This window comes from Coffea arabica, chromosome 4e (genome assembly GCF_036785885.1).
Source record: "Coffea arabica cultivar ET-39 chromosome 4e, Coffea Arabica ET-39 HiFi, whole genome shotgun sequence".
In the NCBI taxonomy this organism is placed as follows: domain Eukaryota; kingdom Viridiplantae; phylum Streptophyta; class Magnoliopsida; order Gentianales; family Rubiaceae; genus Coffea; species Coffea arabica.
In genome coordinates, this window is record NC_092317.1 from 37514557 (window position 1) to 37586645 (window position 72089).

General features: G+C 35.8%; 1 protein-coding gene and 1 long non-coding RNA gene across 4 annotated transcripts; one reads left to right on the forward strand and one right to left on the reverse strand.

Moving 5' to 3' along the window:
* Positions 1 to 34765: 34765 nt before the first annotated feature.
* LOC113742660 (probable glutathione peroxidase 2) lies at positions 34766 to 41469 on the forward strand. Of its 3 annotated transcripts, none has more exons than XM_027270550.2 (7): positions 34766 to 34967; positions 37015 to 37091; positions 39104 to 39165; positions 39239 to 39357; positions 39858 to 40025; positions 40187 to 40223; positions 41245 to 41469. In XM_027270550.2, exons 1-6 carry the CDS (start codon positions 34788 to 34790, stop codon positions 40217 to 40219), a joined length of 639 nt encoding a protein of 212 aa, XP_027126351.1. In that variant the 5' UTR covers positions 34766 to 34787; the 3' UTR covers positions 40220 to 40223; positions 41245 to 41469. The 3 variants fall into 3 exon arrangements, with proteins under 3 accessions (XP_027126351.1, XP_027126352.1, XP_027126350.2); XM_027270551.2 differs by having other exon boundaries at positions 34773 to 34967; positions 41164 to 41333; XM_027270549.2 differs by having other exon boundaries at positions 34883 to 34967; positions 41241 to 41469.
* Positions 41470 to 67224: 25755 nt separating this feature from the next.
* LOC140006108 (uncharacterized) lies at positions 67225 to 70649 on the reverse strand. The gene is made up of 2 exons (XR_011813710.1): positions 70339 to 70649; positions 67225 to 67382 (listed from the first exon to the last, which is right to left on the reverse strand). It is a non-coding gene; the product is annotated as an uncharacterized lncRNA (long non-coding RNA).
* Positions 70650 to 72089: the final 1440 nt, after the last annotated feature.

The window sequence follows — 72089 nt, forward strand, 5'->3', positions numbered from 1 at the left end:
TTTTGGCCAGGCTCCACCAACCTACAAGGTAATACTCGAGTATACCGAAACGTTCACCCAAGTTCCTAGTCGCCCGACCGAGTCCGCTTCTGGCTCGAGACAACCGGTAACAAGGGGCAATGGCCAGTTCAGCCCCAAAAGGCTTACATTCATGCGCAAGTAGCATTTAATCATTAATCATTGAAAATTTCATATTTATTTAGGTCGAGTGCGATAAAGTATACACTCGCCTAGAAAACTCGTTTTAACAATCATTGAAAGCAAAATCAATAATAACAAGACACTGATATGCAAGCACGCATGATATGTAAGAAAACAGTTCCAAAAGTAACTTTGAAAACAGTTCAAAAGTAAATAATGCAAGAAATGGTTCATAAATAATTTTAGAAATAGTTTGAGGTCACTCACCTCCATGGCTCAGAAATCATCCATCATATAACATTGCCTTGCGCAAATCCAAGTCTTAGATCACAAACTCAATGCAAACAAATCCCTTCAAAGTTCGGACAGCACTTCCCCTGAATTTGCTTACTTTTCCAGCCATCATGGCTTCATTATATCCTCAGCCAGTCCCAAAGGTACACACACAACAACAAGTTCATCCAATAGCCATTCAGCAAGCTCCAAGTAGTACTAGTACAAGTCAAGCTAGGGAAAAGTCCGGAAATGAAAATTAAGCTCAAAACCAGAAAAATAGTTTTGACGTCATTTTGCGGTAATGGTACCAAAGGCGCTACGATTGTCGGATGAAGGTGCAAGATCCACCATTTCGAAGCTAAGAACCAGGGCTACAACAATGTAGAAGGTCACTCAGTCCAAATCCCAGCACAACTAAGTCATATATGCCAAATACCAAACCAGAACCGTAATTGCAGGTTTACAAATTACACTATGCTGTAATCAGTACAACTCAGTCTAAACAGGTCCAAATGCAGAAATTCCAAAGGAATATGATAGCTAGGACATCAAGATACATTTCATCAGAAGACCTCAACAACCAAATCCAAATAAATTCCAGTCAAAACAGCCGATTACAGGCGCAGTTCGGCCATCCTGATGAACCCAGAATAGCAACAGTAAAAACGATATTTCTCACTCTACACTACTCCAAATGACCTGAAATTTTACAAGCACATCAAAAACATCAATACCTACAACTTTAATGTTTTAAGCAAAGGCCAATTCGGCCTCTAACCATATGATACAAAACCGGACAGAATTGGGGGTTATGAAACCCTAACTTTCCACATTTCCTTCTAAATCCAAAATTGGTTGCAATTTCCAATCATTTACACCTACTAGAGTCATTACCCTTCATTACCAACCATCATAGATAACCACAACATCATGATCAAATTAAACCAGCAAAATCATCAATAAATTAAAAACTTCACCAATTCATCTCAAACCAAGAAATAAACCACAAATTTCAGCACTTTAGCTACCACTAAGCACAACTTAAGCTTCATTAAGTGTAGGAGGAAGTTCAATCACCACTCACCTAGTAAACAAGAGAGGGAGAGTTGTTGGACACCTTAGCTTCCTTAAACACTTCACCAAATCACTTTCTAGTACCAAATGGAGAGATTTTATGGAGTAGAAACAAGATCAAATGGTTGGATGATTACACTCAAGCAAGATGGAAGCAAGAATCTTGGAGAGTTTTTCTTTCTTCTTAGCTAGAGAGGGTCGGCCAAGCTTGCAGAAATTTGGGTGCTTTTTGGGTCAAAATTGAGTATTAGTAAAGGTTAGAAATAATGGTCAAAGTCAAGGTTGAATAGGAAGATGACACTTGTCACCCTTTTGGTTCAAAACTTATCTTTTTGTTTCTCCAATACAAATATCTTAACACTTTGTAAAATAATATCACTTAATACAAAATTCCAACAAGTTGTCAAAAATATAATGCATTTACCGCACTTGCGGGTCCCACGTCCAAAATAAGCTTTTAATTTCTCAAAAACTAACCGATACTAGACAAATCATTTGAAAAATGATTTTTGCTCATAAACTTTATCTGGGGAATTTTTCTAATCAAGAAAATGTAGAAAAGGCGGGCGTTTAAAAAATAAACCCTAGAAAATTAGAAAATTTCCGGGTTCTCAAACTCTTTTTTTTTTTCGGGGCGTCACATATACGCAACTCAGAACATTTCGGAATACATTAGTGCGCTTACACAAAGTAAAATCGTGAAACAGAAAACAAATCGAAACGGAAAGTGAATAGTGCCTGTCCGACCATCCAATGGTTACAGTAGCATCTCAACAAACGCAAAGGTACCAGTTCAGAGGACTACACTTAATGTACATGATAAAACACTTATATACATTCATTGAAAATTTTACAAGTAAAAGCGTGACACTGAATTAAAAGACAATTAGGGTTTTGATTACACAAGAGCTAACAAAAGAACGTTTACACTAGCTCCACCATTTTCTCAAAATCACGGTTCGAAATGTGGTTCCATGTAAGGAAAACAAAGGTAACGAGAAGGGGGTGAGCTTACGCTCAATGAGGTACCAAAACAAAAGCAAGTAAGAATCAGGGAACTCCATATTCAATTAGTTACATACGCAAATCAAATAAAGAAATGAACAACACCATAGATAGAAAGGATGCGGGTGGCTCTCAGGAGCCAAATTCCCATTTGCTTCACCGAACCTTGATCAAATAATAGTTGACACTCCGTCAACTTCCAAATAAAGTAACCAATCTAGTCCAGCAGAGCACCACTTCACACCAAAATCCCGATCACCACACATACCCCTTACCCGGCCCGAACACCTCAACAGAACAGAAGTGGTAATACTCGAGTATACCGGAATCAAGGGTCTCAATACCCAAAGATTCCTAAAACAGACTACTGTGGTTCGTTAGCTAATCGACCAGGCCCTTGCCGGCTCGACTCGAATAACTTGCCACAGGTGTTGAGCTCAGAGGTCACAGAAAAGTCGTTGGATACCAGCCTCCAAACGACGTTCGAACAGACTCAGATACAGATAACAGATTACACATAGTCAAGAGGCATACAGACAGACAAGAGAACGAGTGTGATAAAGTACACCCTCGTCTCAAGCAGAATAAACATATAGTACAGTCATTCAAATCACAGATTGCAAGTGCATAAATCAAGTTAAGCAACAAATGAGGGGAGTGGTACACTCACCTATTAAGGTGAAATAACGTCCAGAATATCTTTCCGGGTAACACTTTCAATTACCGATGAACCCTAAGGTTAATCAAGAGAAAATATTACAGTTCCTCCAGCAAAAGTTAGGTGAATCGAAGACAATTCAAATACTACTAGTATTTTGGACATGTGATTTTGGAAGTGAAAAGAATACATTTAAACCAAAGGACATGAGTAAAATATTTGGAAAACTCATGCTCGCTCGTAAAACTTTGAAATATCCATTTGAGTCGAAGAAATGAAGAAAACGTATTTCTATTAGTCGTAAACTTCATTTTTTTCCAAGTGTACAAGTTTCGGCCAGATTCGACCTTATATACCTCGATAAAAGAGGACGCAAATATCCTAGATGGTTCATATGGTATTTGCTCTCAAATCGTTACCTAATCCTCGAGTGTAAATTCGGGCAGCACGCCCTTTGTATTTACCTATTTTTCCAACCACTTATGGCTTCATTATTTTCCTCAATCAATCCCAAAGTCATACACAATATAAATTCATCACAACAGCCGTTCAATAGGCTCAAATTCATCCAAGTACAAGATTTCGCTAGGAAAATGACCGGAAATAAGTTTTAAGCTAAGGAACCAAAAAGGCAGATTCACCGCTACTTAGCGTATCGGACATGACCGAAACTACGTTTATTGGATTGAAGTACAAGTTATACTGTTTCGAATCTAAGACAGAGGGCTATAATTTTGATGAAGACTACTCAGTCCAGTTCTCATCCTAACTAGGTCAAAGTTACCAAAACAACCCCAGATTTTCCAGTTCGACGCTCACTGGGAAATTCAACTAGCAGTCCTGATTCATTCAATCATATCTCAGCACACACAACTCCGATTCAGGTAATTCCAAAGTCATTTGAAAGCTAAGATACAAGGGTATAATTCTTAAGAATACATTGACAACCAAATCAGTAGTATTCCCGGTCAAACTAACCAATTACAGAAGCTGATTATCAGTTTCGGACAGAAACAGGGCACCAGGGGTATTTCGGTCTTTTCATAGGCTACATTGTTCCGATTGGGCTGAAATTTTGCAGGAAACTATTAAAAATCATTCTTTACAACTTTCATGTTTTACACTAAGGCCAATTCTGCCTCTAACTAGGAGAAACAATACCGACCAGAATGGGGTTAATTGAAACCCTAATTCCGAAATTTCCTTTCAAAGCGAAAATTTTCCGCAAATAGCCACAATTTACACACTATAGTTTCATTCTAAACCATTCCCAACCATCATCTATGGCCACATAATATTAAACATATAAAAACAGAAAAATCATGAATAAATAGAAAAAATTCACCAATCTCAACCAAAAGTCATGAAATTGCCCACAAAATCACCTCTTAGACTACTACAAGCCACTAATTTAACATTCTTAGGCATAAAAGAGAGATTCCTTAACTACTCACCTTGAAACCAAAGAAAAGAGACAACTTAGCACCTTAGTCTTCCAAACCACTTCACAACCAACCTTAATACCACTAAACTAAGAGGTTTTATGGAGGAAATTCAAGTTTAATCGGTTGAACTTGAGGATTGAGCAAAATTAGAAGCAAGAAAGTTGGGAGTTTTCTCTTCTTTTCCCCTTGAAGATAGCCGGCCAAGAAGCTTGCAAATGAGGATGATTTTTGGATAATTTTTTATTTAATTGGTAAAGTAGTTAATAGTGATCAAAGTCAAGAATTAACCACCAAGTGATACTTGTCACTACCATTAATGCATGGCTATCCTTTTGTCTCTCCAACTCTCATCCATTGGGTCTCCTCTAATTATCTCTTAACACCTGCTAAAATAAATCCGGTATCCAACACTTAACCTAACTGGCCGAATTTTACCGAACTTTTCGCACTAGCGGGTCCCACGTCCGGTATACGTTCTTAATTTCTCAAAAACTAACCGATACTAGAAAAATCATTTAAAAACTATATTTCCTCATAAAAATTATCTGTAAAATTTTCCTAATAAAGAAAATGCAGAAAAGCATGCAATTAAATAGAATAAAACCTAGAAAATAAGAAAATTTACGGGGTCTCACACCCCGAATCTAAAATCTATTCATTTTTAGACCTTGTCCTGTCATCAGTCACAAAGAAAATATTTCCTTCATTTTCATCAAATGTAATACCAACTTCGGCAGTCTCAATATTTTTCTCACCAAGTTTTCCCTTTTGTTTCAATCTATTTTCAATTTGAAACAATTTGCCTTAATTTGCCCCATTTTATGATAATAATTGCACTCCACATTTCTATGTCTGGATTTAGATCTAAATTTAGATCTACTACTGTCAAATTCTCTTCTCTCAGTTCTACTCCTAACAACTAGACCTTCTGTCCGACCTCCACTAAATTCTCCAGTAATATCCCTGTCTATCTACTCCTTAGATTTTAATACAAGTTTAATTTTCCAATACGAAATTGTTTCTTTTCCATAAATCATAGTATCGCGAAAATGTTTAAAAGATTGGGGAAGGGAACATAAAAGTAACAGGGTCTGATCTTCATCATCAATTTTCGAATCTATATTCTCCAAATCCATAATAATGGAATCAAATTTATCAAGATGTTAGAGTATAGATGTACCTTCAGTCATGCGAAGCATATATAGATTTTGCTTTAAATAAAGTCGATTCTCAACTGTCTTCTTCATATACAAGGCCTTAAACTTGTCCCACATGGTCTTTGCTGAAGTCTCAGTGGCTACCTCCCACAAAACCTCGTCAGAGAGATTTAAGATAATACTAGACCTTATCTTCTTATCCATCTCAGCAAATTTTGCATCTGTCACACCCTCTGATTTTTTCTCAATTCTGTGTATCGCTAAATCAACTCCGTCTTGAACCAAAATGGCCTGCATTTTGAGCTGCCACATCCCAAAGTTGACATTCCTGTCAAATTTCTCGACAATAGTCTTTGTTATTATCATTGTTGCCACAAAATCCAAAACCTCTGAAGAAGCTCTGATACCAGTTTGTTAGGTTTGAACCCAGGAAATTGACAAAAGGATTTTTGACAACCCCAAAAGATAAATAACAAAGAAAAAATAAATAAAACGAGAACACAAGAATTTAAGTGGTTCGGTCAAATTGACCTACGTCCACGGGCGGAGGATGAGTAATATTTTACTTTGAAAAAGAGAGTACAAAAAATGACTTAGGAAAGTGTTCTAGGCCAAAAACACCTAATACTAAAAAAACACAAGAGAGCCCAAAAATCTTTAACTAAACAAAAGGTTTAATGACCCAAACGCCCAAATAGCCCACTAATGCTCTCTTGGTTTTTGAGCACTTAACTCCATAACAGGCCCACTATATTTATAGGCAACTAAGGGAAAGGTTTCCTTATACAAAAGCCGATGTGGGACAACGCCACATTAACACATACTGCCAATCTTTCTCCCGATCTCATTCGTTAACCAATAGATTGGTAGGTTCCCTACCTACAACCATACCATGGTAGTTAAAAACGCTTTGGACTTCTAATCGATGCTGTGAGAACCCGTATTTTTCCCATTTTCTAGGTTTTATTATTTTCCGTGGCTTGTTTTCTGCATTTTCGTGATTAGAAAATTTCTAGATACTTTTAAGGAGCAGATATAAGTTTTAGATGATTTTTCTAGTATCAAATGGATTTTGAGAAATTAAGAGCGTATACCGGACGTGGGACCCACTAGTGCGAAAAGTTCGGAAAAATTCGGCCAACTAGGTTAAGTTTTGAATACTAGATTTAATTTACCGGGTGTTAAGAGATAATTAGAGGAAGCTATTTGGATTGATGTGAGAGGGAACAAAGTGATAGACTTGCATTAAATAAGTGACAAGTGTCACTTGGCTATTGGTTGGACCATTTGACTACTATTGCATGTCTTACCAATTGACTTAAATATCTTAAAAATTCACCAAAAATCCCTCATTCTTCTCTTCCTCTTGGCCGAATCTCTTAAGCAAGGAAAGAAAGAAAACCTCTTCAATTTCTTGATTCCATCTTGCTCCAAATCACTAAACCAACCATTTAAACTTGTCTTTGTTCCATAAAACATCTTCAAGTAGTGTTTGTGGGTTGTTGTGTGAAGTTTTCTTGGAAGGTTAAGGTGACCAATTGCTCTCTCTCTCTTGTTTTTAAGGTGAGTTGTGAAGAACCACCCTCCTTCTTGAATTGATGCTTAAATCATGCTTAGTGGTAGTATGAGATGCAAGTTTATGGATTATTTCTTGATTTGTGGTTGAAATGATGAAGTTTTATAATTTTTGGGGATTTTTCTGTTTTCATATGGATATGATTATGTGGTCATGTATGGTGATTGGAAATGATGTATAATGACTCTAGGAGGTGGAAAAAGTGATTAATTGCAACCAATTTTTGGTTTGGAAGAAATTTCAGAAAATTAGGGTTCTTGTGGGAGCATTCTGCCCGAATTTTTAGGTCCTAGTTAGAGGCCGAATTGGCCTTGGCTTAAAAAATGAAACTTGTAGGGAATGACATTTTAGAGGTGCCTACAAAATTTCAGTTCAATCGGAGTTGTGTAGAATGAGAAAAGTCAAAATTACTATTGCTGTTCTGGTTTTACCCGAATGTAAGAACTGCGCCTGTATTTGGTTGTTTTGGCTGGAATTGCTTCCGAATTGGTTGTTGAGGCCTTCTGATGAAATTTAACCCTGTTTCTTAGCTTTCCTTTGGTTTTGGAATTTCTGGATTCGGACTTAGGAAGGCTGAGTTATGATGTTTCCGCTAGAATGCGTTTTGGTGAATCTATTTTACATTTTTGATGTAGTATCTTGCATTTTTGACGTATTTTCACTCAAAACTGGGTTGAGTGACCTTCTGTGATGTTGTAGACCTGTCTTTTAGCTTCGAAATGGTGGGTCTTTCACCCTCATCCGATAATAGTAGTGAAATTGGTGCCATTACCGCAAAATGAGGACAAAAACTATTTTTTTTCGGGGCCAAAGCTAATTGCATTTCCGAAATTTCTGGTTTCCTCTAATGTTTGTATATGCTTAGGGAACCCTGTTTTGGTAGTATGTAGAATTGGTTTATGACTTATAATCGAGTCTTCTTGTATTTATTTGACTAGTTAGGGCTTGACTTCCATATCCGGTCATTTCCTAGCTAAATTTGGTACTTGAATGCCATTAAGCCTAGTGAACGGCTTTTGGGAATAAGATTATTTTGTACGAGATGTTGGGACTGATTTGAGGACATCATGAAGCCATGATGGCTGGAAAATAGGTAAAAACAAGGGATATGTTGTCGAAATTTTTCTTGAAGGCTAGTTGGATTTACTTGTGATTTGAACGAAGGGCTTTTGGGTTGTTTGAGCCTAGGTCTTCATGTTACCTTTTCGTTACCAAAAATCATGTTTTGCACCCTTGCTTAAGTAATTATTTGGCGAGGCATACGACTGGTAGTCGAGCCTCACATGTGCATTCTGTATACTCGATTTTGAAAGTGAAACCTTCAATTGTTTTCCTTGGATTATTTTAGGGTTTCTTGGTGATTAAAGCTCTCTTTTGGGAGGTATCTGCACTGACCTTGGTGAGTACTACTCACTTGTATGTTACTATATGGCTTTGAATGTAAATTGCTTGAAGTGAATTGAATGTGACTTGATTGAAGTGAAAGTGTACTTTATCACTCTCACTTATATGCCTTGTATCATTGTTGTCATGTTATTGGAATATTACATGAAATGTTACATGAAATGAAATGAAAATGAAGTGATTGGACGAGTATCCAACGACTACAAATGATATCATTGAGCTCAACCCCATTGGTAGTTGATTGAATCGAGCCGGCGAGGGCTTGGTCGTGCCAATTAATGAACCTTGGGTAAAGTTATATGGAATCTTGTAGTATGCGAGACTCTCGATTCCAGTATACTCGAGTAATACCAAAGTGCAAGTGTTTGGAGTTCGGGCCCGGTAGGGGTATGTTAGGTGGAAGGAGTGGGAGTAAAGTGGAGTCTACGGTTGGTTACTTTTGAACATTGACGGAGAGTCAATGACGTCCGATCAAGACATGCAAACGAGGAAAGGGCTCTTGAGAGCCATCCATATCCTTTTATCACCATATTTGACGTGTACCTTTGCTTATTTTACTATATTGAATGAAAGTTTGATGCTTATATGCACTGGGTTGCGTAAGTGATAGTATCTCACTGGGCAATTAGCTCACACCGTTCCTTTTGTTTTCCTTACAGGAATATGACTCTTTTGGAATGAATCTTGATAGATGGTTGCCGAATGAACTAGATGTATATTTTTTTTGTACTGTATATGAAGTGAAACCCTAAATGTATTTTTAGGGCCGTTTTCACTTTCAATTTGGCAAACCGTGTATATATTCACTTTTGACAACTTTTGTATGTCACTTTGGATTGTATTTGCTAAAGTTCAAGATGTGAATGTTTGTTCGATATTTGGTTACGTTCTGACGGGTCGGTTACTATTCATGGCCGACTCCGAATTTCTTTTTTTTTTTTGGGTTATTTTGCCCTTTTGCCTTGTTTACGCGCGTTATAAGTTCTGGAACGCAATAGATCGCTCGAAACTGCACCGTTAGTCCTGGCGAGAGTTGGGCAGGCAGTCCGCTAACCCCTTTGGTTCGCCTTAGGGGAAGGTGGGGCTGTCACAGATGCCCTCTTCCTATCCTTGATATTTAGCAGTTGATTATCCATCGCATAGGGTCTTCTAGCAAGAACTCTAGCAATATCTACACTATATGCAAAGAAGAATTGAAACAAGTTCACCCCCAATTCCTCAGCAACCAAGTTCTTCAGAAAGCTCCGTATCTGATTTAAAAAGTTTCTGATTCTTGTGAATTTGCTGCCCATTCTCCCATTATTTTGCCAAATAAGAATTTTTTGCTATCTTCTTTTCCTTCTTGAGCATTTTCCTTGTAAAGATTAATACCCCAACACTCCTTATTAGACAACTCAAACTATTTCATGATTTCAGCCAGTTCATCAACCATGATTTTGAGAAAATTTTGGGCTTTCGAAGTCTATCCATTGTGATAAATGTAGCCAATTAGACATAAAAGAGAGAAAAATTCAAAGTAGCAGTTTCTGTAAGAAAAACAGAGGAATGTACAAAATCGATAGAGAGTAAAGGTCAAACAAAGGGAAAATAAAGGAGTACAACACTAAGTTTAGACTTCCAAACTAAGTCACAGCATCAAGATGTAAGCTCATAATCAGAATAAAGGAAAAGAATAGTTTAGAGAGATCAAGTGAATTGTAGAGCATATGTCCTAAGCGCAGATTATCCAGAGCCTCCTACTAAACGAGGAGATGAAAACTCTAAAGGATGGACAAACACGCTCTGACTTGTAGACAGTAAAGTTGTGTAGCTATTGATTTCTGCTTTTGATATAAGAAAATAATTACTATAAAAACCAAAAAAATATATAATAAAATGAAACCAATACTATTTATATTCACACCCAATAGTTACAATCCTCTATAAGTGTAATTTTCCAATTAGTTTAACAAAAATAGAAAAATGAAATTCAATTTTGTTAAATGCTCAATTTAAGCATGGGAAAAAAGAGAAGCACCTTTATGCAAGATGAAATCCTAAGCAATTGACAATATCTTAAGAACATAGCAAAATTCTTATCCATTTATATAGGGAAAAAAAAGTCACCAAAATCAAACCCAATTAAGAAGGAAAAACTCATTCTACTCAAACAAAACATTAGCCTAAAAAATGAAAAATCAAACCATATCCCAAAACCGCATCAGTATACTCCAAAAATTAAATTCATCTATGACAAGGAGGATGCATCAAGAAACCAACAAAATCTAGAGGTGTTCTATTCAAATTTCCCTACCCTCTTCCCCGTTTCTTAAATCCCACTGCTCTCCTGCTAAAAAAATTATAAAAGGATGATGCATCAAGAAACTATAAAAAGGGATAAAAGAACAAAAAAACCTAGTCTCATCAATTGATCCATGAAGAATGCTTTGGGAATCAAGTTGCAATCCTCAACTAAAGAAATATCATACTGAGAGCAGAATCGAAGCAATAAAATCTTTATTGGGTGGTCCAGGGACAGGAGGAGGGGTCGAATAAGAAAAAGGCTGCGTGTGGGAGAAATTTAATTTGTATGTTTGATTTCAACGTTGGGATGCTTCTAGGAGAAATAGAGGATTCAACATGTAGAAAAAGAATACGAATACAGCTAAGGAAGAATAAGAGGCATACTTGAGAGAAACTTGAAAGAGAGGTAGGGAAGGTTCGTTTTGGCCCATGGATGAGAGCGAAGAAACTCATTTGAAACATGGATTAGAAGGGTTTGGACTATTCGGCAATTTTTTCAAGAAACCCGTTTCAAACTCCAACATTAGTTCCTCCTCAATTCAAGGGTAAAATAGACATACGGAGATAAGAAGGTAAATTCAATCAGCCACATGTGCCACTTTCTACATATTCCTACACAATCAGTCACAATCAATCACAAAGGCTGGTGGCTACCACCAATGCATTAATGCTTGGTGGGGTGGGGTGGAGTGGGAGGCAAGATTTGAAACCTTGCCTCCTACCAATTTGCCACAATTAAATGTGCCTTTGCTTAAAAAATTCAAGTGAGTGCATAATACACCCGTCTGATTCGATGGTGGTTCAGTCCCCTCCGGATTACAACAGGATCTTTTCAGACCCTCCCCTTCCCCATAGTATAGGAAGCTATCGTATCAACAAAAAAAAAGAAGTCACAATCAGTCATCCCCCTATTGCCACTTTGAATAAAATTCTAAGTCAACTCACCTACCAAACGTATTAATAGGAGACCAAAACACATAATGAGTGTGTTTGGATTGAGATAATTTGAAACAAAATAATTTACTTCACAAATTCCAATCGCCTTTTTATCTTTCCAATCACGTTTTTATCTGACATACATCACATCACAAAAAATGCTACAGTAATTATCTCAAATAAATCATCTAAATAAACTCTTATCCAAACAAACTCATTGTTTCTAAGACCAACTCACTCTTTTTAATTGTTATGATTGCATTCTATACATTCACCTCTTGTTTGGTATGCAAGAATCGCCTAAAATGGAAAGAAATTTTTAATTATTCTATTCTACTCTCATATTTGGTACGGACCTACTCTCATATTTCCCTCTTGAAAAGTTCATTCTAACACTTTTCCTAAAAGCCCCATTCCTCACAAAAATCTAAAAAAGATTCTTTCCACTATTATCCTGGAATGTCCAAAATTATTAGGGTCAAGTTTACCCTCATACATCACTTATTCTATTACCAATTAGTAGGCCTTTTGTTAGTTTAATCAATAATTGACAATAACTTTTCAACAAACTATTCTACTTATTTTTAAAATATTTTTTTACAAATTTTAAGACATTGTTCTTTCAAACTTCTATGCAAATGTGTAAGTATTTTTTTGACACTTGACATAAATAGTGAAAAAAATAATAAAGCAAGAGTATGAATGTTTAACTTCATTTTTAATAAGCACATAAGTTATTCATAATGTACCCAAAAAAAGAGTCAAAGTTCCTCATATAAGGTAACAAATAACATAGCATGAATAAACAAAATATATAAAATATGTAATGATCAAATAATAAATTTAATGATTATTAAGTCAATTTTATATTTTTATTCCATTTTGATATCTAAAAATTGATTGTACCAAACATTGAAAATAGGATGGACATTCCATGAGTATTTCACATTAGAATTCAAGAAATACAAGCATTATTCAACATTGATCATTATAAGCAAGTGTACCCTTTATGTCTATGAGTAGAAACAATATTAGATAGTTCTTAAATCTTACATTCTTAAGGTTTTCATAGACATTGGGAGTTCTTTATTGTTATTGTATATTAAAATATCATACAAAATATCTTTATTCCCCTTAAAGTGGTTGCAATGTATTTTCTTCTTGTTAAAACCATAGTGTGTCCTACCTTTAGTATTATTTTAAGCCTTAAAGACACTTTTGTAACATCATTTTGCATATGAATTTTTTTTTTTTGTGAATTATTGATTTGTCCTTCTTAATCGTTATTATTTTAACTCCTCTATCAATGTTTCTTCTCACACAAAACCTATCAATTTTGTTACCAATTTTTCTATAATAATAGCAAGGGATATTAGAGGAACAAGTCATTTTGACCTTCACAAAATTACTCTTATTATAACTAGGATTTTTAGATATATTTTTACTATTACGATAAGTCTTTCTTTCATTTATAATTATGGTTTCACTCTTTTCTTTTTTATAAGTAAATTCATTTAAGCATAAACTCAAATTATTCATTCTTGTTTTAATACTTGCATGTTCAACTTCGAACTATTCATAAACTTCACTTTTTCTTTGAACTTCTCACTTTCTTTCTTTAATTCCTTGTTTAAATATTCTACTTGTTTGTGAGACTCTTTTGGCTTGTCAATACTGAGTTTTAGCTTTTCATTTTCTTCTCTGATCTATTTCTTCAACATTCATCCAATTGAGATTTTAAAGCTTTAGTCAAGTTGTTAGCCCTTTTTATCCTATCATACAAATTTCAAACAATCCTTTTGACAGTTACATCATCAATATTTTCCTCGTCATATGAACTTGATGTTGAACATTCTTTCTTTTCTACATTAGGATTAAGATATTTATTCTCATAAATTTTTTCTAATCTTCTGCTAATTTCTCGAACATTTTTACATCCTTTTACTCTTTCTAGTTCATTCTTTTCCAAAGTTTTGCAATGAATATCTATAATTTGTACATTTTGTGTCAACATTGTTTTATCTTTTTTAAAATAATTCTTTCTTGGTCTTTCTCTAGTTTTCCTTTCTTTGTGACCAAAGCATTATAAGCACTATGTGCTCGAGAGTTCTTGGATTCGACATTGGATCCTCCTTGTTCTGCTTCAATATGCTTGCAGAATTGGATTCCTCCTTGTTCTGCTTCAATATGCTTGCAGAATTGGATTCTGCCTTGGATCTATTCTTAATGGACACGGATTTGCAACCGGATCCTCCCTGTTACGTGAGGATCCAATATTTTCTTCATTTTCTTCAAACAGTTTCAATTCCTTTCACTCAAACATATATTTTTCATCCTCCAACTTGTGTTAATTTTATTTACCAATCAAAATATACATTTAAGAGTAACAATTTGATAGGCTTTCAACTTTTCTTTTAGCAAATCATTAAATTGTAAAAACAACTAAAAATAGCTATTCCAAAACATACAAAATATTACATAACCAACTACTCTAAAACATGTATATTAAACACAATAGATACCCTCACACTTGAATGATTACTTATTCTCAAGCAATTTGAAAATTGAAAATGTAAGTTTATCGTTGAAAACCATGCTCAAAATTGAACATTTCTCCATGACGAGTGAGTTACAATCATATAAGGAGTCTAGACAAGTAACAATCAAGCAATCTTACAATTCAAGTGCTAAAGTCATCCAACTCTTGAAATGCGAAGTGTGTAACTCTGTGCGTCGCCATGTATCAAGTTCATTGCAAACAATCTAGTTCAGTCATGCAAATATTTATGAAATGAGCATCCCATATTCTTGCTCTTCTTACTAATTCTCCACTAATGTTGACAATCCAAATCAACTTCAATCAAGTAGGACTTTCAGGCTTGTAATGTTAGGCTTCAGTATTGCCTAACAAATGAAAGGGAAATGGATAAAAGTAAAGGATAAGAGAGTTTAACAAATGTATTAGCTCACAAGAAATGAACTTCCTTGATAATCAAATATCACATCCCCTCAAATATACTCATTATATGCACATGGGGTGTGACAGCAAAAGAAGCATAAGGCATATATATACTCTAATTTCGAACATTCTTTGCATGCTCTTCTTTCATCATTTGCTTTTTTATTTGTCTTCATTCATTTTTCAATCATTTTTTCTCCAATATTATATTTCTTTTTTTCACTTTTTCCCTTTGTTTTTCATAATGAAAAGCAAATCACACAATCACATTCTTATCAATCAAGACATCATCTAAACTATTAATCCCTTATTTCATCTCACAAGTAGAAAATATACATTTAAAACTCTCTTACAAGAGATATTCAGAGCTGCACTAATATAAATTCAAACATGCTCATGATGTAGGAAATTGAGATTTAAAGAAAGAAATTGAATGGTGGCTCTCTTGATTCTTATACATTTTAAGCTCAAAGGGATGCTAGTGATTAATGAAATAAGATAGGCTTGAAAGGCTCAAATGGTCAAAAGGAAGTCCTCTATTATCGTCTTTAAGTCAATTTAGACTGTGCAGAATTTAGCCTCAAGATGTAATAAAACAAGTTCAAGGATGAATGAAAGAAAAAATTTCACATGATCATTTACTAAACATTCACAATTTACTAAAAAAATGGTTTCAAAGTGTTCAAAAACTTCATCATTCATGATGTGGATAAAAACAACACAAGATTACTCAATTACACAACTATTACTCAATTTATTCTCTCAATTATAATGTATAAACACCTGTACAAAAACATTTGAACTAAAATCTGGAATATGAATAATAGTCTTGGATCTCAGTTATAGAACAAAGCTTCAATCAAATGTAAACAAAGCCCAAGAGAATCAAAATTTAGTTGTGAAAGATTTCAGATTTCTAAGAAGATTTCCACCTCTGTCATGCACTATTTAAATTTCATGAAAACCCTAGTCTTGTATTAGTATTGAAGGGAATTATTCATATTTCACATTTACAAATTCATTTTTTATACTTTTCAATTCAATTTTTCTTTATGACAAACACTTGTGTAGACCTAGTTTTGTAGACCTAGTGGCCGAAATTTTGTCATATTTTCAATATTTGAATTGGTGAGATGGTGTGTCAAATTTAAACTACTAGATCTACATAGATCTGGTCTACCCAAGTGTTTCCCTTCTTTTATACCATAGTTTTCATTAGAGATCAAAGACGCTGCAAACGCATGTAATCATGCGCAAACAAAGGCATAATAGGACAAGAAAATTCTAGACTGCGCATCATAAGGTTATAATAGTTCATGAATTTATATTCATATGTAAGTTTATCATTATATTCTAGAAATAGATAGAATATATATGTTCCATTAACTTGACTATAAGTGACGAGTAGCAAAGTACTTACTTCTGAAGTTGAGGATGGCAAACTACACTCAAAGTGAAAGTTCAAAAATATTTTACTGTAAACTACATTTTAAAGTCCACCTTCTTTTCTTTCTTTCTCATGCCTAGTTCCCTTTGTTTTCTTTCAACAATTTTGAATATAGTTGCTTCTTTTGAACTCTACTAATGATACACACATTTTCTGATAAAGTAAATCTTATATATACTGACAGTATATACACTATTATCACCATTGGATCCATGACACGCGCAAAAGTTGAATTTCAAATTCAAATTTTGCTTAGTTGTCATTCATTCAAAACTGACAGTGTATATACTGTTGGGGTCAAAAAATAGTTTGGTTTCAACTATTTCTTGTGATTTCAGCTGCCTCCTTCAAGGCAAGATTGTCATTACATTGGGGTTAATAATCATTTGTTGCATTGGGTGCAAGTTATTGATGGTAGAAATTTCGGTGAAACTTCTTTGTTACCTATTCTCACTTTTGAGCTTTAAAAGTTGGTTGACTATTTGGTAATTTTATCTTCGTTGTTCTAATATCAAGCTAATTAGTATCCAAATGATTAGGAACCATAATTGCAATAAATTATCCATGTCCTAACGGTTATTTTTTGCGCTTAGATTTCACTGTTCATTTTATGTTATTCGACTCTTTTAGAATTATATAAGTAAATAAGAATAGTGGTATGAGGTTTTTGTTGTTTTTTGTAGAACATTGTTAGGCAGTAATTTGTGTGAAATTAGTTTTTTTTTTGCCCTTTAGGTGTTAGATGGTTAAAATACTTGTTAGGGCTATTATTAATTTACTCCCTTAATGTTTGGTGTCACTATCAAATTTTCCCTTAACATTATCTTTTAGTCACTTTACCCCCAAAACTAACGGTCAAAATTAACGGAGTTTGTTAATTAAAGTGAAAAGAAATGTTTATCCCTTATAATTATTATCACTTTATCCCCATAAAATATAGTCTCAGTATCAATTTATCCCAGAGTTATGCTTTAGGTAATTTACCCACCATGAAACCAACTTAACAAGTTAAAAAATTTTAGAAGAAAGTACCCTCCTCTTTGTATAATAAAAATAATAAAAATTTAAAGTGACTCTTCTCCTTGTTAGTATCAAGAAAAAAAGTCAATGTATTAATCTCTCTTTTCTTGCCAATCTTATTAATATTGAAAACAATAGAAAGATGGGGAGGGAGAGGGGGAGGGGGAGAGAGAGAGAGAGAGAGAGAGAGCACTCAATTATTTTTTTTAAATACAAATAAGAAAGAATGAAATATTTTTATTATTTTAAAATTATTTTATTTTTCTATTTACCACCTAATTCCAATTCGAATCCCGACAACCTTAAAATAATATGATAATGTTAGACTCTTGTTTATTTGCTTTCTTTGTAAAATCAAATTTTCTATCTCCTTCTCTCCAATCTCTTTTTCTTTTCCTAGTATTAATAAGTGTGAAAAAAGAATTTTGAAAAAATTCTTTTATTTTTATGTTTTTGGATCTCTTAAAATGAAAACAACAGGAAGAATAACCATTCCAACTTTTTTATTTTTAATTGTATATAAAAAGGGTAAATACATTTAAAAATTTTTTACCATATTGGTTAGATTAACGATGAGGTAAAATGTTTAGAAAATAATGTTAAGGATTAAAGCAATTGTATTACTATAATTTAAAGGAATAAAATGATAACAATGTTGTAATGCTATATAACAAAAGGGTACTTTTGTCCAAATATTCTTAATATGTTGAGTTGAATTATCTATGGGGTTGAAGTAACTAAAAAATAACGTTATGAGGTAAACTGATAGTAGTGATATAGTTTAAGAGGGTAAAGTGATAATAACCCTACTTGTTAAGCCACGTGAATTAAGTTGCATTCACATTTGCTAATTATTTTTGTGTAATGTTTATTATACCCTCAAAATTAGATACATAGGTGATATTTTGTTTTACAAATGGTGATTTATTTATCAATTCATTTATAAGGGCAAATTTAACTGTTGTAAGAAATTCAATGTTATTAACTAATTGATTGCATTAATAGCCATTACAATTGCAAAAAATTGTAATCTTTTTCGTCTAGAAACTGAAAAGAGGGAATTTAGGCAGACTCTTATATTCATCCATTATTTCATAGTTTTAATTCATCCATAGGATTTCTTTTCCTCCCATACTGTTTGGAAAGTCATTTTTTCTCAAAAATTTTTACGTTTTTTGTGAACACATTTTTTAATCATATTTTTACCTAACATACATCAAATCACTACAGTACATTTTTCTACAAAAACTCCTAAAAATTACAATCCAAACAAGGTCTGTCTGCTCCTACAGTCTATCTTGGGATTTGGTATTTTTCCTTTTCTTCCTTCCAAATATCTTCCTCGAGTGCATCATCTTTTCCTTCTTTATCTTTTAGAAATTTTGTTGTACAAATTCTGGAATATGGTAATTTATTACTTGGTTCCAGTATAGATGTATCTGTTAGTTTGTACTCTCTTTTTTAGTGATGAGATTTTTTTTATTTAGTTATGTACTTGAAATTTGAAAACTAGATTTGATTTGTAAAAGATTTTAAGTTAGTTGCTAATTATGTGCCTATTGCTTATTATTAGTAGGGGTGAGCGAATTTGGTAAAAATCGAATTCATACCCGATTTCAAATTTAATTTGGTAATTTGAAATCGGGTATTTGGTAATTTGGTACATAAATGGTATTTACCAAATTCACCGAATTCTAATGTGGTATGAAATAGGTAATGGGATTATCAATTTGGTAATAACTGATTTCCAATTCAAATTTGGTAAAACGAAATAGAGTACCGTATTACCGCATCGAATACCAAATTAGTTTATAAATTTATATATTATATAGATAAATGCTATATACTATTAATACATTATATAGGTAAGGCTGTTAATAATAGATAATATATAGTATTATCATGTACCTATAATAATAAAAATATATAATGATGTAAAATATACTATTTTTGTATTTGTTATATGATTATAATAATACAAATATACAATAATACATAACTATAATATTTACCCCTTTATACATAACTAGAATTAGATAATAAGCATAAGTATAGTACTAAATATTAAACATAATTAGTAATTAGAATTTAGACATTGGTTCATCATTTATGTTTGGATTATTAAATATTTGAATGTGTAATGTTTAACTTGCAAGTATTAGTATACTCTAAATTTATATTACATATACAATATGTGAATTTATATTCTTTAATCACTATTATTGTTTAAACGAAGACAACTAAGCAGTATGATTAAGTAGTTTAAGTGAATGTATATGAATTGCATATCAAAATATTAGTGTATTAGTATTTACCGTTGAAAGCAATCAAGTTATTTGCAAATTAAACATTTAAACTATATAAAAAAATAAAAATAAATGTAAGTGTAATGCAATACATCATTAGTAAATTATAAGTGACTAAATGTATACAACTACACAAGTGAGTCCCATTTAATTATGTGAAAATTACTTTTCAATTCGGTTATAACCGATTTCATAATCGTTTTCAAATTCAATTTGGCAACCGAATGAATTCGGTTATTTTCAATTCGAAATTGAAAGCGGTTTAGAGTTTTACAAGTGAAATAACTGAAAAAACCGAATTCAAATAACCGAATTTGTACTGAATGCACACCCCTAATTATTAGTAGTGTTTCATATTGGTTCAGATTAAGTAATGTTTTTGTACTTGCTTAGTGTTTTGATATCCAATCTTTGCAATGTTGGCCAAGGTCCCTGACATGGAGGAAGTTCGCCTTTGGGTGTTTGCCATGGACAGAGAGAGTGCAGCTGGGCCAGATGGGTTTACTGGCAGGTTCTTTACGTTTGCATGGGATGTAATTGCTCCGGACGTGCATAGAGCAGTGGTGAGTTTCTTTTGTGGCAGTGAGTTGCCTCGGTTCATAACCTCTACCTCAATCGCCTTGCTTCCAAAAGTCGTGAATCCTCAAGATTTCTTAAAGTTTAGACCGATTAGCCTCTGCAACTTCTTCAACAAACTGCTATCCAGAATTCTGGTGGGTCGGCTAGCTTCGGTGGTGTCGAAAATTATATCCCCTCAGCAATCAGGGTTTGTCAAAGGCCGTACTTTAACGAATAACTATTTGTTGGCTCAGGAGCTTGTGTCGGGCATCGGCAAGAAGACAAGAGGGGGAAATGTAGCATTGAAACTTGATATGACCAAGGCCTATGATCGGATGTCGTGGTGGCATATTATTTCCATGCTGCGTGCTTTTGGCTTTGGAGAGAGTTTGATTGATCTGGTCTGGAGACTTATTTCAAACGTCTGGTTTTCTATAATTATCAATGGTAAATCTCATGGGTATTTCAAATCTAGTAGGGGTTTACGTCAGGGGGATCCTTTATCACCAGTGCTTTTCATCATAGGTTCGGAGATGCTCTCGAGGGGCCTCAATGCTCTAGCATTGCAGCAGGGTTTCATAGGGTTTAAAGTCCCGCCAGGCTGTCCTGTCGTCACACACTTGACCTTTGCTGATGACGTGCTCATTATTGCGAATGGTTCCACGGCTGCTTTGAAGCGCGTAATGCAGGTCCTGGAGGCATACCAGTTATCCTCGGGCCAACTGGTAAATGCTCATAAGAGTGGTTATTTGATCCATGAGGCGCTTCCTCCAGCTAGGAGGAGGGTGATCGAGCGGGTTACGCACTTCTCTAGACAGTGGTTTCGAATTCATTATTTAGGCTTTCCTTTGTACACGGGGAGAAGCAAAACAGTGTTCTTTGGGGAGGTGTGTCAGGCGGTCTTGGCTCGAATTATGTCTTGGAAGGCAAGGTTGATATTTCATGGGGGGAGAATAATCCTGATAAAGCATGTTCTGTCATCCATTCCTGTCCACTTACTCTCTGCTGCGGTATGTCGCGTCTCGATTTTCAAGAGAATCGAGCAGGCGTGCGCAAAATTCTTATGGAGGTCAGCTACTGACGAGGCGAAATTCCATTGGATCAGATGGGCTCAATTATGTCTCCCGGTCGCGGAGGGGGGCGTGGGTTTCAGAAGGCTCCGAGAGGTATACTCAGCTTTCTCTTGCAAATTGTGGTGGAGTTTTCGAGCTGGCTCATCACTGTGGGCAGAATTTATGCGGGCAAAGTACTACAAAGGTCTCCATCCGGGCTAGGTGGAGATGAGGCCGCACGACTTGCCGACATGGAAAAGAATGTTAAACATAAGTCGGAAGGTGGAACTATCCATGGTATGGTTGGTGAACGGGGGAACGTGCAATTTTTGGTTTGACAATTGGATGGGGAGTGGAGCTCTATGTCTGAAAGCTACGGTGGCTCTAGGGTTCAACTTCAAGGATTTCGTTGCAAGTGGCGTTTGGGACATAAATAGGTTGGGTCAGCATGTGCCACAGGAGCTGCTTCATCAAATCTTACGGCACCCTGTCCCATCAGGTGAAAGCCGCGATGAGGTCATTTGGCGACTGACCGCGTCGGGGAGATTCACACTAGCTTCGGCTTTTCATGATGTCCGGCAAGCTGGCAACACCTCGGTACTCCACTCTCAGGTTTGGCATCCTCAGATTCCGTTGAAAATTTCTTTTTTCATGCTTCGCTTACTAGGGGATAGGTTGCCCTTAACTGTGGTGTTGTAGAGGGTGGGGGTCCAATTGGCTTCTAAGTGCCTATGTTGCCAATAGGAGGCGGCTGAGCAAGTGGAGCACGTTTTCTCGGAGGGGCAGGTTGCCCAGGGAGTATAGGACTATTTCGGTCGGCTTTGTGGGGTTGTACGGAGAGGCTCAACTCTACGGGCTTGGCTAACGACTTGGTGGATGGCGGCACCTAGGTCAGAGAAACGTCGGCTCCTGTTCTCAGTCCTTCCATGCTTTATTTGCTGGCACATCTGGAAGGCTCAGAATAAAGCATTCTTTGAAGGAACCCAAATGAGGGTGGTGAAGATTTTTCAGGACGTCATGATAGAGGTGAAGGGGGTGCTGGAAGGTAAGTTCAAGCAGAGAATTGGGGTACACACGTTTTCTCAGCTGTACGAATGGACTAATCAATCACCCCACTATAGTTTGCAACTGGTGCGGTGGAGGGCAATGGGGGATAGCATGTTAACGTTAAACACGGACGGATGCTCCAAGGGTAACCTGGGGGAAAGCGGAGGTGGGGGAATACTTCACGATGTGTCAGGATTGCCAATTTTTGCTTTCTCGGCATCGTTCGGGATGACTTCGAGTATACGCGCAGAAGTATTGGCATTGGGTACGGGTCTCCGGCTATGCCAACAAATGGGGTATGCCAAAGTCAATATTCAGGTTGATTCAAAGGTCTTGGTTGGGATTCTTCATCGGGAGCTGGACTGCCCATGGATGGTTCGAAGGGAGGTTAACCAAATTTGGGGTATGGGTGTCGAATCGGAGCAGGTTACTCATTGCTACAGAGAGGCAAATAGAGTGGCGGACTGTTTGGCCAATGTGGGGGTTGTTGCTGGGGGACTGGGGGTTACTGTCTATGATCAATTCAGTGCAATGCCAGGGTTAGTACGGGGGGAAGTTCGCTTAGATAGGGCAGGCATCCCCTCGGTCAGAAGGAGGAGAGTAGGATAGCTTAGGATTTTTCATTCGGGTTTTCTAGCCTTATCTGTATCTTCTTCAGTTCGGTTTGACTAAATAAAGAAGTGTTTTGGAAAAAAAAAACTTCATTAAAGGCGTCTAATGGTTCTATGATTTTATTAATATATAAGTGATGGCAATGCGTGCCTACTTCAGCAAGTGATTCCTCATAGCAAGACAATATTTCACATACTTTTTTTAATAGGTTATGATGTCACGTACTTTCTTACAACTCTCACAATAATTGTTCATCTACCTATTTTGTCGTCTCATATTTTCCTACATTTACCATACCGGTTACAATGACACCTTTTCATGGACCTAAGTATTTAGCCAAATTTGAAATATTGTAATTTCTTCCTCTTCTTTTTTTTTTTAAAGTGCCACCCACATTATCAATTTTAGAAGTTTAAGTAAATTAGAATCAGATATGTAGCTAATTATCATGACTACATCAGTTGTAATTTCTAATATTCTTTTGTAAATATTCTACTTTTTCTTGTAATCAAGAATTAAACAAAACTTCAGACACAGGCACCTACTCCCACGCATATTGCTAGCTAATTTCCCCTAGTCTAACAATAGTAATGCACACATTGTTTGTGCCAAAAACACTAGTAAGAAAAAAATAGGGAGAATTTCATATACCTCCCATGAGCTTTTTAACACTTGCATTTGACGTCCCCTGAGGTTTTAAAAATTTCATTGACCACCCTTGCTTTTGAGTTTTTGGTAACAATTCAGTCCAAGTAGCATTAAAATAGTATTTTCATGAATGAGATGAAAATTTTATTCCATGAATGCCCTCGTAGTCCTTGTATTAGTAAAAGATTAAAAGTCATTAGAAGGTTAAAATGATTACTAAAATTTAGGGGATGTAGGTGCAATATTGAAACTTTGGCTTCATCAGATGCAAACTGAAGCAATGTTTCAGCAGCAATTGCAATGGCTAGTTGCAGGTTCCAACAACCAAATTTCTTATTCAACAATAACTAAGATCAAAAGGAAATTTATACATGTATTGTTGTAGTTGCAACTCTAAATAGCAGAAAATATTTCAGTCATTACCTTGATTTAGACCTTACATAACCTTCACTTTTTTCTTTTTTTGGTATGAATTGAAAGTTTCAAATCTAAAATTTCTCATTTACACTCCCTTCCTCTGTATCACCCAATCTATCCCTCCCTCCTTACACCTTCACTTCCTATAGCTTCACTTTGCTGCTATCACCGAATATCAAAAGAACAACATCAAAAACTTTGCCTTAATTTTGTTCATCTTCTTCCTCTTTTTCTTTCTTCTCTATTTCTTCCTTTCGACTCTATATGGCTCAAATGCAAGAAAATTGATCCCTTCTCCTTGTCAAATCATTGCAGTCACAAAAAATGGCGCCATATTTGTGTCTAAGTTGGTGCCTTTCACTAAATTGCATAATTAGAGATCATAAATCTATTTTTCTCATTAAACTTAATTAACTATTTCAGATTTTTTTTCTTCCCAAAGTAAATGATGCTAATAAACCCTAACTTCATAGAACAAAGTAGTAATTTTGGCCATGATGATGTATGTGAGGACCCGGATTTTATTTTCTTACTTTTATATTATTTTAATGGTTTAATTAATTATTTATTCACCTGTTTACTCCGACTAATTTATTTCATTTCTTTTAAAACCCATTGTATGCAAATATGTCTCTTTTATATTTTTAAAACGTTCCGTTCGCGAATTTAATTTTTCTATGGCTTGTTTAGCGAGAAATAGCGAATACACGTTTTTCGAGACAATATTCGATGCGAGAGTGTAATAATCTTGGAGATTTGAGGAATCATGTTTTATTCTTAAAATAGTTATTTTAGGATTATTTTCCCTAGTATTAGTGAGTTATATTATCGTTACAATAATTTCTTTTAAGTTTCGCTTTATTGCGCGAATTGGAAGTTCGCGTTTTCGCGTCAAATCGACCCAATGGAGACTTAAGAAATTTATTCTAGTCTACTAAGAGTGAGTAATTATAATGTTAAAGGAAGTACATTAGAGATTTAGTGCACAAGTGAAACAAATCCGAGAGAAATTGGATACGAAACGCACGCGCGAGCACTATTCTCAGTTGACTTTTGCACCATTAACTTGGCTTCCTTGGTACACTTCATCTACCTACCAACAAAACACAAAACCCTCATCTTCTCTTCTCCATTCCGCCGACCAAACAGCAAAGAAAAGAAAGGAAGAAAAGCTTCTTCATTCTTGCACCAATCTTCCTCCATTTCATCTCAAACTTTTGCATCCAACTCACAAACCACTTGGGAATTCACTTAAGCTAGAAGAAAGACTTCATCTTGGCGGTTTTCTTGGAGCTTTTGGTGCCAAAAATTTCTGGTTTCTCTCAAAGCTAGGAGGTAACCATCCAACACCATCCAATATTTCATTCTTGGCTTTAATGGGTTTTATCCTTGGCTTTGAAGTTTGTAGCTTTATTATTGTTGTTATTACTTGGATTGGATTGGTTGAAGTGGGCTCTATGAATTTCCACCTTGGTTGTATGGGCTGATATGATGATATAATGCTTGGTTTGAGTTGTTTAAGTGTTGTTTAAGATGATTATGGATAGAGAATTGAAGGAAAGATCGAAGGAAATTGCGTAGGAATATTGGGCCGAATTTGTCCTGTTTTGCCATGCCTTTATTTTGAAATTTTGTGGGTTATTTTTCAGTGAAACTAATGTATATATGGTGTGTAGAAAGTTTCTACCAAAAATCATTTGAATTGGTTGAGCAAAACATGAAATTTTGAAATTTAATCAAATCTGGAAACTGTGTTCGGACAGCTTGAACAGTGTCCTTTTGATCGAACATATCTTTTTGTACGGACGTCGAAATCGAGTTCTGTTTGTGGCATTTGAAACTAGACAGTAGTAGCTTTCCAACAGTATAAAATTCACTTTCTAGTTCGAAATGAGTGAGCCGTAGTGAGTCGGCAAATTTGCTGCCCTGTTCTGTTGGCCTATCCGAGAGAAAGGTAGAAGCTGCATTTTGTGGCTTTATTTTCTCTCACTTAGGAATTGATTTTGAAAATGATTTTTTCTGATGAAATGTAGCCTTATGATTCTTGGTTCCAACACCACCAACCATTCTCAATTCCAAGTTGTATTGAGTGAGATATGGTTCAATTTTCAAACTGCAACAAAACTGGAAAATCCTTCTTTTTGGCTGGCCGACTGGTTTGGTTGCTTGTGAGAGGTTTTATTTTGAAATTTTGATGTCAACCAACTATCAATTGCTTATGAAATGTTTCTTGGACCTTGGTTTCACAAATGAACCAAAATGGGACTGATTTCATAGTGCAAAGTATTTAAAAAGGGAAAGAAAACAAGAAGACAGATTTGCTTTGGGAAATTTCTTGAAATTTGGTAGTTTTGTTAACTACCTTCCCGTACGAGTTTTTACGTGAAATTTGATAGAGGAGTAATCCTCATATAAAAGTTTAATTGTACCAAATTTTGTATTATTCTAAAACCATTTCAATACCCAAATGATGTGCCAAAGTTGTTCTTCAAACCTGGAAAAATTATTGAACTGTCTTCGATTTTGGCCAACTTTGAGCTACTATATTTTGGCACTCAAAATTCCGAATTTAGTTCCGCTTGTTGTGTTTGAAACTTTGTTTAGAACTCTTATTGTAGTACGAAATTTAGATGTTAGTTCACTTTCTGTGAATTTTGCCAAATTTTCAAAGTTTGCCAAAAAAACATGATCGAAACTGTCTTGTATGCTCAAGTCAGCCACTTTGAGCTGAAATTTGAATGTCTTCCGTCTAGAATCTTAGAAAGGTGTCTTTTGGGAACTTTTAGTACTTTGAATCAAGATTCCAATACTAAGTTTTCCAATTTTGGACCTACTGAGTGCAAGATCTGATTTTTCTAAGTTTGACGCGCAAAGCTGAAATTTGCTGATTTCTTAGAAAATGAAATTTTGGGAACTTGACTTCTTATCTTGATATTGATATATTGTTTTGAACCCGATTTCGTGGGGAATATGAGTTTCTTTAGTAATTTTTGAATCTTTATTTTCGATAAAGTGAAGCTCTTATAAGGACATTGACTTGAATTTTAAAGATTGTGTACATTCTTCCTTATTTAACAAGAAATTTGTGAAAATGCGTGAGAACGATTGTTGGTCGTTTTCTTCAGACAATCAAGAAGGTCTCGAAGAGAATCCCGAAGCGGATCATTAAAGATATTTTACATTTACTCCCTTATTGTGATTTGGTGAGTGTCAAGTGCATGAATTATTGATAAATGATTTAAATTGTTAATTGAGTATTATGGAATTGTTGAGACGAATGTGTACTTTATCACACTCATTCTCCCTTAAGTGATGCTACAATTGAATTGTGCTATGTGAATTGATATTCGAATTGTGTGAAGTGAATTGTTATGTGAATTAAGTGAAGTGTTGTCATTGCAAATTACATTTATGTTGACTCGACGTCGATCGAAGTAAATCTTATCGGTAAATCGTATTTTACTCATGGGGACGTCCTTGTCCTCTCTCTCTTTGAACTATGTGGTACTTAAGACCTGAATACATATGATTTGGTAATTGTACATAAACACGTTTAACTCGTGAGTTCTGAGCGGAAGCATGTACCACACCGATTCGGGTGGGAGGTACCTCTCATACCGTCTCAATGCTATAATCGGTTCCCTGAGCGATAGTATGTACCACACCAATTCGGGTGGGAGTTACCTCTCATGTTGATTCAGAACCATAAACAATGATTGGTAATTGTACATGAATATATTTAACTCGTGAGTTCTGAGCGAATAGCATGTACCACACCAATTTGGATGGAATGTACCTCTCATACCGTTTCAGTGCTATAATTGGTTCTCGGATCGATTGCATGTACTACACCGATTCGGGTAGGAGGTACCTCTCATGTCGATTCAAAACTATAAACAAAGTATAAGTTGATTGGAGCGATGTCTCATCGACCACTGAGCGATAGTATGTACCACACCGATTCGGGTGGGTGGTACCTCTCATGTCGACTCAGAACCATAAACGTATAGTCGATTCCCTGAGTGATAGCATGTACCACACCGATTTGGGTGGGAGGTACCTCTCATGTCGACTCAGAACCATAAATGGAGTAAGTGAAGTTCTACGGATTTAATTACCTACTCGGGTGACGGAGTATCATCACGAGAAGATATTAGATTGAACTTTGGCAAAGCCAATGGAAATCAGCTCTTGAGAGCTCCTGTATCCTCATTGAATGTGTGAATTGAAAATTGTGAATTGCTTGAATGTTACAGCTTTCTTTCTCGCTTAAATGATATTGTTATTTGAACTACGTGTTTTGCATGTTTTCTTGGCCTCACGAGCATTCGCTCACCCCGTTAGATTTGTTTTCCTTAACAGGAGTTGAATTGGAAGGGATTATGGAAAAGCCTACTTGATGGCTCTTTTGGCTAGAATTTTGGAATGTATTTGTTTAGACATCTTTTGGAAAGTTGTATATTTTGGAAAGCGGATGTATTTTGAACTTATGGTATAAGATTGGATATTTATATATGGAAGCGACTTCTCTTTCTTACTTCGTCTTGTCTTATTAGTTATTATTGGTATTAAGCTTGAACGGGAATTGTATCGAGTCCTGGCGAGAATTGGGCAGGCGTCCCCGCCCATACCCGTTGGTTCGTGTTAGAGAGAAGTGGAAGCGTCCCAATGTAGGCAAATGGGTCCAAATATATGATAGGGGAGTTTAGTGAAGTTTTTAAAACCTCAAGGGAGGTTAATTATCCCAAAAAAAATGCGCCTTGCAAATCTACTTTGCTTTTTCCTCATGACATCCTTGGTCTATTACTAGGCATGTTTGGGGTTGTGATAGTTTATTGAAAAGTACTTTTTTAGAAGAGTTATTAATAAAAGTACTTATTAACAACTTAAGTGATTTTAAATATATTGTTTGGAGATATAGTTCAATAAGTACCTATTGTCGCATCTCATTTTTCGAAAAATAAAATTACAAGTTATAAAATGAATTTTTGATTAATTTTGAGTGAAAACGAGTTTTTAATTTTTAGAGAATAAATAAAGAAAAAAGGCCTAAAATGGGACTTAAAATTGCGACGATTTTGACCCAAAATAATAGTTTAAAAAGGGTTTTTAAGAAAAAATAGGAGTCATCACTTGGTATTGAGTTAAGGTGTACCAAATCACCCAAAAATGTATTTTTAATAAAAAAAAATAGGTAAAACCCTTTTTAAACGACTCTAGGTCTTTGAAAACAAGAGAAAAAAGTTTGGGAGTCACGGTTGAAGAAAGGAAAGGTAAAGATTTGATCTAAGGCACCCTTTCAACCTAGCCAAAACTAGTTGCGTGATTTAGTCGAAAATTTTATTAATTTAACCTATAAAACTTATCACATTTGGATGTTACTATATGGATACAAACTTATACCTAATAGTTATCGAGAGGGTCGAAATATCTCTTCAAAGTTTAATTGGTATGAATCACATGAATTGTGACGCCTAAGAGTGACTCTTTGAAGAGGTCACGAATATGCAAAAAATAAAATTCGAAGAAAAGAAAAGAAAATAATAATATATAAATATACATGACCTAAAGGTATGCATCATAATGGGTATGGAAAACTAAGATTTGTGACTCAATTTTCCTTCTTATAGAGGGGACACGAGCGTGCTAAGGTTAAGTAATCATACTCGTTCATTTCCCATAGTTGAGGGGTGCTCTCTAATCTAATCAAGCAAATGTACTAGTCTATTTCTAATTTTTCTTAAATGGAATGCAAATCTAAATGTCATGTTTCGCACATAGGGATAAGGGATATACATATGGAGGAAATATCATGCAAAATGGTAAAGGTCCTAAAAAATATAAAATATGCATGAAATGTAGTGATTGTCACGCAAATATAATCTAGCGTGTGGACGGTTCCTAAGGGTCTAGCATTGGACTAACCCATGACTATAAGTTCTCACTAGCGTTGGACTAGCGAGAAATCGAGAAAATAGGTCACAACTAGCGTTGGATTAATATGGTGATGTCATGCATTTATTATAACTAAATAAAACATAATTAAAGTAAATAAACACATAATGCACATAGAACATATAACACATAAGCATAATATTTAGATGTAAAGATCCTAAGAAAGCGAGTAAACACATAAGCACACAAGTATGCAAGCATCCAAGCAAATAAAAGCTTAACTATTACATTTGGGGCCCTAATTACAATCTAAGGGGGGAATTTAAATAATAACCTAACTATTACATTTATCTAACTAAAAATATTTTTAGCAAAAATTAAAACCTATCTATTACATAGGCTAGCTAAATACATATCTTGAGCACCTATCTATTACAATTTGACATTTTAATGCCTCTCAAATAATTATAAAAAATTAAATAAAATAAATGAAACTTAAAATGAATAATGACGAATAAAATAAAAGAAAAAACACTCAAAACATGCAATTACACATAAAATACATTGGAGCACATAAAAGAATTTAAAATAATAAAAGAGGTTACTTCCCTTGAAGTTGTGATTAAATGGGGTGAAATGTGCCCTATTTATGCTCCAAAATCAACAAAAATAATCAAGGTACCAATTTAATTATGAAGAAATGGCTATAATCATGAAATCTACCAATTAAAACACTTAAATGAAGTACATTTAACAATTAAAGAAGAAAAGTGACTTATATCTAAGAAATCAAAACTGTTAGGGACCTAATTGCAAAAATTAAGAAAGTTTTAGGGTCATAATTATTACAAAATTTAGGGGTCAAAATGAAAGCAAAATCAAGTTTAGAGACCTATTTGCAATTAAATTAGGGACCCAATTGAAAGAAGTTAAAAATTTTTAGGGCTATAGTAAAAATATTTAGAATACAGGCACTGAAATGCAATTTTTGAATCTGTAAACGGGCCTCTAGGTCATTTTTCTTATTTTTCGGGCCAAAAACTCTCCCAGCCCAACTGAAACCCAAAGCAAAAGGAGCAGGCCAGTCCACCATTCTGACCCCAAAATAATCCAACAAACTGGTGGGGTTTAACCCTGCAGCCCAAGACAAACCCAAAAAAGAAAAATACCTAACCCAATTCCAAATAATCCAAACAAATAACCAAATCCAATTCCCCTTTTATTTTACCAAAACCCAACAAACTAATAGGTGAACTAAAAAATGTTAAAGTCTAATTTCGTCCCAAAATCCAGAATGAATTAACTAAAAAGCACATTTAAAACATAGAAAAGAAGATTTAAGCCTAAAAGGGGTAAAAATGATTTATTTGCAGAAGTTTTTGGGCTGTAGTGAAATTAGGCAAAGGTTGGGGGTCAAAATGCAATATTTGAAAATTTTTCATGCAAAGCTTCTTTTTCTTCATTGTTCTACAACTTTCCTGGGTTTCAAACATATGAGATCATGCACTTCATGCATTTTATTTCCATAGTCCAACACCAAAGATTCACCAACAAAATAAGGAATATTCAGCAAGAAAATTGTCTAAAACAACATGATAGAGGGACTGGACAAGCTCATCAAACTGACAACAAAATATTCCAGAGTTTCATGTCCATTAAGCTCGAATCTTCATGAGAGTTGTGTAAAACTGATAAGAGGAAAGGCTAGAGTTACTTGAGGATGCTAATGCAGTCAAATGAACGCGAGGTGCTCCAAGAAAGTCGTGTGGATTGCTGGAATGAAATCACGATCACTTGGCTGCAGAAATTTCAGCCTTGGCGAGCAGGCTGCTTTGAGTCGAAATTACAGAGATTTGGAAATGTTTTTTGGAGATGTTTCCTGAACAACAGTTATAGATTTACCAACATAGTGAATGTAGAAACTGAAAGAAAACCTAGAGAATCAAGAAAAAGATCGGATTTTGGCTTCGAAGTAGGCTTCTTCACCAACCCTGGCTCATTTTTCTGGAAAATTTTTTCTACAATTTTTCTCTCCTTTTCTCTCGTTTTCTCCTCTATCTCTTTTCCTCTTCTTTTTCCTTTATTTTCTCTTCCTTTCTTCCTTTCTTTCTTTCTTGTCCAAAGCTCCCTAGTTTCCTCCTCTCTTTTCTAGATTTTTCATCCAAACTCAACAGCTGTCCTTGCCACGTAATCTCTTGCAAGTGTTGTGGTGTGCAAAGAGACAAAAACACATGGCTAATATTCACTCAAACCACTTAGCTATCTTGCATGCGTTTCACCTATTTCTTGTTTCTTTTTTTCCTTTTATTTTTTAAGGCAAAAATTTAGAGTAAACAAAAATATTAAATTCCTATTTGAGATTTGCCTTGCAAATTTTCATTTTATTTTGAAAAAAATGAATTTGAAATGATTAAAAAACATTGCAATTTTCAGTTGTGAAAATTTTCTTTTTTCGGAAATTTAATGCAAAAAAATGTTTAAAAAATGATGAACCTAATTTAATAAAAATAGCTAACTATCATTTTGCGAACTTTGGTTAAATAAAAATAAATTAAATTAAAATTTTGGTGTCTACACCTATTGTATTGGATAATGTGTAATTTGAAAATTTTTAAAAGTGCTTATCTCTATATTTGGTTCATAATATAGGATAAAATGATTAAATTTGATATTTTATTTTTTAAATCACAAAAGCTACTTTAAAAGTACCAAATTTGAACTTTTGCTAAAAGTGTTTTTAACTCAAAAAACTCTACTTGTAATTTTATGGATTCACCAAATACTTTAAAAGTATTTTTAGCATTTAAAAGTATTTTTTTCTCAAAAGTATCGCAATCCCAAACGAGTCTTTAGTCTTTCGTTACCAGTTATAATATAGTTCCATAAGATTTCTGAGTCTGTATTTTACTCACACATGATTTTTCCCGTGCCTTATGGGTCAATTTCTTTTCAATTCAAGCAGCGATCGGTGGCATATGACCAATGTTTTGAAACTCTGACCATTAATTGAACCGGTGAGGTGTTCGAGTTAAGGTTTAACCGGTCGGATTAGTTCAACCCTGATTCAATGAATTTCTTACAAAATAATTTATATAAATATATATATATATATATATATATATATATATGTATACACAAAATAAGACATGCAATGGAGTAATTTAAAACTTTATACGATGAAAAGTTTAATATTTTTCAAAGAACTTGGATTTTCACAAATAAAAATTTTAAATTATAATAAACAAATTTCATCTCAGTCTCAATTGTATCTACAAAAAAATAATTTTAAATCCAATCCAAAAATACCACAATATTTTAAAATTTGCGTCCATGGGAATTAGACATTATGACTTTAAATTTTTAATTAATGTTTTTGGGATTTAGAGATTGCAACTTAAAAAAAAAGAAGTTTGAAGTTTGGAGGAAGTCAGGAAAATAGAAAATAGAACTGCGAATTTGATAAGAGGCAAAAATTAAAGAAAGTGAGTGGATGTGGCATTTAATAATTAGTCTTTAAGGTTAAAAAAACTTATTCTTTTTATTTTTTTTCAATTTAATAGATAAAAATAAAAAAATCACTGATTTAACGGTTCAAACGGTCCTTGCCAGTTTTTAAGTCCAATCAACCCGAGCTATGAACCGGACTGGAGCTATGATCGGCAGCACTCATCGATCGGTCCGATTTTCAAAACAATGCATGTGACTATAATTTAATGCTCATAACAATTGAAGTTTGTCCATTCTCCATGTACGCCATCCATCAGCGCCTTTCTAACTTAATGTGCCAACTAATACTGGATTATAATATCAATCTAACTATTACTATATCAGAACCAATTGGTTTCACAGTAGCTACTTCCGGCGGTACCACGTGGCACGCTAGAAGAAGAGCTTCGATGTTTTGTTCCGCCTTCAAATGGCAGTGCAAGTTGAATTTGTCGCCAGTATATTTAATTGAAGTTTGGCCCATGTGAATGATTTTTGGATCATGGCGTGTAATGACTTCGGCTATGGGCTGCAAAGTTCCTCACGTAGGCTGGTCATCATACGAGCTTAGTATTATGAGATTTTGTGCTTTAATTTTTTCTTTTAGCTTTTCTTGCTGTTTGGGATTTAGAGAAAAAGCAAAAACACAGGAACATTATATCTATGATCACAGAAGAGATTCTATATCCAAGATAATTTATTTCCTACTATCATATATATGCAAAAACACTAGCAAGAAATGTAAAGATTTTCTTCACCAACTTATAAAAACTTTAGCACTAAGCAAATTTATAAATTTATATATTAATCGCAATTAATAATTCTGCAATTACCCATCTATATATAGGTACAGAAGAAAGAAACAATAAAAAAATCATTTTGATAATTTTATCTTTTTTCTTCATGTAACAACATTAATCTATTATAGATATAAGCTTCTAATTATTTTATTTCTTCACAATATAATCTAACAGTGCAACCTCATTAAAAAAAAAGGAATATACTATTCCAACTTTACAGAAAAAAATTCATCATATAATTGAATTCTTTTATACTATAAAAAAATACATAGCTTAACAATCAATAAATACTTCTTCAAAAATTAATAAATCACTTAAATTTTTTAAACGACAACGTACATTTTTCCTTCTGACTACTAAAAACTAACAAAAAATAGAATATTTATTAAAAGATATACACGTTGTTCTTTTTACTTTAAACACTAACTATATTATCAACTCCAAAATTATAAAATTATTTATATGATAAATATAAATGTAAAAGGGCACAAACAATTTATTATATTTTCCAAAAAATACGAATGTAATTAAATGCTTTCGGGCGGGCACTCGCTGCACAGACAACCTCAACTGGTAATCCAAAATATGTACACGTGTGAATTCAAGATAAGCATGAACGCGTGGAGTTTAACCCACTGGGCTTCCCTTCTCTTTCTTTGTCTTGCCATTTTTCTTGTTTTGAACGAAAACCCATCATTTCTTTCTTCTGAAAATATGGCTACTGTGGAGGAATCCCCTAAATCCATCTATGACTTTACTGTCAAGGTATAAATTGGATTTTTTTTTTAAAGCTTTTATGAGTTTTTATTTGCCCCTAATCGGTACCTGATTTTGGGATACCTTCTGCTTTTCTTTTTGTCACGAATTTCATATGCCTATAACTCTGCTGGCCGTTACAGTTTCCTATATTTCTACTGGCCTGAAAGTTTCCTATATATCATGTGGGCTTATATTTCTGGTGGAATTGCCAGTTTCATTTTTGCTTTCCATTTTTGGGTTGTTTTTGTGTGTGATACTCAGGCAATTGGTTTGCCTGCTGATTTGAACTTTCATGCTTGTAGTCTTTTCTGTTAGTTACTGAGGCCACAAACTGTCAAATTCTTGCTGTTGTGTGAGGATAATTTACTAGAAATTTAGTTGTAAAAAACCCATAAAGCAAAAGGAGGGTGGTGGTGGTAGTCAGAAAAAAGCAATGATGGCTGTCAATGGGTACTTTTTCTGGATAAGCGTCTGAGATTTGAGTCCAATTGAGGTACCATGTAAACGGGACATCGAGTTACCTCTTCCAGCCCTTTTTTTGCCAGATTTGATTAGTTTTCGTAAATACGTAAATAGGTACAAATATGTTCACTAGAATTTGTTACTAAGCCCTTAGCAGCTGTAGTTTTAATGTTTTATTAGACATTTTGTTTCAAAAACCCACAAAGCAAAAGGATATGCAGAGGGTGGTGGGGAGACAGGAAAAAGTAATGATGGTTGTCAATGTGTACATTATTCTGGACTTGGGTCTAAGATTTGAATCCAATTGAGATATCCTTTAAAGGAGATATGGAGTTACCTCTCCTGACCCGCGTTGGACCAGATTTGATTAGTTTTAGGTAAATAAGTAAAAGATACATCTATGTCCATTATAAAAGTTACTAACCCCTTAGGAACTGTATATTTTATACTAATAAAGTTTGTGCACAATTCGAAAATTGGAGCATTGGACATTCTTCACATGACATTGGCTTTTAAGGATTGGATATATCCAAACCGGATCCACATCCGGATCCAATCTCAATTGAATTGGAACTACATGTCCAGAATGAGTCAAATAATTGGAACAGACTTAGAACCAACATTGCTAATCGGGTCTGTATCCGGAACTATCAATACCTATACAGGTCCTACCCATTAGGAGCCTAAACATGATGATTAGAAATTTGGTTTTCCTAGATCTCGTTCACTGTCTAAGCTTTTTCCAGTTTCTCCCTTTGCCATCCAAGTTTGCACTTACATTTAATTTGCATGAAAAGTAGAAAAGTTAGACTGGATTACTGATCTTTTATCATACTTTGTCAAACAGCCTATTCATTTGCGTTGATATAACTAGGCACCACATGTTGGATTGCATGAATTCTTGCCAATAACTACGTACTTGATTGAAAACATTATGGGTTTGTATACAAAAAAAAATAATAAATAAATAAAATAAGGAATCCACTATGGATGGCCAATTGGATTAGTCTTTACTTGCTCTGCAATTGTGCTTTGTGAATTGTCCATACTAGTATATCTTGTGGTGAAGCTAAGACAGTTCTTAGTGCCATAAGCAGTTTAAACTTTATTACTGACGGAAACTTGTTAAGCAATTTCCTCACCTCTGGTTGTAGCAAGCAAGTCAGATCTAGTTTTTGTACTTTGGTTGACAATTACCGAAGCATGAATCAGATGACAAAGTGGGAAACTAAAACAAGAAACGGAGAAGAAAGCTGTTGTTATCCTAGCGAAAATTCAGTGCTCAAGATGGTAATACTGACGGCCAAGAAGGCCTTGGTCTAGTGGCTAAGTTTGATGCCCTAGGACTTAGAGGTCCTAAGTTCAAATCCCCCTTCCCCTTCCCCACTTCTTAAATCCCATCCATCCCTTTGCTAAAAGAAAAACAAAATTAAAAAAAGGTGGTAATACTGAGGCTCTATACCTTTTGCCATCCACATGTATCTTTTCCATGTTTGAAATTCATTTTTCTGGCCGTCACAGATTTCCCGCCAAAATGGCCTTCAATATGTGTCCCAGCACTGATCATCTTTCTCATTGAATTTCATTGCAGGATGCTCGTGGAAATGATGTGCCCCTTAGCAATTACAACAGCAAAGTTCTTCTTGTTGTGAATGTTGCTTCAAAATGGTAATTGCAGTGCCAGTATCTTTTGAGAATATCCTTCTAAGTTGCTTTTATATGTTATGACAACATTTTAGAACTTCAGTTAAATAGTTTTTGGCTGTTCTGTCTCTTCTAGAAGGATGAGTGAAACGACAATCAAAATCCTGCAAAGATAAAAATTCTTTGCTTCACTTGACTCAGTGCAGAACATCGAATTTTGTTTTGAACTTTCTGTACTGCTAACATTTCCTTGGTGTCTGCCATGGAGCTGTAATGCAACTTTTATAGTTTGTAGCACAAACGAGATGTAATGCAATGGCTCATAGATGAAGAACCTCTATTGCCATAACTCAGCTAAGACTATACCAAATTGTTGGCATCAATTACTAGATAAGACAGCAAAATCAATCTTGAAGAGTCACTGAAATTGGTGCTGGTTAGTTGTTTCAACATAGAGATACTTGGTCAAATTAGACAAAAAGTTGGCTTTTTTGTTTACTAAGTATAGTTTCTCCAAGAGAAGGCAGTTACCATTTTGAAGTCATAAACCTGTATTATTCCTATAGCTCCTGTAAGAAGATGAATCTATTGATGAAAGAGGTGACAGGTTTGGCTCCTTCAGCATTGTCCTTCACCTAATAGGAAATTCTATCAAGTTTCTTTTACACTGAACGCAATGAGTTTCAATTGTAATGTTGTTGTTCTTCTATTGTCAGTTTTTAGCTGCCTTTCTACTATGTCTGCTTTTGGAATCCAAGGTATCAAGTTAAAAGTAAATTGCCATCTATGCTTCAAAATTAACTAGTTGCATTGGGTGTATATTTGCCTATACTATGCCATTAAGAGTGGAATGCTTGTAAAGATCTTAAATTTGAGGGAAGATATCTTCATATGAAAAATTATTAGTTCTTCAGGCTGAAACTCAATGTGAGCCAATATATCTTCAAAGATTCAAGTTTCTTTGCCTTTTCCTGTTAAGGTTTTTCTTCTTAACTATCAAAATTCATTTTTTGGTTGCAGTTCAAATGTTAGCTTTGATCAGAAACCAGTATTTGGGACAAATATTTGATCCCAGTAACATCACATTGTCCTGAACACGATTTATACAGCTACCTGTTACTCTGAGACATTGCTTTACCCTTTTCCAGTTCCATTTTCTATGCTACAACCCAAAAACTTATGTTGGAAATGTGGAGAGGAGGGAGTCAATAAGATTAAATTCTGCAAGGTGTGAACATAAGTTTATAAACGTTTCATTCAAATATCATAGGAGATATCATTTCCCTTGGGATGCAAGCCCATGGCTCCCACTCTCCCACTAGTCCTTGTCGCTGACCAGTAGTGGCAGCCTGTTGTCTCAATCCTTTACTTCTTATCTCTGTATCTGCCTCTTTCTCCATCTCAGTCTTCATCTCTGTCTCCTTTGCTTGATTAGGATCAATCCACTACCTCTGTTTGAACTTTTATTGTCAACGTGATCTTAAAACATCTACAATCCTCTAATTAGCTAGAACTTGCTTATTAAAACCAGTTGTTATTGAGTTGGTTACTGAAAACTTCTTAGTCAAAATGCTTAATTAAATTCCAGGTAACTGTGAAAATTTCTTATTCAAAATGCTTAACCAAATTCCGGGTAACTGTGGAATCATTTCATTTGTATTTATTACTTCATCTTACAAGTAAAGAAATCTTCCCAAGCTTTCAGTGCGCATTCAGCGTGTTTTGAATCCTAGTAGTTGCATTGGCATTGTCTACACGAACACCATTTTGTTAACAAAGTAACAAAATTGATTACCAAGCATTCTGCTTGAGGTTAATTTGCGTCTTTTTAGCCCATGTTAGGTATGCAAAGATGCTCCTTTTAGTTCTTTTTTTTTTTTTTTTTTTTGGGACGAACTTCATGTTTCCATGTTTAAAAGTGCAAGGTTAAAATTTTCAGTGCAATTCTAAGGGTTTCGTCAAGCTTAAATCACACTGACAGAAAACTTTTTTCTGTTTAATCAGTAATCTAATAAGCCAAATATCATTCTTTTCAGTGGTTTTACAGACTCAAACTACAAGGAGCTGAATGTTTTGTATGAGAAATACAAAGATCAAGGTGGCTCATATTGTCCTCTCAAATTTTACTTATTAGTTTGGTGATTATAGAAACATAATGGGTTTGCTTTCAGGTTTTGAAATTTTAGCATTTCCTTGCAATCAATTTGGTTGGCAAGAACCTGGAACTAATGAGGAGATCCTGGAAACAGCATGCACTCGGTTTAAAGCGGATTTTCCGATATTTGAAAAGGTAAGTTTGTTTAGTAAATTATTTGATTGGACTTCTTATGGGCTAGCAGAAAAAATACAAAAAGTACTGTGGCTTTCAACTTCAAAGACTAAAAGAGCCCTCCCCGGTGTTACGGGCTGATCATGCACCATTATTTGGCACACAGCAGCAGATCATTTTCACCCGTGCAGCACCCTTAGAGCCATCCAAGTTATAACAAATTGGCCAGAGAAACGGATATAGCTATTGTTGGATTATTTTTTATCGTGTCAATCACTTTCTCATAGCTCGTAGTGATAAACTTCAAGTTCAAACTGATATGGGGTTTGAGATTGTGAAATATGTTCGTCCGCCCATGCTCCATTCTCATCCATGTCCACCGTGAAGTAGCTGTTGAGCTTTAAACCTAGTTCCCATGTTTTACCATTCTTATTGCCATTCTCATTATGCATGGGTTAGTGGTAGTGCATTGCTAAGAGAGACCTGTACCTACCAAATTCCCCTTTCTTGAATGTTGTCAGATTGATGTGAATGGAAAGAATGCAGCTCCACTCTATAAGTTCTTAAAAGCAGAAAAACGTGGTCTGTTGATTGCTACCATCAAATGGAACTTCACAAAGTTTTTGATTAACAAAGAAGGAAAGGTTGTGGAGCGTTATGGTCCTCACACTTCGCCTCTTCAATTTGAGGTAGGCCCCTTTGTCTTTTTCTTATCTCTGCTCTTTGCTCCCCGAATGTACTAAATGAAATTTAAATAATATGCAATTTCCCCAGAGCAAGTCAGAAAATTCTTGCTTTCCTGGCTTGTTTTCAGAATGCTTCTGACTATTCTTTCCTCTTATCTTGGCAGGAGGACATAAAAAATCTGCTTGGCTCTTCTTGAACAGGTTCCCAGTTTTCCTGTTACCTACACCATCTCTACCAATTTCCATCCCCATCTAATTTGCTTTCACTTTACTTTCTCATTTTCATCTTTCTACAAAAATACACAGGACACCCTATTATTGCAAGAAATTATTGTTTTATTGCTGCACTTCATACACTTAACTTGACATCTCTTGGTTTGGTAACAAAATGAAAAGAAAAAGATCTGCTGGCTCTATTCATATGAATAAGAAGTTTGTCAATTTATCTTTCTCGGATAGACTTGGTTACACATCCAACAGAAAAGGAATTAACACAATTAGAAATATCCTCAATCTGAAATCCCTTCTCCAGCTATTTGCAAGTCTATCTGCAGTAAATTACATTGTACACATAATTCACTAATGAACAGGCAATTATAAAATTATCACCAAGATATGGTAGCTAAACAGGTGGGTGTCTGCCAAAACCCCCATCATCTCAAGTGGTTTTGGTAATATATAAAAAATAAGAAAAGTAAAACTTACATAGGATAGCTGCCGGATGAGTAATTCATTCTTGTAGGTGGTTGATTTTTTATTTTGAAGATTTTTTGTTTTGGGAAATTTTTCAGAAAAGTCAACAATTTAGAATTAGGTTTATTCTTTACTCTTTTCAGTTGGGCCGATGCTCATTGAGCTCTGCATGCAGAACACTCGGCCAGCACAAGCTCAGATTGGAATGAAAATGAAAAGTTGACTGGTTAAAAAAGAGCCAAAAGTGTGTGTGTGATTGAGGACAGTGATAGGATAGGACATATGTTACAAACACAGTGAGCTAAAACCTCTGGACAAGATAGTTATTGTGGTAGTTTCCCTCAAATATTTTAAAGTTTAAGTTCTTGCTTGAGTTTCTGTTTCCTTAATTCTTTACTTAGTTTTCCGCGTCAGAAAATGAAACTTTTTTTTTTATTTTTAAATCTAGGATGAACTACTTGAAATCATTTATGCACTCAAAACTTGGGTAAGCTGTCTTCTGAAACTTTCCTCTGGTTTGACAAGGCAGGACATTCTGGAACAGCTTGGGCTTCAGCTTTGCTGATAATGCCCTAGAAGTGGAAACTTCGCTGTAATAGTCTCTTATCTGTGTGCCCATATATGTGTCATGTTTATAATCGCTTTGATCATGTAAACAATCAACAGAAGGTTAAGTGTGTCATGTTTTTAATCGCTTTCATCATGTAAACAATCATCAGAAGGTTAAGTTATTGATGGTACTTTTAGTAGTGAATTTGGATATTTTTATCTGTGACAACTGCAATTTAATTGCATATGTTTGGTACATTTTACAACTCATTTGTCTATAGTAGGAGGTCTATATCTCTTTTAATCACATAATACTTGGTAAGATTTATGAGTTCGCAAACTTGGGCATTCATCTCAAAACTCATGTAAGATTTCATGAGCTCGTAGTACTTGATAAAAAACTTGGCATTCATTTCAGAACTGTCTTTTCATACAGAAAACCAAAGTCCTATGTACTACTACTATTCTAAAAGTATTGTAACTCTAATATCAAATTACGTTGACCCAACTAATAAGTTCGAATTTAGAGTTTAAGTTTTGTCAATATGAAGGTCAAAGAAAACTAGAGAACTTGGACGATAATCTCTTGATAATCAGCCTAATGCACTGGTATGCATGTGTGGTGAGTGGTGACACATTTTGATGCCTGGTATGTCATATGAGCGGCTCAAGAATTCTATTTTTTTTTTTTTTGTCAAAACAATAATTTTCATTAAATATATTTCGAAAAGTGCACACAATTGAGCAAAGGCTCAATAATTCACTTTACAATTTGGGCAACTAACCCAAGTGAATAGGATTAGACCCATTCCATATCACAATGGTTGCTCAAGGCTTGAGAGGTTCAAGACTTCAGTGTACCAGGCTCTTTTTGAAACAAGCCTTTGATTTTATTTTAATGGTGGTTTCATGTTCCTAGCTACCATAAGTTAATCGTTAATTTCATTGAAACATTAAACAAAGTTGCATAAATGACCCCAGTGCACAGGAATAAACTCACTCAAGAACAAAATAAGTTTTTTTCTTTTTTTCTTTTTTTTTTTTGTAGGTAAAGAACAAACTCCTTTGTTAACCTTCATATGCCTGATCAATTCGTTCCATCAAGATGCTTAGCACGAATAGTAAGATACAATTGCAGCAGGACTTCTTCCTTGGCAAAATTGATTTTCATAACGATCAAATGTCATAGCTGAGCAATTCAGTCAGTGTTTTAAAAGGCAGAGAAATTCAGGCAAGATGTATTGTGTTTGAAGAGACGAAACAAAAATTTTAAAGGCTACATCCTGTGATTTGTATTTTTAATGTTTAAGAAGAGAAAAGGTGCAATAAAATGGGATTAAAAGTACATATAATTCAATAAATAAGGGAAAAATTTTAGGAACAAGTGGACAAGGTTAATTCCTTTATGAAAGCCAACTAACTAGTGTTTAACTTTATTAATTGTCCCATTACATTTCTCTTTACAATAGAAGTATCTAAAATCTTCTCTTCACATCCATTGTGCCACATTTCCAAATCCAAGAAGAGTGAGAATATGGCTACTTTTCCTTCTAACTCAGCCTTTAAATTGTTCTGCAACAGATACAATTATTTAGCTCAGTGGCCACTAAAAAGGACTAAATCCCTCTTTGGGCTGCAGGTCAAAACCCCACCTACTTTAAAAAAAATTTAAAGGAGATGTCAAATCACTCATTTGGTCTAATCAGGTTGTTATACCTACTAACCCCTTATATATAACCTCTTTAGTCTCCCCTCCCTATAGATTAGGATAAATTAGATTATAGAAATATTATCGTTATAATAAAAAATTTTAAAAAAGTACAATTATTTAATTACCCATACACCTGGTTGGAACTTGGATATTGGAATAGGGGTAGCGATGGTTGTAGCAGCATTTGCTCCTAACTTTTGAAGGTTAAGATTTGGCCAACAATTAAAATAAAAATTTGGAATATATTATTTAGATAATAACAGTAAATCTGACAGAATGACATGTCCATTTTGTTATGAATAACGCTTGTTTTCAATATTTTTGTCACAAAGTTTTACAAGTTAATTGTGATGAATTACAACTTGTGCAAACTTTATAAGTTTATATATAGTTTAGGAATGGTGACAACTGCTTTTACCCCAAATTCGACCTGGTTATATCATCTGTGTTTATGTTACGAACGATGTCAGTCAGTGGCAAACTTGAATAATGTTTCATTGTAAAAATAAGTTCTCTTAGTTTTGATCGAACGTAGCAAAATCTCTTAGTTTGATGAATAGTAGTAGACGGTAATAAATAGTTGTACATTATAAGTGAATGTAATACATTATAAGTGAATGTAAGAATTTACTAATATCCTACTAAATATATTAGCATAGAAATACATGCATTGCACGTTCACTTGTTACTACAAATTTTTTTTTTTTTTTTTTTTTGTGTGATTGGAAGGTATTGATTAGTACTATCAATAGGGTCAAGTCAGTCGAGTTTGACTCGTTTGGCCCAAAAAAAAATCCAATTAAGTGGATTCGTCAATGGTAGGCACCCTTTGACTGTGCCTACCATAGGAACGCGATTCCAGTTCGACACGTGCCCAAAAGATCGTCAAAGTGGACCATGCGAGGCGAAATGAACATGGAGAGTCCCACGAGCATGGAATAATTGTATGCAAGATGGAATTAGGAAAATCATTTAAAAATCATGCCTGAGCACATGGCAGGGGAGGAAGTGAGGGTGCAAATACAATGAAATACGGGGGTACATCATAATAATAGGAATTTATGCAATGGAAGTTGGAGGTATGAGGTAACAGGAGACTACAAGCAATAAGGAGGACAAAATAAATCAACTAGGGGGTAAGTGGGAAAATTAAGTCACACATGAGGACAACAGAAGTAAGGGAAAAATGTGGAATATTGGATGGAGTAAATTTGATTGGATTAGGAATATTATCACAGGCTCTATTGGTTGTAACAGAAGATAGCAGTGCGGTAATATGGAAGGAGGAAAAAAGTAACGTTGTCGTAACATATGTAGAAATTTGCCATAATCAAAAGGGGGAATATAAGGCAGCCGAATTATGTGAAAAACAAAATTAATCGGTTAACCAAGGTTTTAAAACCCAGTACGCAGTGCATCATCTAATCGGTTGAAATGGAGGTCGAGTGGCTGTTCGAGCCGAGTTATGCTTGCAACATAGAATCGTAGGTGGAAAGGTAAGAACCTGCACTAACCTCCTGCTTATTCGGTATAAATGAATTATTATACGGTTGCATGTGAATTTAGCAAAGAAAATGCGTCCTTAGCCAGGGTGAAGCTCTGTTTGAAGGAAATGAAACTGTTTGATAGTAATGGAGGGAGTTGAGGACTGTTATTCGAATTTCAGCCTATAAAATGATGGAAAACTTATGTAATAATTTCTTAATCACCTAGTACCCTTACATACGCATGTTGTGTGCTGGATTCTGGCCAAGAAAAATTAAGGCCATGCTTGGATTGCTTGTTTCCGTCGGAAAATATTGTCGTTTTCCGTGATCACATTTCCCTATCACCTTTTTCCCTCGCATATATCAAATCGCTACAGTAATTTTTCCATGAAAAATGACGGAAAATGCAATCCAAACACAACCTAAGTTTTGTTGCAGAAAATCTTGTTTAGAACTGATAGCTTGCTGAAAAAGTCTCTGTCCTCTAGCGGAGAGACAGGTATTTGAGTATGAAAGAAACCTGATGCAGGCTGCTATGCATCAGACTTTACAGCCTTGCGCAGACCTGAGTTTCATCCAGTTTTTCTTCTGAATTCTGGTCATGAACTACCATGTTTAGCTTAGGATAACCTGTAGCTGAAGAAGTGACCTCTGTATGAGTGATTGAGACCTAAAACTGGAGGAAAAGGTGAGGAAGTGTCAAAAGATAAACTACTGCCTTGCTGAAAATTTATTGGCTGCAACCGAGAGGGAAAAGAAGGAAACTCTAGCTGTCCTCTGCAAACTTTAGCTTCTAAACTAACATATTAAGATGTATCATGTCATAAAGTCTCTTAACTCCAACAAGTAAGGCAGAAACGAGTAGGACCTAACTAAATGTTGAAGGGAGAAATAAGATCAGTTGATTGCAGGAAGAAGGGCCGAGGAAAATGCAGCAGAATGTGCAGTTAAATGGTCTGATACACTGGAAATACTCAATAGCAAACACATGAAATACTTATGATCACTTGTCACGATTGAAAACACCTTGCAACCAGTAAACTCAGGAAATACTAGCTGAGCTGGAGGAAAAAAAAAAAGGAAGAAGCTGAGGCATTCAGCTGTGATGCTGGGAAGGGAAATATTCACTCTTGAACAGCTTTTCTTTTAGTTTCTATCTCAGTAAACGTCCCCAGAGGATAGCTAAGGCTGCTCAGTGATTAGTAATCGTGTTGGCACCATAAGTTAGAACTAACTGTAGCAAGTAGGGAGTAAAAGCTGCAAATTTGAGCTGCTACATTGTTGGAAAACTAACAGCTAGTGCCAGAAAGGATGACAGATTCTGTGAACTACCACAAGTGATAACTGAGGTTGCCCTGTGGTTTAGTAGCGCTACGTTTAGCATCATGAGTAAGGTTAAACTAAAGCAAATGGAGAGGAAACTATGAATTTGTATGCTGTAGTACATCCTGACCGAGGGAGGAAGGATTTTGATTAATCTTTCCTTTGAGTTTAGTGCAGTTTTCCCACGTACTGTACAAAGCTACTTTGTAGCTTAATCAAGGTAATTAACTTGTCTAATTGGAACATAAGATAGAAAGGAAAGACTTAATGAAAACTTAGTCAATTGTTGCGATAATAAATGACAGATTTTGTGGATAATGATAGTCGATCAACATGTTGAAATTATGAGCTTTTCACCTTGGATGGAATGTATACTAAGCAAATTGAAGTTTAAACAATTAAAAGTGAAGATTGTCAAAGATTTAGAAACATTTGAGCTGAAGTCTTGTTCTTACTGACGGAATGAGGAAAGAAATGAAACTCTCATGAAATTTTGGGAAATTTAGGTTAATTGGTTGAAAATTGATGTGGAACATCTTATAGCAACTTAGAACTATTTTTATGAGTATTTTAAGGAACTTAAAACTAGAAAGCTAGTAAATTTCACGAGACTTAAACTACAGGTAATCTAGCACTTGATCTAACTTAAAAGAAAGGAATTGAAAGTCTATTTGTCGTAACTTTGAAATGTTGAGTAGAAAATAGTTTAATCCTAATTCAAATATTTATAAATTATAAACTTGGAAAATACGTATATTTCTTGGTTTAAAATGATAAAGTCAATAAGTTTTGAAATAAAAAAAAAGTAGAATAACTATTGAATATATTATATATATTATATTTTAAAGTCAAACTTGATTTTAATAATTTAAATAATAGGTGAACATCTACAAATTATATATTTACTTTGGAATTATGAACTTGTCTCAGGAAGTAGCTGTGAGTCAGGAAACAAACCCGAGACTCGGGAATAATTTATTTGAATATTTGGTGAGTGTTTTCGAATTTGTGTGTTTAACTGTTTATGTTTACTTAAGTGAAATTATGTGATAAATGTGTTTATTATGGAATATGACTAGTGATTCATTGTAAAGCGTATTTCAATTGTCCATTGTCTTCTAAGTCGGGGGTGTATTTTATCGCATTTGGTTTAGTTAAGTTCGAAGGTTGATAATTGACTAAATGTTACTGTAAGTGTACATGAATGTAAGCCGTATGTGTACTTTACCGCATCGGCTGAACTGGACCCCAAAACCCTTTGTTCAACGGACTATTTGAGCCAGCAAAAGGGCTTGGTCAGATAGGACGGAAGCTTTGGGTAAATGTTTCGGTATACTCGAGTATTACCCTGAAGTTGGGAGATTATTGAACTGATTACTGAATGTAGGGAATTGTTTATTGTTTTAGAGGACATAAGGAGGTGAATCGGCGGAGTGTGCAATGATATTGAAATAAATGTACAATGACAATGAAATAAGTGTACAATGATATTGAAATGACACCGAATTACTGAACGGAACTAGGTGCTACGTCTGGAACGGACAGGAGCCACCTCTAGAGTCCGTATCAATACCGTATTCTTTTGAAAGTGATTGTACAGTGAAATGTGCACTACTTGCTTAATTGTACTGATTTAAGTATTTATTAAATGTTACTTGCTCGGCAAACTTCACTGAGATTTAGCTCAACCTTTTAGTTTTGTTTTCCTTACAGGAGTTGGTGGTAGGGGAATGAACGAGGGATCTTAGGGAGTTAACGTGAAGACTTTTGTGATTGTAAATCCTTTAGTATCATATTATGGTTGAACCTTTTGTATTGGACTTGGTATTGTAAAAGATTTGAACGTTTGGTTTTGGTTTATCAAAATGTTATCTCTGAAATTAATGTTAGTGAATGAGTCCTGGCAAGAGCTAGGCAGGCGATTCACTAACTTCTAGGGTATGCCCTAAGAGGAGGTGGGGTTGTCACAAATACCTCTGAGATTATTCAAGTGGTATGAGACAACGTCATAAGATTTTCCCGACATGCGATTTAACCCATCATTAGGACAAGTGATTCACTACGAAAAAAAAACAATCGTAAAAGCTTAAGAAGCCGGACAACCCCGATGGACCTTGTCATAGGGTATTCTCATTCATGATAGGGTAAAGAGCCTATAGAGAATGGATCCAAATATACGGTCTGAGGTTGATTTGCCTAGTGAACAATTTTTAGGAGCAGTGCGCATACCTCTACAGTTGCCGTGGACCAAATACGAAGTCAACAACAAGTGCAAATGTATGCATAGGTAATAACTCCATATTAACTCCTGCGTATGCTTGACAACATATTTGAAAGATTAGAAGGGGGGTCTTAACGATGACACAAAGTTATGGACACAGATTACGAAAATCACAAATGGTTAAGGCGATGCAAGTTTTGAAAATCGGATGTACTACAGGTTTTACCAAGGTGAAAATTTGGGGAGAATGGCGATTGATAAGAGTTTATTTTACGTATTTTTAAGTGCATTTTATTAGTTAATTTTGAGTTGATTATTTAGTTTTATAAATAAAATAAAGAGGTTTTTGGTAAAATTATATATTTTTGGTAAAAGTGGATAATATTGCATTTCTATTGATTTTAATGGTAAAACTTCATTTTTATGCAGGAATGATGATTCAATCACCAAAGGATGTCAAATGAGGTAAAAAATAGAGATTTGGTGATGAATTCAAGTGGCAACAAGAAGAATGAAGTGAAAAACGTTCAAGTGAGGAAATGCAATACAAGTCAGTTTTGACACTCTTCAGTATTTTGACCATATCTGGAGCTACACTTATCGGATTGAGGTGATCTTTATACCATTTTAAAGCTAAGAAAGAGACCTACAATTCGTATGAAGACATCGAAATCCATTTCTGCCATCTTCATGGGCAAAACGTTGGAATACAGAAGCTGCATTCTGTGGTCGGAAGTTAAAACAGAGGTTTGAACAGGTGAAAGTATTTCGATCATATCTCAGGTTACAAAGCTCCGATTTGGATGATTCTTGAAGCATTGGAAAGCTAACTCAAAGAGCTACAACTTTTGTGTTTTGCACAAAAGCTAGTTCGTCCTGCATCATGGAGAAAATTGCAGTTGAAATAAGGCCAGAGTGAAAACGCGAGTAGACAAAACGCGAGTTATGCCGCGTTTTGTGTAGGCGCATTTTATAGCCGAAATTCTGCAATTTGACTCAGTCAATTCTCTTGTGTTCATACCACTTTCCAGCTATAAGATGCAAGGGAATTCGGTGCACATGCTTCTGCAATAAAAGAGAAGACCAAATGAGTGTGGACAAAAAGGAAACATCATATCTTTGACTTCTTTTTACAAAATCTGAGTGGAGGAAATTATGAAGTGAGAGGAATGGAATTTTTACCACCTTTTATGCAGAAACACAGGGGAAAAGCCTGGCATCACCATACGTAGCTAGTTTTCCTTCTTGCAACAAGTTTTCTCTCTAGTTAAGAGTTCTTAGAGAAGCATTTGGTTTTTCACTTGTAACCATCTTGTACAAGAACATAGCAGGAATTGGAGAGCTTTACCTTCAATTGGCTAAGCTTTCTTTTACCTTTCTTATACTTGTACTTCATGATGTTTTGCATTAATAAACTTGTGAGTTTGATTATTAAATCATTCATGAGTAGCTAATTTCCTTTATCTAGGGAGTAGATGAAGCTTATGGCCAAATGATATGAAGTGATTGTGATTTATGCTTGTTATGTCTTTGTATTAACTTATCTACTTGTGTATGTTGGATTACTTGTTGTTGCTTGATCACCAATAGCAGGTTTATAGTTGTTTTTACTCATTGAGAAATGGTAAAAATAATGGAATGACATAAGTAGAGCTTGAGTAGTATATTCATGAGAATAGAAATACATTCAAGTGGATAAAATCTATATTTCAGGTATGCACAAAACAGATTTAGTATTTTCCAAGAGATTAGGAAAAACTAATCTGTTTTAACCCATTATTATCATGAAAATGTGATTTTGGTATTGTTGGAAATGAATCCTTGGTTAAACAAGAGCAGTAACAAGTGTTAAATTCATTCGTTTTAGATCTTTTGTGTTATATGTGGAATCTACATCCCTAGATCTTAATATTTAGTGAATTCTACTTCTATTGTGAAATTGCATTTATGTAACAGCCCCACTTTCCCCTAAGGCGAACCAAAGGGGTTAGCGGACTGCCTGCCCAGCTCTCGCCAGGACTACGGATCAGATTAGAGCTATCTATTGCGATCCGGAACTTACAAACGAGCGTAAACAGGTCAAAATGGTAAAATAACCCAAAATAAAATGAGATGAAATCCGGAGCCGGCCATGAATAGTAACCGACCCGTCAGAACCCAACCGAAACAGCTAACAAACATTTTCATCTGATCTTTAGCGTTTACAAATCAAAATGACATACAAAAGCTTTCAAAAGATAATACATATACACGGTTTGCCAAATCAAAAGAGAAACGCCCCAAAAGTACACTTAGGGTTTTAATACATGAGCTATACAAAAGATATGTTCAACTAGCTCAAATCGGCAACCGATTATCAAATCCAGTCCAAAAGTATTTATTTTTCCTGTAAGGAAAACAAAAGGAACAGAACGGGGTGAGCTTGCGCTCAATGAGGTACCAAACAGATAGCATTAAAATCATGGCATTTCACATTTAACAAATCAGATACACATGTCAGATGTAAAGCAAAGGAACCAATGATTCAAATCAGAAGGATACGGGTGGCTCTCAGGAGCCAAATTTCCAGCGCAATACTTGATCCTAACCGGTTGACTCTCCGTCAACGTATATAGAACCAATGCGTCCGTAGACCCCTCTTATCACCGAATTCCGTCCACCAAACACCCCTTTACCGGGCCCGCTCACCTCAAACGAACAAAAATGGTAATACTCGAGTATACCCGGAATCAAGGGTCTCAATACCCAAAATCCCCGAACAGACTACCGTGGTTCGTTATCTAATCGTCCAGGCCCTTGCCGGCCCGACTCGAATAACTTAGCCACAGGATTGAGCTCATAGGTCATAGAAATCCGAACAGAAATCCGAACAGATGCAGACACAGATAACAGATTCAAATTTTTGCATAGTAAATTGGCATATGAGCAGACTAGAGAACGAGTGTAATAAAGTACACCCTCGTCTCGAACAAATAAACAGATTGCAGAGCAGAAATCAAGTTAAATAGCAATGGAGGGGAGTGGTACACTCACCGGCTTAACTTCAAAAGTTTTCACTTCAGATTGGCCTTAATCGCCAAGAAACCCTAAAATAATCAAAATAAATCAATTGAAGGTTTTACTTCCAGAATCGAGTAAACACAATGCACATGAGGCTCGACTACTAGTCGTATGCCTCGCCAAAATAATTACTAATGCAAGGGTGGAAAACATGATTTTCTTGGAAACAAAAAGGTAACATGAAGACTTAGGCGCAAACAACCCAAAAGCCTTTCATTTCCACCAAAAGGCAAATCTACTTAAAGGAACCAAACGGCCTAGAAAATCGGGCAGCACCGTCCCTAAAATTCTTACTTTTCCAGCCATTAAGGCTTCATTATTTCCTCAAATTAGCCCCAACATTTCACACCAAAGGTCATCTCATTTCCCAAAAGCCGTACAGGGCTCAAAGTGGTACAAGTACAAAAGTTAGCTAGGAAACAACCAAAATGAAAGCAAGCCCTAAGAGAGACTCGACGACGAGTCATAAAACAATGCTGAACACAACCCCAATAGGGTCTCATATGCATAAATAAGCATGGTAGCAAACCAGCAATTAATATATGACCTTAACTTAAGCCTTAATAGAAAAACCGTGTTTGATCTTATAATGCGGTAATGGCGTCAATTTCACTACGGTTATCGGTTGGGGGTGTAAGACCCACCGATTCGAAGCTATGAAACAGGGCTACAACAATGTAGAAGGGCACTCAATCCAGTTCCTAGCTTAACTAGGTCGAAAGTGCCAAATACTATACCAGAATTACCAAAACAGGTTTGCAAAACACAGAAAACTGTAATTACTATAACTCAGTCTATACAAGTCCAAATGCCGAAATTCCAAAGGCATATGATAGCTAAGACATCCAGTAACATTTCATCAGAAGACACCAACTTCAAAATCCAAACCAAATCCAGTCAAAATAGGCAATTACTATCGCAGTTCCGCACATTCTGTTCACCAAAAACAGCAACAGTAAAAACGGCATAACTCTCTCTATACTACTCCAAATTCCCTGAAATTTTGCAGGCACTTCTTACTCACCAATACCTACAACTTTCATGTTTTGAGAAAAGTCCAATTCGGCCTCTAGCTATGACCTAAAATTTCGGACAGAATAGGGGATTTAAGAACCCTAACTTTTCAATTTTCACACCAAATCCAAAATTGATTGCATTTAACCACAATTCACACTCACTAGAGTCATTTCCAACCATTACAATCCATCATACAAGCACCCAACATCAAGATCATATTAAACCAGAAAAATCATCAATAAAATGAAAAACTTCACCAAATCACTTCAAACCAAGATAAAACCAGAAATTTCAGCACTTCAAGCACTACTAAGCATAATTTAAGCTTCATAGGGTGTAAGAGGGTGTTCAAGCTTCACTTACCAAGAAACAAGAGAGATGAGGTTGTTGAACACCTTAAACCTTCAACCAAGCTTCAATAAACAACTTACTAGCACTAGAAGGTAAGATTGTATGGAATGGAATTGGATGTAACCAATGTTTTTGGTTGATTTGCAACAAGTAGAAGCTTGAATGGTGAAGAAAGTTTCTTCCTTCCTTGCTCAAGGTGGCCGGCCAACAAGAGAAGAAAAATGGTGATTTTTTGTGCATTTTTTTGATATATAATCCTTTGGTCAAAAAAGTCAAAATTGGGAATAGTAATTCTTAAAAAAACTTCCAATGAGGAGGTGACACTTGTCACCTCCATAAATGCATTCTTATCTTTCTTTCCTCTCTCACATCAATCACTTCACACATTCTACTTATCTATTAACACCCGATAAATTTTAAACAGTATCCGAAACTTAACCTTATTGGCCGAATTTTTCCGAACTTTTCGCACTAGTGGGTCCCACGTCCACTATTTACTCTTAATTTTCTAAAAATTCTCCAATGCTAGAAAAATCATCTTAAAACTATAATTGCTCATAAAATCCACTAAGAAAATATTTCTAAACCAGAAAATGCAGAAAACATGCAATTAAAGGGAACTAAACCCTAAGAAAATAATTAGGGTTTTACGGGTTCTCACAATTTATCTATTTAAGAATTTTTGTAGTTGAATTAAATTCTGAAGTTTCTGCTCAAATTAATTGTAAGTCTAAATAATAGAGTAAATTAGTATCTAATAATTGTTTTAATTGCTCCTCGTGGGATCGACCCGATACACATCTTGTACTACAATTGCGACCTGTATACTTGCAGTCCAACGGGTGTAAATTCGGAATTAAACTTGCACTTAAAGTAAAAACCCGTCAGCGATGTTGTTGAGGGGGAACTCCACGCATACTGGCCTGCGTAAAAGGAACGAAATATAAGCAAGAATTGGTAGCACAACATTCACATTTATGTGTCTCGTGCTACAGTTGTGGTTAAACCCCAATTAAGAGTTCACCTTGTGCCGACGATGGTCAGCATTCATAAGTTTCCCTTTCAGGTTTATATGTTCCATACCTTTTTAAACTTCCCGGCATTTTCACGCCAACCCTGCGAACCTTTTTGAATTCCGTTGATGACATCTGGGAGTTTTCGCGGGACAACACAGGGATGATTCCTGCTGGTATTATAGGTGTAGCAGGCTAGAGAGATTTCATGCACGCAGGTTTGCTCATGCCGCGCAAGTTGACAATGCCATCTTTCAAGGGGGAAGTAACATCTAGCGACTAGCCACCATCCAAGTCTCGGATACGAAATGCGTTTAGGTGATGACCCGAATCCTGGACGTCGACCATTTGAGGTTGGAAGCCTTCTCCAAAAGATGATAGTTGAAGGATTAACGTCGTCTTTCCCTTGGTCAAGTTGGCAGCACGCTGTGCATTAACCCTACTATTGTCAAAACACTTTGCAGGAAGCAGGTGACCATCTTTCTTGTGCCTTCGTCTGACCTCCATATCTTGGTCTCCGACCAAGGTTTCACATCATCGCGAAGTACACAACCTCTAAGCATCTCCAATGATTAAGCCATGGAAGTAATGGTATCGCGATAGCGACCAGATGTTGTTTCATCTACATATTACTGCGCTCCAATAGTTCTAACCTTGTTTTTCAGTTGCAACTTTAAGTGATACAGTTGGTCCAACATGTTCGCCAGCTACGCTTGTATTGCCAAGTTCAATGTCCTAAGTACACATCATCGTTGTATTTTGTAACAATAATACAACATATAAGCATAGAACAAGGGACATAGTGCCAGAAGGTAACGAATGAGAGTAATATAAGGCAAATGTATATTTACGACGTCGGGTGTTCCAGCAGGGGCTGAAAGTTGACCAAATATATGCATCGACTTCAGTTTTGCCACATGAATCCCGACTTCTTCCTCTCATCACCGGGCAACCCAAAGGGTCTGAGGGGAGAGACTGACGCCAACTCTCGGACCAGTAACTGACAAATGTTCCAAGTACACATCTGCAACAAATGACAGTAATGAGCAAAAATGAGGGAAAAACATTGTGCTGCAGTCTCAAACACTGTTTTGTTTGGAATTTTGTTGTGGCAAACCAATTCTACTCACCATCAGAAGCCCTACACAACTAGATACAGGTGAAATAGCTAGGGATCAGGCTTTCCTTATCCCGGAAGCCAGCTTATCCAGGATGAATGCGCTCCAATTGTACCGAGACAGGTCATTTTCGTGGGCAACAAATGATGCGACCTCCCGATTGAATCCATTGGTTTCGCCTGGGCAGAGGAGGTTGTGCATCAGGTATAGAATAAACTTTGTCCTGAACTCAGTGTCAAAGGTCTTCAAATTGCGCAGACTCAGTTGAACTTCATTATAGTCAATTTCACCCTCCCTGAAGGGGATGTTCAGCATCGCTTCGACGTCTGAGCTGATATTAGTGCTGAGGAGACTGTGTGCGACGACCTTTCCCTCTATAGGGAGGTTGAAACACACTGTCACGTTGGTTACGGATACCTGCACACGTTGTCCGTGGACTTGTAGGGTCCTTGACTCCCAATCAAAATTGGCAACAAGCCAATACAAGAATTCTGCATCCAGGACGAAGGGCTTCATGGACAGGATACCCTCGAACCCATTCGCAATGACTACTTCTCTCTGCTCAGTGGTTAGATAGTCAATGGCTTCTTTAATCGCCATTAGGTTACTGGGACTTCTGTACTGCAAAGCATGACACATAGCATAGATTGCGCCTGGGCGTATTTACACACTTTAAAGGGAAAAGTGTTGTAGCCTTGTAGGAGTGAATGCACCTGCAACCAGGATCCACCACAGCCATCTCCAACCCTCGACTTTACTGTGACATGCTGGTTGGTGCCAGTGTCAGGAGTGTATGCTAGCTGCCCAGCTCAACAACTGTACAATCTGCCTGTCCTATCGCGTCTGCTGATGGATTTCTCATGCTCCACCACATAAGGTGTGTCCGTCAATTTTGGATCCTGTGCCAGAGACGGATGGCCTGTTGAACATCCATCTCCTTCCATCTTGTTCGCCTCAACGTAATCAGAATTTCCAACAGCAGAACTAGAGTATAGAGAAAGAAAAAGATGCCAGTCCACATTGCACTCATCTCCTTCCCTGCCAGGGATAGATTTACCAACTTACCATTAGAATTGTGAGCCAAATGACCACATCTATTCGTCGCTGACACTCGCTATTCATAATAAATAGACAGAACAGGGGAGATGGGTGTGGGACGGGTTGGTTAGGTGTTGCAAATTGGTTGGTGATGCAGGTTTCAACAATCATGAAGGATTATAGACTAACATTTGACTAATGAAAAACATCATACTATATATACGGTTACAGCATGTTCACATTTTGTTTGATTAGCCCATTCTAACTGATGTACGCCAATCGGCGTGGGGAAAAGTAGGTCATTCATGTAACTTACCACCTATCTTGGTCAATTAACAATGGGATAATTTCAGATTGTTCCCTCAAAATGGGCCACAGCTATGGAACCTTGTTTGCCTTTTCCTAAATTTGAATACACTGTCCCCTTTTTTTTACTCCCAATCACCTTAGTTGGACCACCAAAAGGGTGAGTCGATACTGGTAAATTAAGATAAATTTGTCAATAAATACAGCTACAAATTCAACTCTTCATCTTTAGCTAGCGGTAGTCGCTGAGACGTATCCAACCAAAAGCATGATATAATGCATTAAAAGTGACAAAATTTTTGCAGCCCAAACTTTTCTCCCTTCAAATATTTGCCCCTACAAGGCTTTAAGGGGCTAGATGCTTAAATTTTGTCAAGCATGGTAAAGTAAAGCGTCCAAATGATTGTCCTGCTAGAGACAGACAACGTCACTTTATGCTTAGCTTGCCGTTGCCATGGTTGTCCTCCCAACCCTTTTGATTTGGATCCCGAATGATATGCATAACGTGCCAATTAAGTGTTTTATGTGGCTTGCTCTGTTTCCCTCCATTCACTGTGCAGAACTTCCCGCCAGTTCCTGTTCACCACTCCCTTCCTGCCATACAACAATTATTTATAGCTTTGGATACCAGCCAAATGTCTACTTATTTTGCAAGGGTTTACGAAAGCCTAAATTGGGATTTTAAATTATATTAACATAAGCCGACATGACCTGCACCTCGCCCTTACTTAGTACTTGTCTTCAGACTGTTACTCCAACTAGTTTGTCACATTCGCTCGCGATTCAACCAATTTTTCCGATTCAAGCCGATGTCAACTATATAACTTTTAACTTAAATATATGTATGAGTCAATGTGCACAAAATATGACATCAAATGAAAAAATTTAATACTTTATGTGACAAAAGGTTTACTAGATATAATGAATGTTGAATTTTAACGAGCAAACAACAGGCATTTTTATAGTGTAATGACATTATATCACAACTGTCAAGCTCAATTGTATCAATACAAACAAATACTATGGAAATCCATTCCAATAATTTTCAATATTCGTAAATCCTCCAACATTCACTTCTTTGGGAGTATCGTTTTTCATTTATGGTTTTCCAAAATTACACATTGCAGCATAAACAACATGGTGTGAATTCATCCTTCGCTGGAAGTAAGGAACAATCAAATACGAGTTGTGAATATCATAACAGCCTGTTCCCTAGGAAATAAGTCAGTGGGTAAACGACGAAGATCGCAGCGCATGACATTTACAACCAATCAACCCATATTATGAATCATTGCTAAAGTTATCAATGGTTTGTGCTTCGACATGTCGAACCGGCTGGTTCGGCTTGTTGTGCAAGAACTATGACCCTTACCTATGCAACTCCATTCTACCAAAGGCCCTTAGAACCACTGTGCAATAGTTACGTTTTTTCCAACATACTACATTTGATCAATGAAGAACGTGTTTCCTTAGTTGTTCCCCCTTCGATAGTCATTTTGAGATTTGTATTTGACATCGTACGATGCCACTCTCGTGAAAACGTTAAATATGGATATTACTTTTACTGAAATTTTCAGTTTTAATGTTGCATATGGATATTACCTTCAAAGTATTTTATAAGTCATAAAATATTCAACATAATACAATGTGAATTTACATTTAACAGTTATGTTAATTACTATTAACCTCTACTATCTCTTAACATTTTCTCTTGTGCAGCACTTTTACCACTTCCATAACTGTATCTCCTTTTATACATAATATGACTCTCCCAACGTTTTAAAACCCAGACCATTTTTTCAATCCGAAAAAACACTAGGTCACGGGTTCAACCATGCCATTTTCATTTTTTGACTTGTGACGTCTTAACTAAATCAAAAATTTATTATATATTGCTAATATTGCCATTTCTGCAATATACAAGTACCCCATTATAAAAGTATACCCACATGCTCATTAGCATAGTCCTTTTGCAAATCAATTTATAATAAAAATAAACTCAAACAAAAGCAACAATACTAATCAAAATATAAGAAATGCAAACATATGATGCATAGCTCTAATTATACGAATATGTCAAACTTTACACCAACAAAATATGATTTGTAATTTAAGGAGTAAAACAAAGGAATCATAGATTACGAAATGTATCATACGCTTATAGTTCTAGATCAAAATTTAACATTACTTACGGATATTTAGAGATTACTGATGACATGATGAAGAAAGGGAGATGGGCTATTCGGAACAGAACAAAGTTAAGACAAATTAGGTTACTAATTAGAAATACAACACACAAAGAAGATTGGAGTCTTCATCTTCACTTGAGTCGACTGTAATTTCGACTATCTAATTAATTTACTGGTTTTTTTTTTGACTTATTAGGCTTTCTTTATATATTTTTTTGACCACTTCAATGAACCGCATTGGTTTACAACAAACTGTTCTGGTTTTGAAGGTTTACCGATTAACCGATTCAGTCAATTGCTTTTCACTGACTATAGTCTTAGCCACACTCGGTTTCAAGCATAACTCGGCTCGAACAGCCACTCGGCCTCCATTTCAACCGATTAGACGATGCACTGCGTACTGGGTTTTAAAACCTTGGTTTAACCGATTAATTTTGTTTTTCACATAATTCGGCTGCCTTATATTCCCCTTTTTTATTATGGCAAATTTCTACATATGTTATGACAACGTTACTTTTTTCCTCCTTGTAAGGCCCAAAGACAACCTAAGAGAGGGGTGATTTAGGTTGATTAGAAAACTAATCAAGTTATGGGCACTTTTTGCTCAATATGAAATTTATCCTCTTTTCTAAGTGATTACACAATGAATCAATCAATCAATGAACAAAATCACTTGAGAGAAGTAGAAGAGATAAGCAATTTAAGGATCACAACATAACAATAAGTAAATAAGAAGGGAAGAATTGCAAACCAATTGACTACCAAGCTCCTCTTGAACTTGTAGACGAATTCAAACAAGCTTCTTCAAATTGACGAAATACAACCAATCTTGTGTACAAAGGAATGTTCACTTCTTCCTTGCCCCAATCTCCACTTGGTCAAGCTAGGAAGTTTTACTATCGCTCAGGACAACCCTCACAGAGCTACACTATTGAAGTATTCACTCACAAATGAAAAGGTTACAACAAACTTCACACCACCAAGACTACAAATCTTCCTTGAAGAGTATTTTCTCACTAAAATCACTCTAGATCTTTTGTATCTTCAGTGTGCAAAAGTTGTTTGAAGTTTCTGATCATACTCTATTTATACAAGACCAAGAAAGTGCTTCATTAATGTTTCTAAAGGATAGAAAGTAGCTGATCAGTCAACTAGCCATTGGGGGTGTCAGACGTCCGGTAGTCTGGTTTCTTGCGTCCAATAGCAGGTAGTGAGTTTAAGAGATTTTCTTCAATTCTATCGGACATCCGGCGCTTGGGTCTGAAAGCAGACAATGAGTTAGAAAGAATATCTCAATTCTATCGGACGTCCGGTATTGTCTTTGTGAGCGTCCGACAGCTTTCGTCGAGTTTGAAAGATCCTATCGGACGTCCGATGCTTGCGTCCGATCGAGATCAGTGAGCTAGGGAGAATATCTTATTTCCTTCGGACGTCCGGTGATAGAGTTCTTTATGCGTGCGAAGTTGCGCAATAATTATCGGACGTCCGATCCTGTCTTCACAAGCGTCCGATAGCTTTCAGCAACCTTTGTTTCTTTCAATTGCGTTTGATCTTTGAATCTGATTTGCTTCATAACTGAAAGTATATCTTGAAGAGATATTAGTATTATCCATTTGTTTTGTAAACATCAAAAGATAGGGACTAAGATCAACACTCCTTCCATATTATCGCACTACTATCTTCTGTTACAACCAATAGAGCCTATGATAATATTCCTAATCCAATCAAATTTACTCCATCCAATATTCCACATTTGTCCCTTACTTCTGTTGTTCTCAGGTGTGACTTAATTTTCCCACCTGCTCCCTAGTTGATTTATTTTGTCCTACCTATTGCTTGTAGTCTCCTGTTACCTCATACCTCCAACCTCCATTGCATAAATTCCTATTATTATGATGTACCCCCGTATTTCATTGTATTTGCTCCCTCACTTCCTCCCCTGCCATGTACTCAGGCACGATTTTTAAATGATTTTCCTAATTTGGTCTTGCATACAATTATTCCATGCGCGTGGGACTCTCCATGTGCATTTCGCCTCGCATGGTCCACTTTGACGATCTTCTGGGCACGTGTCGAACTGGAACCGCGTTCCTATGGTAGGCACAGTCAAAGGGTGCCTACCATAGACAAATCCGCTTAATTGGATTTTTTTTTGGGCCAAACAAGTCAAACTTGACTGACTTGACCCTCTTAATAGTACTAATCAACACCTTCCACTCACACAAAAAAAAAAAAAAATTTGTAGTAACAAGTGAACGTGCAATGCATGTATTTCTATGCTAATATATTTAGTAGGACATTAGTAAATTCTTACATTTACTTATAATGTACAACTATTTATTACCGTCTACTACTATTCATCAAACTAAGAGATTTTGCTACGTTCGATCAAAACTAAGAGAACTTATTTTTACAATGAAACATTATTCAAGTTTGCCACTAACTGACATCGTTCGTAACATAAACACAGATGATATAACCAGGTCGAATTTGGGGTAAAAGCAGTTGTCACCATTCCTAAACTATATATAAACTTATAAAGTTTGCACAAGTTGTAATTCATCACAAATAACTTGTAAAACTTTGTGACAAAAATATTGAAAACCAGCGTTATTCATAACAAAATGGACATGTCATTCTGTCAGATTTACTGTTATTATCTAAATAATATATTCCAAATTTTTATTTTAATTGTTGGCCAAATCTTAACCTTCAAAAGTTAGGAGCAAATGCTGCTACAACCATCGCTACCCCTATTCCAATATCCAAGTTCCAACCAGGTGTATGGGTAATTAAATAATTGTACTTTTTTTAAATTTTTTATTATAACGATAATATTTCTATAATCTAATTTATCCTAATCTATAGGGAGGGGAGACTAAAGAGGTTATATATAAGGGATTAGTAGGTATAACAACCTGATTAGACCAAAGGAGTGATTTGACATCTCCTTTAAATTTTTTTTAAAGTAGGCGGGGTTTTGACCTGCAGCCCAAAGAGGGATTTAGTCCTTTTTAGTGGCCACTGAGCTAAATAATTGTATCTGTTGCAGAACAATTTAAAGGCTGAGTTAGAAGGAAAAGTAGCCATATTCTCACTCTTCTTGGATTTGGAAATGTGGCACAATGGATGTGAAGAGAAGATTTTAGATACTTCTATTGTAAAGAGAAATGTAATGGGACAATTAATAAAGTTAAACACTAGTTAGTTGGCTTTCATAAAGGAATTAACCTTGTCCACTTGTTCCTAAAATTTTTCCCTTATTTATTGAATTATATGTACTTTTAATCACATTTTATTGCACCTTTTCTCTTCTTAAACATTAAAAATACAAATCACAGGATGTAGCCTTTAAAATTTTTGTTTCGTCTCTTCAAACACAATACATCTTGCCTGAATTTCTCTGCCTTTTAAAACACTGACTGAATTGCTCAGCTATGACATTTGATCGTTATGAAAATAAATTTTGCCAAAGAAGAAGTCCTGCTGCAATTGTATCTTACTATTCGTGCTAACATCTTGATGGAACGAATTGATCAGGCATATGAAGGTTAACAAAGGAGTTTGTTCTTTACCTACAAAAAAAAAAAAAAAAAAAAGAAAAAACTTATTTTGTTCTTGAGTGAGTTTATTCCTGTACACTGGGGTCATTTATGCAACTTTGTTTAATGTTTCAATGAAATTAACGATTAACTTATGGTAGCTAGGAACATGAAACCACTATTAAAATAAAATCAAAGGCTTGTTTCAAAAAGAGCCCGGTATACTGAAGTCTTGAACCTCTCAAGCCTTGAGCAACCATTGTGATATGGAATGGTTCTAATCCTATTCACTTGTGCTAGTTGCCCAAATTGTAAAGTGAATTATTGAGCCTTTGCTGAATTGTGTGCACTTTCGAAATATATTTAATGAAAATTATTGTTTCGACAAAAAAAAAAAGAAAAATAGAATTCTTGAGCCTCTCATATGACATACCAGGTATCAAAATGTGTCACCACTCACCACACATGTATATCAGTGCATTAGGTTGATTATCAAGAGATTATCGTCCAAGTTCTCTAGTTTTCTTTGACCTTCATATTGACAAAACTTAAACTCTAATATCAAATCAAAACCAGAACAGTTTGTTGTAAACCAATGCGGTTCATTGAAGTGGTCAAAAAAATATATAAAGAAAGCCTAATAAGTCCAAAAAAAACCAGTAAATTAATTAGATAGCCGAAACTACAGTCGACTCAAGTGAAGATGAAGACTCCAATCTTCTCTGTGTGTTGTATTTCTAATTAGTAACCTAATTTGTCTTAAATTTGTTCTGTTCCGAATAGCCCCTCTCCCGTTCTTCATCATGTCATCAGTAATCTCTAAATATCCATAAGTAATGTTACATTTTGATCTAGAACTATAAGCGTATGATACATTTCGTAATCTATGATTCCTTTGTTTTACTCCTTAAATTACAAATCATATTTTGTTGGTGTAAAGTTTGACATATTCGTATAATTAGAACTATGCATCATATGTTTGCATTTCTTATATTTTGATTAGTATTGTTGCTTTTGTTTGAGTGTATTTTTATTATAAATTGATTTGCAAAAGGACTATGCTAATGAGCATGTGGGTATACCTTTATAGTGGGGTACTTGTATATTGCAGAAATGGCAATATTAGCAATGTATAATAAATTTTTGATTTAGTTAAGACGTCACAAGTCAAAAAATGAAAATGGCATGGTTGAACCCGTGACCTAGTGTTTTTTTGGATTGAAAAAATGGTCTAGGTTTTAAAACGTTGGGAGAGTCATATTATGCATAAAAGGAGATACGGTTATGGAAGTGGTAAAAGTGCTGCACAAGAGAAAATGTTAAGAGATAGTAGAGGTTAAAGTAATTAACATGACTGGTAAATGTAAATTCACATTGTATTATGTTGAATATTTTATGACGTATAAAATACTTTGAAGGTAATATCCATATGCAACATTAAAACTGACAATTTCAGTAAAAGTAATATCCATATTTAACGTTTTCACGAGAGTGGCATCGTACGATGTCAAATACAAATCTCAAAATGACTATCGAAGGGGGAACAACTAAGGAAACACGTTCTTCATTGATCAAATGTAGTATGTTGAAAAAAATGTAACTATTGCACAATGGCTCTAAGGGCCTTTGGTAGAATGGAGTTGCACAGGTAAGGGTCATAGTTCTTGCACAACAAGCCGAACCAGCCGGTTAGACATGTCGAATCACAAACCGTTGATAACTTTAGCAATGATTCATAATATGGGTTGATTGGTTGTAAATGTCATGCGCTGCGATCTTCGTCGTTTACCCACTGACTTATTCCCTAGGGAACAGGCTGTTATGATATTCACAACTCGTATTTGATTGTTCCTTACTTCCAGCGAAGGATGAATTCACACCATGTTGTTTATGCTGCAATGTGTAATTTTGGAAAACCATAAATGAAAAATGATATTCCCAAAGAAGTGAATGTTGGAGGATTTACGAATATTGAAAATTATTGGAATGGATTTCCATAGTATTTGTTTGTATTGATACAATTGAGCTTGACAGTTGTTATATAATGTCATTACACTATAAAAATTTTGGGCTGCAAATATTTGAAGGGAGAAAAGTTTGGGCTGCAAAAATTTTGTCACTTTTAATGCATTATATCATGCTTTTTGGTTGGATACGTCTTAGCGATTACCGTTGGCTAAAAATGAAGAGTTGAATTTGTAGCTGTATTTATTGACAAATTTATCTTAATTTACTAGTATCGACTCACCCGTTTGGTGGTCCAACCTAGGTGATTAGGAGTAAAAAAACGGGGACAGTGTATTCAAATTTAGGAAAAGGCAAACAAGGTTCCATAGCTGTGGCCCATTTTGAGGGAACAATCTAAAGTTATCCCATTGTTAATTGACCAAGATACGTAGTAAGTTACACGAATGACCTACTTTTCCCCACGCCGATTGGCATACATCAGTTAGGATGGGCTAATCAAAAAAATGTGAACATGTTGTAACCGTATATATAGAATGATGTTTTTCATTAGTCAAATGTTAGTCTATAATCCTTCATGATTGTTGAAACCTGTATCACCAACCAATATGCAACACCTAACCAACCCGTCCCACACCCATCTCCCCTGTTCTGTCTATTTATTATGAATAGCGAGTGTCAGTGACGAATAGATGTGGTCATTTGGCTCGCAATTCTAATGGTAAGTTGGTAAATCTATCCCTTGCAGGGAAGGAGATGAGTGCAATGTGGACTGGCATCTTTTTCTTTCTCTATACTCTAGTTCTGCTGTTGGAAATTCTGATTACGTTGAGGTGAACAAGATGGAAGGGGACGGATGTTCAACAGGCCATCCGTCTCTGGCACAAGATCCAAAAATGACGGACACACCTCATGTGGTGGAGCATGAGAAATCCGTTAGCAGACACGATAGGGCAGCAGATTGTACAGTTGTTGGGCTGGGCAGCTAGCATACACTCCTGACACTGGCACCAACCAGCATGTCACAGTAAAGTCGAGGGTTGGAGACGGCTGTGGTGGATCCCGGTCGCAGGTGCGTTCACTCCTACAAGGCTACAACACTTTTCCCTTTAAAGTGCGTAAATACGCCCAGGCGCAATCTATGCTATGTGTCATGCTATGCAGTACAAAAGTCCCACTAACATGATGGCGGTTAAAGAAGCCATTGACTATCTAACCACTGAGCAGAGAGAAGTAATCATTGCGAATGGGTTCGAGGGTATCCTGTCCATGAAGCCTTTCGTCCTAGATGCAGAATTTTTGTATTGGCTTGTTGCCAATTTTGATTGGGAGTCAAGGACCCTACAAGTCCACGGGCAACGTGTGCAGGTATCTGTAACCAATGTGACAGTGTGTTTCGGCCTCCCTATGGAGGGAAAGGTCGTCGCACATAGTCTCCTCAGCACTGATATCAGCTCGGACGTCGAAGCGACGCTGAACATCCCCTTCAGGGATGGTGAAATTGACTATAATGAAGTTCAGCTGAGTCTGTGCAATTTGAAGACCTTTGACACTGAGTTCAGGACAAAGTTTATTCTATACCTGATGCACAACCTCCTCCGCCCAGGCGAAACCAATGGATTCAATCGGGAGGTCGCATCATTTGTTGCCCACGAAAATGACCTGTCTCGGTACAATTGGAGTGCATTCATCCTGGATAAGCTGGCTTCCGGGATAAGGAAAGCCTGATCCCTAGCTATTTCACCTGTATCTTGTTGTGTAGGGCTTCTGATGGTGAGTAGAAATGGTTTGCCACAACAAAATTCCAAACAAAACAGTGTTTGAGACTGCAGCACAATGTTTTTCCCTCATTTTTGCTCATTACTGTCATTTGTTACAGATTGTGTACTTGGAGCATTTGTCAGTTACTGGTCCGAGAGTTGGCGTCAGTCTCTCCCCTCAGACCCTTTGGGTTGCCCGGTGACGAGAGGAAGAAGTCGGGATTCATGTGGCAAAATTAAAGTCGATGCATATATTTGGTCAACTTTCAGCCCCTGTTGGAACACCTGACGTCGTAAATATACATTTGCCTTATATTACTCTCATTTGTTACCTTCTGGCACTATGTCCCTTGTTCTATGCTTATATGTTGTATTATTGTTACAAAATACTACGATGATGTGTACTTAGGACACTGAACTTGGCAATACAAGCGTAGCTGGCGAACATGTTGGAACAACTGTATCACTTAAAGTTGTAGCTGAAAAACAAGGTTAGAACTATTGGAGCGCAGTAATGTGGAGATGAAACAACATCTGGTCGCTATCACGATACCATTACTTCCATGGCTCAATCATTGGAGATGCTTAGAGGTTGTGTACTTTGCGATGGATATGAAACCTCAGTCGGAGACTAAGATCTGGAGGTCAGACGAAGGCATAGGGAAGATGGTCACCTGCTTCCTGCAAAGTGTTTTGACAACAGTAGGGTTAATGCACAGCGTGCTGCCAACTTGACCAAGGCAAAGACGACGTCAATCCTTCAACTATCATCTTTTGGAGAAGGCTTCCAACCTCAAATGGTCGACGTCCAGGATTCGGGTCATCGCCTAAATGCATTTCGTATCTGAGACTCGGATAGTGGCTAGTCGCTGGATGTTACTTCCCCCTTGAAAGATGGCATTGTCAACTTGCGCGGCATGAGCAAACCTGCGTGCATGAAATCTCTCTAGCCTACTACACCTATAATACCAGCAGGAATCATCCCTGTGTTGTCCCGCGAAAACTGCCAGATGTCATCAACGGAATTCAAAAAGGATCTCAGGGTTGGTGTGAAAAAGCCTCAAAGTTTAAAAAGGTATGGAACATATAACCTGAAAGGGAAACTTATGAATGCTGACCGTCGCTGGCACAAGGTGAACTCTTAATTGGGGTTTAACTACAACTGTAGCTCGAGACACATAAATGTGAATGCTGTGCTACCAATTCTTGCTTATATTTCGTTCCTTTTACACAGGCCAGTATGCGTGGAGTTCCCCCTCAACAACAGCGCCATTCTCCCCAAATTTTCACCTTGGTAAAACCTGTAGTACATCCGATTTTTACAACTTGCATCGCCTTAACCATTTGTGATTTTCGTAATATGTGTCCATAACTTTGTGTCATCGTTAAGACTCCCTTCTAATCTTTCAAATATGTTGTCAGGCATACGCAGGAGTTAATATTGAGTTATTACCTATGCATACATTTGCACTTGTTGTTGACTTCGTATTTGGTCCACAGCAACTGTAGAGGTATCGCACTGCTCCCAAAAATTGTTCACTAGACAAATCAACCTCAGACCGTATATTTGGATCCATTCTCTATTGGCTCATTTACCCTATCATGAATGAGAATACCCTATGAAAAGGTCCATCGGGCTTGTCTGGCTTCTTAAGCTTTTATGATTGTTTTTTTTTTTTTGCAGTGAATCACTTGTCCTAATGATGGGTCAAATCGCTTGTTGGGAAAATCTTATGACGTTGTCTCATACTACTTGGATAATCTTAGAGGTATTTGTGACGACCCCACCTCCTCTTAGGGCATACCCTAGGAGTTAGCGGATCGCCTGCCTGGCTCTCGCCAGGACTCATTCACTAATATTAACTTCAGAGATAACATTTTGATAAACCAAAACCAAACGTTCAAATCTTTTACAATACCAAGTCCAATACAAAAGGTTCAACCATAATATGATACTAAAGGATTTACAATCACAAAAGTCCCTAAGATCCCTCGTTCATTCCCCTATCACCAACTCCTGTAAGGGAAACAAAACTAAAGGTTGAGCTAAACCTCAATGAGGTTTGCCAAGCAAGTAACATTTAATAAACACTTAAATCAGTACAATTAAACAAGTAATGTACATTTCATTGTACAATCACTTTCAAAAGGATACGGTATTGATACGGACTCTAGAGGTGGCTCTCGTCCGTTCCAGACGTAGCACTTAGTTCCGTTCAGTAATTCAGTGTCATTTCAATATCATTGCACACTCATTTCAGTGTCATTGTACATTTATTTCAATATCATTATACACTTTGCCGATTCACCTCCTTATGTCCTCCAAAACAATAAACAATCTCATACATTCAGTAATCAGTTCAACAATCTCCCAACTTCAGGGTAATACTCGAGTATACCGAAACATTTACCCAAAACTTCTGTCCTATCCGACCAAGCCCTTTTGCTGGCTCAAATAGTCCATTGAACAAAGGGTTTTGGGGCCCAGTTCAGCCGATGTGGTAAAGTATACATACGACATACATTCATGCACACTTACAGTAACATTTAGTCAATTATCAACCTTCAAACTCAACTAAACCAAATGCGATAAAGTACACCCCCGACTTAGAAGGCAAGAGACAATTGAAATACACTTTATCACATAATTTCACTTAAGTAAACATAAACAGTTAAACACACAAACTCAGAAACACTCACCAAATATTCAAATAAATTATTCCCGAGTTTCAGGTTTGTTTCCTGGCTCACAGCTACTTGCTGAGACAAGTTCATAATTCCAAAGTAAATATATAATTTGTCGATGTTCACTTATTATTTATTATCCTATTATTAAAATTATTAAAATCAAGTTTGACTTTAAAATATAAAATATAATATATGCAATAGTTATTCTACTTTTTTTACTTCGAAACTTATTGAGTTTATCATTTTAAACCAAGAAATATACGTATTTTCCAAGTTTATAATTTATAAATATTTGAATTAGGATTAAACTATTTTCTACTCAACATTTTAAAGTTACGACAAACAGACTTTCAATTCCTTCCTTTTAAGTTAGATCAAGTGCTAGATTACCTGTAGTTTAAGTCTCGTGAAATTTACTAGCTTTCTAGTTTTAAGTTCCTTAAAATACTCATAAAAATAGTTCCAAGTTGCTATAAGATGTTCGACATTAATTTTCAACCAATTAACCTAAATTTCCCAAAATTTCATGGGAGTTTCATTTCTTTCCTCATTCGGTCAGTAAAAACAGGACTTCAGCTCAAATGTTTCTAAATCTTTGACAATCTTCACTTTTAATTGTTTAAACTTCAATTTGCTTAGTATGCATTTCATCCAAGGTGAAAAGCTCATAATTTAAACATGTTGATCGACTATCATTATCCACAAAATTTGTCATTTATTATCGCAACAATTGACTAAGTTTTCATTAAATCTTTCCTTTCTATCTTATGTTCCAATTAGACAAGTTAATTACCTTGATTAAGCTAGCTTTGTACAGTACGTGGGAAAACTGCACTAAACTCAAAGGAAAGATTAATCAAAATCCTTCCTCCCTCGGTCAGGATGTACTACAGCATACAAATTCATAGTTTCCTCTCCATTTGCTTTAGTTTAACCTTACTCATGATGCAAAACGTAGCTACTAAACCACAGGGCAACCTCAGTTGTCACCTGTGGTAGTTCACAGAATCTGTCATCCTTTCTGGCACTAGCTGTTAGTTTTCCAACAATGTAGCAGCTCAAATTTGCAGCTTTTACTCCCTACTTGCTACAGTTAGTTCTAACTTATGGTGCCAGCACGATTACTAATCACTGAGCAGCCTTAGCTATCCTCTGGGGACGTTTACTGAGATAGAAACAAAAAGAAAAGCTGTTCAAGAGTGAATATTTCCCTTCCCAGCATCACAGCTGAATGCCTCAGCTTCTTCCCTTTTTTTTTCCTCCAACTCAGCTAGCTTTTCCTGAGTTTACTGGTTGCAAGGTGTTTTCAATCGTGACAAGTGATCATAAGTATTTCATGTGTTTGCTAATGAGTATTTCCAGTATATCAGACCATTTAACTGCACATTCTGCTGCATTTTCCTCGGCCCTTCTTCCTGCAATCAACTGATCTTATTTCTCCCTTCAACATTTAGTTAGGTCCTACTCGTTTCTGCCTTACTTGTTGGAGTTAAGAGACTTTATGACATGATACATCTTAATACGTTAGTTTAGAAGCTAAAGTTTGTAGAGGACAGCTAGAGTTTCCTTCGTTTCCCTCTCGGTTACAGCCAATAAATTTTCAGCAAGGCAGTAGTTTATCTTTTGACACTTCCTCACCTTTTCCTTTTCAGTTTTAGGTCTCAATCACTCATACAGAGGTCACTTCTTCAGCTACAGGTTATCCTAAGCTAAACATGGCAGTTCATGACCAGAGTTCAGAAGAAAAACTGGATGAAACTCAGGTCTGCGCAAGGCTGTAAAGTCTGATGCATAGCAGCCTGCATCAGGTTTCTTTCATACTCAAGGTTCCAATTCTTACAAGTTTCTACGGTTAACTTGCTTTTAATACTCAAAGTGAACATATTTCATACATTCCTAGCTAACGGTTCCATCCTTCTTTGATAGCAATCAGCACAATCCATACCTGTCTCTCCGCTAGAGGACAGAGACTTTTTTAGCAAGCTATCAGTTCTAAACAAGATTTTCTGCAACAAAACTTAATTTTTCTTGGCCAGAATCCAGCACACAACATGCGTATGTAAGGGTACTAGGTGATTAAGAAATTATTACATAAGTTTTTCATCATTTTATAGGCTGAAATTCGAATAACAGCCCTCAACTCCCTCCATTACTATCCAACAGATTCATTTCCTTCAAACAGAGCTTCACCCTGGCTAAGGACGCATTTTCTTTGCTAAATTCACATGCAACTGTATAATAATTCATTTATACCGAATAAGCAGGAGGTTAGTGCAGGTTCTTACCTTTCCACCTACGATTCTATGTTGCAGGCTGCTCAAGTTTCTGTCTCGGTTCCTCAGTCCTAATTCCAGCTTCTCCTGCTTTCCTTGCTGTATTCTCCCTTGTCTTCGTTTGTGTAATTTTGGTTAGCTGATGGTGAAGCTAGCCGAGCTTTCTCTCCCACTCTCTCAGTTTTCTCTCGGTGTTGGTGTGGTAAGGAAAGAAACTGAAGTTTTGTTTTTCCCTCTCAGCCACTGCCCAAGTATTTAGCCAACAATTTTCTCGTCTTATACTCAGTTATCTCTCAGTATAGAAGGCTTAAGAATCAGAAGAAGGAAATATCATTCGGTGGTCAATTTTTCCAAGCGGTGCTACACAATGTCAATACTAAGCTGCTCGTACTCAGGCCACACTCCAAATGTTTCTTTCTCTCGGTTTCTGCTTTAAAAAAATTCTGATGGCTTATTTTGCTGGCTGCATGGTTGTTCATCCGAATCTCAAGGTTGGTTTGGTCTTTTAATTTTAGCTCATTTGCTTGCTAAGGATCCGTAATTTTATTATCTCATGCATTGACTCCAAATTTCATTTGTTCTAATTTGTATACACCTTGAAAATTCTCCTATATTTAACCAGAAGATTTTCACACATTTGGTTTTAAAGTAAATTAACTAGACTTGTAACTTATTTAACTATATAGTATATGTTACGTGTCTAGTAATATTTGCAAATGACATAGATTACGTTATACATGCCATATATTTATTTGATTTCATAAATTTTTTCTTACACGTTCTAGGATATTTATAAATTCTCAATTTTGTAGAAATTCAATTAGGCATTTAATTTAACCAATTATTTGTTATATATAATATTTTTAATAACAAATTAAATGTAATGATATAAGTTCGATGTGTACCCATAAATTTTCCCGAGTTCTCACAGTATTTGTTGCCGACAACATTTAAATTTCACCCCTAACCATTTGTTTATGTGGCACTTCACTACTGCCGCTATTGGCATACACATTATAATGTCATCACATTTTGAATTCTCGAGTTAGATTGAATAGTATGTAAGTCAATGTGACAAAGCAATATGTCTACACATATCATAAATTGCTATGCTACCTAGTTGACAAGTGAGTTGCGCCGCATGAATCCATTCTACACAGTAGCAATCTGGTACCTCCCTGTCGTGGTGCAGGTATGACATTTTTTTTACTTAAGCTACCGATTGTTATGATATATGGCTGCCTTTTTGAAGCATTTGTGGGTAGTAAATTGTATGACTTCATGTGTTGTTTTCATGTACAGCGCCTTGTGTTGGCCAACAACTTAGCAGCTGAGAATCAATATGCTGAATATCTAACTGACGTAATATTCAGAGGACCGCTGTACTCTTGCACTAAGGTTAGGCATCCTCTGATATAGTAGTGGGAGAAAACATGTTTGGACTTATGTGGTAGTATTATACCATTTTTACATTTTTTTTGCAGTAAATCGACCTATTTATCTCTATACTAGGAGGTATAAAACGCGCGATGCGCGTAGGCAACTAAAGATAATATGCACTGCCAAATATGCCCTGCCAAAGCTTTGATAAAAAAGGTGCAGAAATATAAAATGCCTTGCCCAGTCTTGAACTAATCAAAATAATAATTTATGTAGAAAAGTATATTTTTAAGTATATGTATTCTACAAGTCCGAAGTTTTGTTGATATTTCTTGAATGTTTCTCACAATGCATTTGGTGAATGGCAATTGGTAATTTATATT

Excerpts from the sequence above, each read along its gene's own strand:
- LOC113742660 (XM_027270550.2), top strand. The coding sequence starts at position 34,788 with ATGTACACGTGTGAATTCAAGATAAGCATGAACGCGTGGAGTTTAACC. Across the intron at positions 39,358-39,857 it reads ATTTTCCGATATTTGAAAAG|ATTGATGTGAATGGAAAGAA; the intron begins GTAAGTTTGTTT and ends GAATGTTGTCAG. Across the intron at positions 40,026-40,186 it reads CTTCGCCTCTTCAATTTGAG|GAGGACATAAAAAATCTGCT; the intron begins GTAGGCCCCTTT and ends TTATCTTGGCAG.